Source organism: Eschrichtius robustus, unplaced genomic scaffold, assembly GCF_028021215.1.
Source record: "Eschrichtius robustus isolate mEscRob2 unplaced genomic scaffold, mEscRob2.pri scaffold_26, whole genome shotgun sequence".
Classification (NCBI taxonomy): domain Eukaryota; kingdom Metazoa; phylum Chordata; class Mammalia; order Artiodactyla; family Eschrichtiidae; genus Eschrichtius; species Eschrichtius robustus.
Window position 1 is genome coordinate 12,249,015 of NW_027175249.1, and position 72,089 is coordinate 12,321,103.

Sequence of the window (72,089 nt, forward strand, 5' to 3'; positions counted from 1 at the left end):
GAGACAGCTGGGGGCTGTCATATACCTGTGATGGGGAGATTGCTGGTGGCTTTCACTCACTTGTGATGGGGAGAGAGCTGGGTGCTGTCACACACCTGTGATGGGGAGAGAGCTTGGGGATGTCACTCACCTGTGATGGGGAAAGAGCTGAGGGATCTCACATACCTGTAATGTGGAGACAGGTGGGTGCTGTCACATACCTGTGATGGGGAGAGAGTTGAGGGCTGTCTGGCACCTGAGATGCGGAAACAGCTGGGGGCTGTCATATACCTGTGATGGGGAGAGAGCTGGGATCTCTTACTCACCTGAAATGGGGAGAGAGCTGGGGTCTGTTCCACACCTGCGATGCGGAAAGCGATGGGGACCGAAAAACACCTGTGATGGGGAGAGACCTGGGGGCTGTCAGATACCTGTGATGTGGAGACTGCTGGTGTCTTTCACGTACCTGTGATGTGGAGATAGATGGGGGTTCACACATACCTGTGATGGGGAGAAAGGTGGGGGCTGTCAGGCACCTGTGATGCGGAGACAGCTGGTGGCTGTCACATACCTGTGATGGGGAGAGCGCTGGGGGTTGTCACTAAACTGTGATGGGGATGAGCTGTGGGCTGTCACACACCTGTGATGGGGAGAGCGCTGGGGCTGTCTCTCACCTGTGATGGGGAGAGAGCTGGTGGCTGTCACACACTTGTGAATGGGAGAGAGCTGGGCATTGTCACTCACCTGTGATATGGAGACCCCTGGGGACGGTCACACACCTGTGATGGGGAGAGAGCAGGGGGCTGTCATTCACTTCTGATGAGGAGAGAGATGGGGGCTGCCAATCAACTGTGATGGGGCAAGAGCTGGGGGCTGTCACCCACTTGTGAACGGGAAAGAGCTGGGGGCTTTCACGCACCTGTGATATGGAGAAAGCTGGTGGCTGTCACACACCTGTGAATGGGAGAGAGCTGGGCATTGTCTGTCACCTGTGATATGGAGACACCTGGGGACGGTCACACACCTGTGATGGGGAGAGAGCAGGGGGCTGTCACTCACTTGTGATGAGGAGAGAGATGGGGGCTGTCAATCAACTGTGATGGGGAAGAGCTGGGGGCTGTCACCCACCTGTGAAGGGGAAAGAGCTGGGGGCGTTCACGCACCTGTGATATGGAGACAGCTGGGGATGGTCACACACCTGTGATGGGGAGAGAGCTTGGCGTTGTCACATACCTGTGAGGTGGAGACAGCTGGGTGCTGTCACATACCTGTGATGGGGAGAGACTTGGGGTTAGTCAGGCACCTGTGATACGGAGAGAGCTGGGGGCTGTCACATACCTGTGATGCGGAGACTGCTGGTGTCTTTCACATACCTGTGACGTGGACATAGCTGGGGGTTGACACATACCTGTGATGGGGAGAAAGGTGGGGGCTGTCAGGCACCTGTGATGCGGAGACAGCTGGTGGCTGTCGCATACCTGTGATGGGGAGAAAGCTGGTGGCTATCACTCACCTGTGATGGGGAGAGAGCTGGGGGCTGTCACATACCTGTGATGAGGAGAAAGCTGGGGGCTATCACTCACCTGTGCTGGGGAGAGAGCTAGGGGCTGTCGCACAACTGTGATGGGGAGAGAGCTGGTGGCTGTGACTAAACTGTGATGGGGAGAGAGCTGTGGGCTGCCACACACCTGTGATGGGGAGAGAGCTGGGGCTCACACATACCGGTGACGCGTAGACAGCTAGTGGTTGTCACATACCTGTGATGTGGAGACAATGGGGGTTGTGACATACCTGTGATGGGGAGAGAGCTGGGAGCTGTCACACACCTGTGACGCGGAGAGAGCTGGGGGCTGTCACACACCTGTGATGGGGAGAGAGATGGGTACTGTCAAATACCTGTGATGGGGAGAGACCTGGAGGCTGTCACATACCTGTGATGGGGAGAGAGCTGGGGGCTGTCACACACCTGTGATGGGGAGAGAGATGGGTACTGTCAAATACCTGTGATGGGGAGAGACCTGGAGGCTGTCACATACCTGTGATGGGGAGAGACCTGGAGGCTGTCACATACCTGTGAAGCAGAGAGAGCTGGTGACTGTCACATACCTGTGATGCAGAGACAGCTGGAGGCTGTCACATACCTGTGTTGGGGAGAGTGCTTGGGTCTGTCACATACCTGTGATGGAGAGACACTTGCGGGCTGTCACTCACCTGTGATGGGGAGAGAGATGGGGGACGTCACATACCTGTGATTGGGAGAGAGCTGGCGCTGTCACGCACCTGTGATATGGAGACAGCTGGGGACGGTCACACACCTGTGATGGGGAGAGATTTGGGGGCTGTCACGCAACTGTGATGCGGTGACAGCTGGTGGCTGTCAAATACTTCTGATGGGGAGAGAGCTGGAGGATGTCATTCACCGGTGATTGGGAGAGAGTTGGGGGCTGTCACACACCTGTGATTGCGAGAGAGCTGGGCGTTGTCACATACCTGTGAAGTGGAGACACCTGGGGGCTGTCACATACCTGTGATGGGGAGTGAGTTGGGGCTTGTCAGGCACCTGTGATGCGGAGACAGCTGGGGACTATCACATACCTGCGATACGGAGAGAGCTGGGCGCTGTCACTCACCTGTGATGGGGATAGAGCTGGGCGCTGTCACATACCTGTGATGGGGAGAGAGATGGGGATTGTCACATACTTGTAATGCTGAGACAGCTGGGGGCTGTCACACACCTGTGATGAGGAGAGAGCTGGTGGATGTCACACACCTGTGATGGGGAGAGAGCTGGGGGCTGTCACTCGCCTGTGAAGGGGAAAGAGATGGGGTCTGTCAAACCCTTCTCATGGGGAGAGTGCTGGGGCCTGTCACATACCTGTGATGCGGAGTCAGCTAGTTGCTGTCACATACATGTGATGTGGAGACAGCAGGGGGCTGTCACATACCTGTGATTGGGAGAGAGTTGGGGGCTGTCAGGCACCTGTGATGCGGAGACAGCTGGGGGTTGTCACATATCTGTGATGGGGAGATTGCTGGTGGCTTTCACTCACTTGTGATGGGGAGAGAGCTGGGTGCTGTCACACACCTGTGATGGGGAGAGAGCTTGGGGATGTCACTCACCTGTGATGGGGAAAGAGCTGGGGGCTCTCACATACCTGTAATGTGGAGACAGGTGGGGGCTGTCAGATACCTGTGATGGGGAGAGAGGTGAGGGCTGTCTGGCATCTGAGATGCAGAAACAGCTGGTACCTGTCATATACCTGTGATGGGGAGAGAGCTGGGGTCTTACAATCACCTGTAATGGGGAGAGAGCTGGGATCTCTTACTCACCTGAAATGGGGAGAGAGCTGGGGTCTCTTCCACACCTGTGATGGGGAAAGCGATGGGGACTGTAAAACACCTGTGATGGGGAGAGACCTGGGGGCTGTCAGATACCTGTGATGCGGAGACTGCTGGTGTCTTTCACATACCTGTGATGTGGAGATAGCTGGGGGTTGACACATACCTGTGAAGGGGAGAAAGGTGGGGGCTGTCAGGCACCTGTGATGCGGAGACTGCTGGTGTCTTTCACATACCTGTGATGTGGAGATAGCTGGGGGTTGACACATACCTGTGATGGGGAGAAAGGTGGGGGCTGTCAGGCACCTGTGAAGCGGAGACAGCTGGTGGCTGTCACATACCTGTGATGGGGAGAAAGCTGGTGGCTATCACTCACCTGTGATGGGGAGAGAGCTGGGGTCCGTCACATACCTGTGATGGGGAGAAAGCTGGGGGCTATCACTCACCTGTGCTGGGGAGAGAGCTGGGGGCTGTCGCACAACTGTGATGGGGAGAGAGCTGGGGCTTGTCACTAAACTGTGATGGGGAGAGAGCTGTGGGCTGTCACACACCTGTGATGGGGAGAGAGCTGAGGCTCACACATACCGGTGACGCGTAGACAGCTAGTGGTTGTCACATACCTGTGATGTGGAGACAATGGGGGTTGTGACATACCTGTGATGGGGAGAGAGTTGGGGGCTGTCAGGCTCCTGTGATGCGGAGACTGCTGGGGGCTATCAGTTACCTGTGATGGGGAGAGCGCTGGGGCTATCTCTCACCTGTGATGGGGAGAGAGCTGGTGGCTCTCACACACCTGTGAATGGGAGAGAGCTGGGCATTGTCACTCACCTGTGATATGGAGACCCCTGGGGACGGTCACACACCTGTGATGGGGAGAGAGCAGGGGGCTGTCACCCACTTATGATGAGGAGAGAGATGGGGGCTGCCAATCAACTGTGATGGGGCAAGAGCTGGGGGCTGTCACCCACCTGTGAAGGGGAAAGAGCTGGGGGCGTTCACGCACCTGTGATATGGAGACAGCTGGGGATGGTCACACACATGTGATGGGGAGAGAGCTTGGCGTTGTCACATACCTGTTAGGTGGAGACAGCTGGGTGCTGTCACATACCTGTGATGGGGAGAGACGTGGGGTTAGTCAGGCACCTGTGATACGGAGAGAGCTGGGGGCTGTCACATACCTGTGATGCGGAGACTGCTGGTGTCTTTCACATACCTGTGATGTGGACATAGCTGGGGGTTGACACATACCTGTGATGGGGAGAAAGGTGGGGGCTGTCAGGCACCTGTGAGGCGGAGACAGCTGGTGGCTGTCACATACCTGTGATGGGGAGAAAGCTGGTGGCTATCACTCACCTGTGATGGGGAGAGAGCTGGGGGCTGTCACATACCTGTGATGCGGAGAAAGCTGGGGGCTATCACTCACCTGTGCTGGGGAGAGAGCTAGGGGCTGTCGCACACCTGTGATGGGGAGAGAGCTGGGGCTAACCCATACCGGTGACGCGTAGACAGCTAGTGGTTGTCACATACCTGTGATGTGGAGACAATGGGGGTTGTGACATACCTGTGATGGGGAGAGAGCTGGGAGCTGTCACACACCTGTGATGGGGAGAGAGATGGGTACTGTCAAATACCTGTGATGGGGATAGACCTGGAGGCTGTCACATACCTGTGATGGGGAGAGAGCTGGGGGCTGTCACATACCTGTAATGGGGAGAGAGTTGGGGCCTGTCTGGCACCTGTGATGGTGAGACAGCTGGGAGCTGTCACATACCTGTGATGCGGAGATAGTTGAGGGATGTCTGGCACCTGTGATGCAGAGAAATCTGGGGTCTGTCACATACCTGTGATGGGGGGAGTGCTGGGGGCTGTCACATACCTGTGAAGCAGAGAGAGCTGGTGACTGTCACATACCTGTGATGAAGAGACAGCTGGAGGCTGTCACATACCTGTGTTGGGGAGAATGCTTGGGTCTGTCACATACCTGTGATGGAGAGACACTTGCAGGCTGTCACTCACCTGTGATGGGGAGAGAGATGGGGGATGTCACATACCTGTGATTGGGAGAGAGCTGGCGCTGTCACGCACCTGTGATATGGAGACAGCTGGGGACGGTCACACACCTGTGATGGGGAGAGATTTGGGGGCTGTCAGGCAAGTGTGATGCGGTGACAGCTGGGGGCTGTCAAATACTTCTGATGGGGAGAGAGCTGGAGGATGTCATTCACCGGTGATTGGGAGAGAGTTGGGGGCTGTCACACACCTGTGATTGCGAGAGAGCTGGGCGTTGTCACATACCTGTGAAGTGGAGACACCTGGGGGCTGTCACATACCTGTGATGGGGAGTGAGTTTGGGCTTGTCAGGCACCTGTGATGCGGAGACAGCTGGTGACTGTCACATACCTGCGATACGGAGAGAGCTGGGCGCTGTCACTCACCTGTGATGGGGATAGAGCTGGGCGCTGTCACATACCTGTGATGGGGAGAGAGATGGGTGTTGTCACATACTTGTAATGCTGAGACAGGTGGGGGCTGTCACACACCTGTGATGAGGAGAGAGCTGGTGGATATCACACACCTGTGATGGGGAGAGAGCTGGGGGCTGTCACTCGCCTGTGAATGGGAAAGAGATGGGGTCTGTCAAACCCTTCTGATGGGGAGAGTGCTGGGGCCTGTCACATACCTGTGATGCGGAGTCAGCTAGTTGCTGTCACATACATGTGATGTGGAGACAGCAGGGGGCTGTCACATACCTGTGATTGGGAGAGATTTGGGGGCTCTCAGGCACCTGTGATGCGGAGACAGCTGGGGGTTGTCACGTACCTGTGATGGGGAAATTGCTGGTGGCTTTCACTCACTTGTGATGGGGAGAGAGCTGGGTGCTGTCACACACCTGTGATGGGGAGAGAGCTTGGGGATGTCACTCACCTGTGATGGGGAAAGAGCTGGGGGCTCTCACATACCTGTAATGTGGAGACAGGTGGGGGCTGTCACATACCTGTGATGGGGAGAGAGTTGAGGGCTGTCTGGCACCTGAGATGCGGAAACAGCTGGGGGCTGTCATATACCTGTGATGGGGAGAGAGCTGGGGTCTTACAATCACCTGTAATGGGGAGAGAGCTGGGATCCCTTACTCACCTGAAAAGGGGAGAGAGCTGGGGTCTCTTCCACACCTGTGATGGGGAAAGCGATGGCGACTGTAAAACACCTGTGATGGGGAGAGACCTGGGGGCTGTCAGGCACCTGTGATGCGGAGACTGCTGGGGTCTTTCACATACCTGTGATGTGGAGATAGCTGGGGGTTGACACATACCTGTGATGGGGAGAAAGGTGGGGGTTGTCAGGCACCTGTGAAGCAGAGACAGCTGGTGGCTGTCACATACCTGTGATGGGGAGAAAGCTGGTGGCTATCACTCACCTGTGATGGGGAGAGAGCTGGGTTCCGTCACATACCTGTGATGGGGAGAAAGCTGGGGGCAATCACTCACCTGTGCTGGGGAGAGAGCTGGGGGCTGTCGCACAACTGTGATGGGGAGAGAGCTGGGGGTTGTCACTAAACTGTGATGGGGAGAGAGCTGTGGGCTGTCACACACCTGTGATGGGGAGAGAGCTGAGGCTCACACATACCGGTGACGCGTAGACAGCTAGTGGTTGTCACATACCTGTGATGTGGACACAATGGGGGTTGTGACATACCTGTGATGGGGAGAGAGTTGGGGGCTATCAGACTCCTGTGATGCGGAGACTGCTGGGGGCTATCAGATACCTGTGATGGGGAGAGCGCTGGGGCTATCTCTCACCTGTGATGGGGAGAGAGCTGGTGGCTCTCACACACCTGTGAATGGGAGACAGCTGGGCATTGTCACTCACCTGTGATATGGAGACCCCTGGGGACGGTCACACACCTGTGATGGTGAGAGAGCAGGGGGCTGTCACTCACTTATGATGAGGAGAGGGATGGGGGCTGCCAATCAACTGTGATGGGGCAAGAGCTGGGGGCTGTCACCCACCTGTGAAGGGGAAAGAGCTGGGGGCGTTCACGCACCTGTGATATGGAGACAGCTGGGGATGGTCACACACCTGTGATGGGGAGAGAGCTTGGCGTTGTCACATACCTGTGAGGTGGAGACAGCTGGGTGCTGTCACATACCTGTGATGGGGAGAGACGTGGGGTTAGTCAGGCACCTGTGATACGGAGAGAGCTGAGGGCTGTCACATACCTGTGATGCGGAGACTGCTGGTGTCTTTCACATACCTGTGATGTGGACATAGCTGGGGGTTGACACATACCTGTGATGGGGAGAAAGGTGGGGGCTGTCAGGCACCTGTGATGCGGAGACAGCTGGTGGCTGTCACATACCTGTGATGGGGAGAAAGCTGGTGGCTATCACTCACCTGTGATGGGGAGAGAGCTGGGGGCTGTCACATACCTGTGATGGGGAGAAAGCTGGGGGCTATCACTCACCTGTGCTGGGGAGAGAGCTAGGGGCTGTCGCACACCTGTGATGGGGAGAGAGCTGGGGCTAACACATACCGGTGACGCGTAGACAGCTAGTGGTTGTCACATACCTGTGATGTGGAGACAATGGGGGTTGTGACGTACCTGTGATGGGGAGAGAGCTGGGAGCTGTCACACACCTGTGATGGGGAGAGAGATGGGTACTGTCAAATACCTGTGATGGGGAGAGACCTGGAGGCTGTCACAATCCTGTGATGGGGGGAGAGCTGGGGGCTGTCACATACCTGTGATGGGGAGAGAGTTGGGGCCTGTCTGGCACCTGTGATGGTGAGACAGCTGGGAGCTGTCACATACCTGTGATGCGGAGATAGTTGAGGGATGTCTGGCACCTGTGATGCAGAGAAATCTGGGGTCTGTCACATACCTGTGATGGGGGGAGTGCTGGGGGCTGTCACATACCTGTGAAGCAGAGAGAGCTGGTGACTGTCACATACCTGTGATGAAGAGACAGCTGGAGGCTGTCACATACCTGTGATGGAGAGACACTTGCAGGCTGTCACTCACCTGTGATGGGGAGAGAGATGGGGGATGTCACATACCTGTGATTGGGAGAGAGCTGGCGCTGTCACGCACCTGTGATATGGAGACAGCTGGGGACGGTCACACACCTGTGATGGGGAGAGATTTGGGGACTGTCAGGCAAGTGTGATGCGGTGACAGCTGGGGGCTGTCAAATACTTCTGATGGGGAGAGAGCTGGAGGATGTCATTCACCGGTGATTGGGAGAGAGTTGGGGGCTGTCACACACCTGTGATTGCGAGAGAGCTGGGCGTTGTCACATACCTGTGAAGTGGAGACACCTGGGGGCTGTCACATACCTGTGATGGGGAGTGAGTTGGGGCTTGTCAGGCACCTGTGATGTGGAGACAGGTGGGGACAGTCACATACCTGCGATACGGAGAGAGCTGGGCGCTGTCACTCACCTGTGATGGGGATAGAGCTGGGCGCTGTCACATACTTGTGATGGGGAGAGAGATGGGGATTGTCACATACTTGTAATGCTGAGACAGCTGGGGGCTGTCACACACCTGTGATGAGGAGAGAGCTGGTGGATATCACACACCTGTGATGGGGAGAGAGCTGGGGGCTGTCACTCGCCTGTGAAGGGGAAAGAGATGGGGTCTGTCAAACCCTTCTGATGGGGAGAGTGCTGGGGCCTGTCACATACCTGTGATGCGGAGTCAGCTAGTTGCTGTCACATACATGTGATGTGGAGACAGCAGGGGGCTGTCACATACCTGTGATTGGGAGAGATTTGGGGGCTGTCAGGCACCTGTGATGCGGAGACAGCTGGGGGTTGTCACATACCTGTGATGGGGAAATTGCTGGTGGCTTTCACTCACTTGTGATGGGGAGAGAGCTGGGTGCTGTCACACACCTGTGATGGGGAGAGAGCTTGGGGATGTCACTCACCTGTGATGGGGAAAGAGCTGGGGGCTCTCACATACCTGTAATGTGGAGACAGGTGGGGGCTGTCACATACCTTTGATGGGGAGAGAGTTGAGGGCTGTCTGGCACCTGAGATGCGGAAACAGCTGGGGGCTGTCATATACCTGTGATGGGGAGAGAGCTGGGGTCTTACAATCACCTGTAATGGGGAGAGAGCTGGGATCTCTTACTCACCTGAAATGGGGAGAGAGCTGGTGTCTCTTCCACACCTGTGAAGGGGAAAGCGAAGGGGACTGTAAAACACCTGTGATGGGGAGAGACCTGGGGGCTGTCAGATACCTGTGATGCGGAGACTGCTGGTGTCTTTCACATACCTGTGATGTGGAGATAGCTGGGGGTTGACACATACCTGTGATGGGGAGAAAGGTGGGGGCTGTCAGGCACCTGTGATGCGGAGACAGCTGGTGGCTGTCACATACCTGTGATGGGGAGAAAGCTGGTCGCTATCACTCACCTGTGATGGGGAGAGAGCTGGGGTCCGTCACATACCTGTGATGGGGAGAAAGCTGGGGTCCGTCACATACCTGTGATGGGGAGAAAGCTGGGAGCTATAACTCACCTGTGCTGGGGAGAGAGCTGGGGGCTGTCACACAACTGTGATGGGGAGAGAGCTGGGGGTTGTCACTAAACTGTGATGGGGAGAGAGCTGTGGGCTGTCACACACCTCTGATGGGGAGAGAGCTGGGGCTCACACATACCGGTGACGCGTAGACAGCTAGTGGTGGTCACATACCTGTGATGTGGAGACAATGGGGGTTGTGACATACCTGTGATTGGGAGAGAGTTGGGGGCTGTCAGGCTCCTGTGATGCGGAGACTGCTGGGGGCTATCAGATACCTGTGATGGGGAGAGCGCTGGGGCTGTCTCTCACCTGTGATGGGGAGAGAGCTGGTGGCTTTCACACACCTGTGAATGGGAGAGAGCTGGGCATTGTCACTCACCTGTGATATGGAGACCCCTGGGGACGGTCACACACCTGTGATGGGGAGAGAGCAGGGGGCTGTCACTCACTTCTGATGAGGAGAGAGATGGGGGCTACCAATCAACTGTGATGGGGCAAGAGCTGGGGGCTGTCACCCACCTGTGAAGGGGAAAGAGCTGGGGGCTTTCACGCACCTGTGATATGGAGAAACCTGGTGGATGTCACACACCTGTGAATGGGAGAGAGCTGGGCATTGTGTGTCACCTGTGATATGGAGACACCTGGGGACGGTCACACACCTGTGATGGGGAGAGAGCAGGGGCCTGTCACTCACTTGTGATGAGGAGAGAGATGGGGGCTGTCAATCAACTGTGATGGGGCAAGAGCTGGGGGCTGTCACCCACCTGTGAAGGGGAAAGAGCTGGGGGCGTTCACGCACCTGTGATATGGAGACAGCTGGGGATGGTCACACACCTGTGATGGGGAGAGAGCTTGGCGTTGTCACATACCTGTGAGTTGGAGAGAGCTGGTGGCTGTCACATACCTGTGATGGGGAGAAAGCTGGTGGCTATCACTCACCTGTGATGGGGAGAGAGCTGGGGGCTGTCACATACCTGTGATGGGGAGAAAGCTGGGGGCTATCACTCACCTGTGCTGGGGAGAGAGCTAGGGGCTGTCACACAACTGTGATGGGGAGAGAGCTGGGGCTCAGACATACCCGTGACGCGTAGACAGCTAGTGGTTGTCACATACCTGTGATGTGGAGACAATGGGGGTTGTGACATACCTGTGACGGGGAGAGAGCTGGGAGCTGTCACACACCTGTGATGCGGAGAGAGCTGGGGGCTGTCACACACCTGTGATGGGGAGAGAGTTGAGGGCTGTCTGGCACCTGAGATCCAGAAACAGCTGGGACCTGTCATATACCTGTGATGGGGAGAGAGCTGGGGTCTTACAATCACCTGTAATGGGGAGAGAGCTGGGATCTCTTACTCACCTGAAATGGGGAGAGAGCTGGGGTCTCTTCCACACCTGTGATGGGGAAAGCGATGGCGACTGTAAAACACCTGTGATGGGGAGAGACCTGGGGGCTGTCAGATACCTGTGATGCGGAGACTGCTGGTGTCTTTCACATACCTGTGATGTGGAGATAGCTGGGGGTTGACACATACCTTTGAAGGGGAGAAAGGTGGGGGCTGTCAGGCACCTGTGATGCGGAGACTGCCTGTGTCTTTCACATACCTGTGATGTGGAGATAGCTGGGGGTTGACACATACCTGTGATGGGGAGAAAGGTGGGGGCTGTCAGGCACCTGTGATGCGGAGACAGCTGGTGGCTGTCACATACCTGTGATGGGGAGAAAGCTGGTGGCTATCACTCACCTGTGATGGGGAGAGAGCTGGGATCCGTCACATACCTGTGATGGGGAGAAAGCTGGGGGCTATCACTCACCTGTGCTGGGGAGAGAGCTGGGGGCTGTCGCACAACTGTGATGGGGAGAGAGCTGGGGGTTGTCACTAAACTGTGATGGGGAGAGAGCTGTGGGCTGTCACACACCTGTGATGGGGAGAGAGCTGAGGCTCACACATACCGGTGACGCGTAGACAGCTAGTGGTGGTCACATACCTGTGATGTGGAGACAATGGGGGTTGTGACATACCTGTGATGGGGAGAGAGTTGGGGGCTGTCAGGCTCCTGTGATGCGGAGACTGCTGGGGGCTTTCAGATACCTCTGATGGGGAGAGCGCTGGGGCTATCTCTCACCTGTGATGGAGAGAGAGCTGGTGGCTGTCACACACCTGTGAATGGGAGAGAGCTGGGCATTGTCACTCACCTGTGATATGGAGACACCTGGGGACGGTCACACACCTGTGATGGGGAGAGAGCAGGGTCTGTCACACACTTATGATGAGGAGAGAGATCGGGGCTGCCAATCAACTGTGATGGGGCAAGAGCTGGGGGCTGTCACCCACCTGTGAAGGGGAAAGAGCTGGCGGCGTTCACGCACCTGTGATATGGAGACAGCTGGGGATGGTCACACACCTGTGATGGGGAGAGAGCTTGGAGTTGTCACATACCTGTGAGGTGGAGACAGCTGGGTGCTGTCACATACCTGTGATGGGGAGAGACTTGGGGTTAGTCAGGCACCTGTGATACGGAGAGAGCTGGGGGCTTTCACATACCTGTGAAGCGGAGACTGCTGGTTTCTTTCACATACCTGTGATGTGGAGATAGCTGGGGGTTGACACATACCTGTGATGGGGAGAAAGGTGGGGGCTGTCAGGCACCTGTGATGCGGAGACAGCTGGTGGCTGTCACATACCTGTGATGGGGAGAAAGCTGGTGGCTATCACTCACCTGTGATGGGGAGAGAGCTGCGGGCTGTCACATACCTGTGATGGGGAGAATGCTGGGGGCTATCACTCACCTGTGCTGGGGAGAGAGCTAGGGGCTGTCGCACAACTGTGATGGGGAGAGAACTGGTGGTTGTGACTAAACTGTGATGGGGAGAGAGCTGTGGGCTGTCACACACCTGTGATGGGGAGAGAGCTGGGGCTCACACATACCGGTGACGGGTAGACAGCTAGTGGTTGTCACATACCTGTGATGTGGAGACAATGGGGGTTGTGACATACCTGTGATGGGGAGAGAGCTGGGAGCTATTACACACCTGTGATGCGGAGAGAGCTGGGGGCTGTCACACACCTGTGATGGGGAGAGAGATGGGTACTGTCAAACACCTGTGATGGGGAGAGACCTGGAGGCTGTCACATACCTGTGATGGGGAGAGAGCTGGGGGCTGTCACATACCTGTGATGGGGGGAGAGCTGGCAGCTGTCACATACCTGTGATGCGGAGATAGTTGAGGGATGTCTGGCACCTGTGATGCAGAGAAATCTGGGGTCTGTCACATACCTGTGATGGGGAGAGAGCTGGGGGCTGTCACTCCCCTGAGATACGGAGAGAGCTGGGGGCTCCCACACACCTGTGATGGGGAGAGAGCTGGGGACTGTCACATACGTGAGATGTGGAGACAGCTGGGGGCTGTCACACACCTGTGATGGGGGGAGAGCTGGGGGCTGTCACATACCTGTGAAGCAGAGAGAGCTGGTGACTCTCACATACCTGTGATGCAGAGACAGCTGGAGGCTGTCACATACCTGTGTTGGGGAGAGTGCTTGGGTCTGTCACATACCTGTGTTGGAGAGACACTTGCAGGCTGTCACTCACCTGTGATGGGGAGAGAGATGGGGGATTTCACATACCTGTGATTGGGAGAGAGCTGGCGCTGTCACGCACCTGTGATATGGAGACAGCTGGGGACGGTCACACACCTGTGATGGGGAGAGATTTGGGGGCTGTCAGGCAAGTGTGATGCGGTGACAGCTGGGGGATGTCAAATACTTCTGATGGGGAGAGAGCTGGAGGATGTCATTCACCGGTGATTGGGAGAGAGTTGGGGGCTGTCACACACCTGTGATTGCGAGAGAGCTGGGCGTTGTCACATACCTGTGAAGTGGAGACACCTGGGGGCTGTCACATTCCTGTGATGGGGAGTTGAGTTGGGGCTTGTCAGGCACCTGTGATGCGGAGACAGCTGGGGACTGTCACATACCTGCGATACGGAGAGAGCTGGGCGCTGTCAGTCACCTGTGATGGGGATAGAGCTGGGCGCTGTCACATACCTGTGATGGGGAGAGAGATGGGGATTGTCACATACTTGTAATGCTGAGAGAGCTGGGGGCTGTCACACACCTGTGATGAGGAGAGAGCTGGTGGATATCACACACCTGTAATGGGGAGAGAGCTGGGGGCTGTCACTCGCCTGTGAAGGGGAAAGAGATGGGGTCTGTCAAACCCTTCTGATGGGGAGAGTGCTGGGGCCTGTCACATACCTGTGATGCGGAGTCAGCTAGTTGCTGTCACATACATGTGATGTGGAGACAGCAGGGGGCAGTCACATACCTGTGATTGGGAGAGATTTGGGGGCTGTCAGGCACCTGTGATGCGGAGACAGCTAGGGGTTGTCACATACCTGTGATGGGGAAATTGCTGGTGGCTTTCACTCACTTGTGATGGGGAGAGAGCTGGGTGCTGTCACACACCTGTGATGGGGAGCGAGCTTGGGGATGTCACTCACCTGTGATGGGGAAAGAGCTGGGGGCTCTCACATACCTGTAATGTGGAGACAGGTGGGGGCTGTCACATACCTGTGATGGGGAGAGAGTTGAGGGCTGTCTGGCACCTGAGATGCGGAAACAGCTGGGGGCTTTCATATACCTGTGATGGGGAGAGAGCTGGGGTCTTACAATCACCTGTAATGTGGAGAGAGCTGGGATCTCTTACTCACCTGAAATGGGGAGAGAGCTGGGGTCTCTTCCACACCTGTGATGGGGAAAGCGATGGGGACTGTAAAACACCTGTGATGAGGAGAGACCTGGGGGCTGTCAGATACCTGTGATGCGGAGACTGCTGGTGTCTTTCACATACCTGTGATGTGGAGATAGCTGGGGGTTGACACATACCTGTGATGGGGAGAAAGGTGGGGGCTGTCAGGCACCTGTGATGCGGAGACAGCTGGTGGCTGTCACATACCTGAGATGGGGAGAAAGCTGGTGGCTATCACTCACCTGTGATGGGGAGAGAGCTGGGGGCTGTCACATACCTGTGATGGGGAGAAAGCTGGGAGCTATAACTCACCTGTGCTGGGGAGAGAGCTGGGGGCTGTCGCACAACTGTGATGGGGAGAGAGCTGGGGGTTGTCACTAAACTGTGATGGGGAGAGAGCTGTGGGCTGTCACACACCTGTGATGGGGAGAGAGCTGGGGCTCACACATACCGGTGACGCGTAGACAGCTTGTGGTGGTCACATACCTGTGATGTGGAGACAATGGGGGTTGTGACATACCTGTGATGGGGAGAGAGTTGGGGGCTGTCAGGCTCCTGTGATGCGGAGACTGCTGGGGGCTATCAGATACCTGTGATGGGGAGAGCGTTGGGGCTGTCTCTCACCTGTGATGGGGAGAGAGCTGGTGGCTGTCACACACCTGTGAATGGGAGAGAGCTGGGTATTGTCACTCACCTGTGATATGGAGACCCCTGTGGAGGGTCACACACCTGTGATGGGGAGAGAGCAGGGGGCTGTCACTTACTTCTGATGAGGAGAGAGATGGGGGCTACCAATCAACTGTGATGGGGCAAGAGCTGGGGGCTGTCACCCACCTGTGAAGGGGAAAGAGCTGGGGGCTTTCACGCACCTGTGATATGGAGAAAGCTGGTGGCTGTCACACACCTGTGAATGGGAGAGAGCTGGGCATTGTGTGTCACCTGTGATATGGAGACACCTGGGGACGGTCACACACCTGTGATGGGGAGAGAGCAGGGGGCTGTCACTCACTTGTGATGAGGAGAGAGATGGGGGCTGTCAATCAACTGTGATGGGGCAAGAGCTGGGGGCTGTCACCCACCTGTGAAGGGGAAAGAGCTGGGGGCGTTCACGCACCTGTGATATGGAGACAGCTGGGGATGGTCACACACCTGTGATAGGGAGAGAGCTTGGCGTTGTCACATACCTGTGAGGTGGAGACAGCTGGTGGCTGTCACATACCTGTGATGGGGAGAAAGCTGGTGGCTATCACTCACCTGTGATGGGGAGAGAGCTGGGGGCTGTCACATACCTGTGTTGGGGAGAAAGCTGTGGGCTATCACTCACCTGTGCTGGGGAGAGAGCTAGGGGCTGTCACACAACTGTGATGGGGAGAGAGCTGGTGGTTGTGACTAAACTGTGATGGGGAGAGAGCTGTGCGCTGTCACACTCCTGTGATGGGGAGAGAGCTGGGGCTCAGACATACCCGTGACGCGTAGACAGCTAGTGGTTGTCACATACCTGTGATGTGGAGACAATGGGGGTTGTGACATACCTGTGACGGGGAGAGAGCTGGGAGCTGTCACACACCTGTGATGCGGAGAGAGCTGGGGGCTGTCACACACCTGTGATGGGGAGAGAGATGGGTACTGTCAAACACCTGTGATGGGGAGAGACCTGGAGTCTGTCACATACCTGTGATGGGGAGAGAGCTGGGGGCTGTCACATACCTGTGATGGGGAGAGAGTTGGGGCCTGTCTGGCACCTGTGATGGTGAGACAGCTGGGAGCTGTCACATACCTGTGATGCGGAGATAGTTGAGGGATGTCTGGCACCTTTGATGCAGAGAAATCTGGGGTCTGTCACATACCTGTGATGGGGAGAGAGCTGGGGGCTGTCACTCCCCTGTGATACGGAGAGAGCTGGGGGCTCTCACACACCAGTGATGGGGAGAGAGCTGGGGACTGTCACATACGTGAGATGTGGAGACAGCTGGGGGCTGTCACACACCTGTGATGGGGGGAGAGCTGGGGGCTGTCACATACCTGTGAAGCAGAGAGAGCTGGTGACTGTCACATACCTGTGATGCAGAGACAGCGGGAGGCTGTCACATACCTGTGTTGGGGAGAGTGCTTGGGTCTGTCACATACCTGTGATGGAGAGACACTTGTGGGCTGTCACTCACCTGTGATGGGGAGAGAGATGGGGGATGTCACATACCTGTGATTGGGAGAGAGCTGGCGCTGTCACGCACCTGTGATATGGAGACAGCTGGGGACGGTCACACACCTGTGATGGGGAGAGATTTGGGGGCTGTCAGGCAACTGTGATGCGGTGACAGCTGGGGGCTGTCAAATACTTCTGATGGGGAGAGAGCTGGAGGATGTCATTCACCGGTGATTGGGAGAGAGTTGGGGGCTGTCACACACCTGTGATTGCGAGAGAGCTGGGCGTTGTCACATACCTGTGAAGTGGAGACACCTGGGGGCTGTCACATACCTGTGATGGGGAGTGAGTTGGGGCTTGTCAGGCACCTGTGATGCGGAGATAGCTGGGGACTGTCACATACCTGCGATACGGAGAGAGCTGGGCGCTATCACTCACCTGTGATGGGGATAGAGCTGGGCGCTGTCACATACCTGTGATGGGGAGAGAGATGGGGATTGTCACATACTTGTAATGCTGAGACAGCTGGGGGCTGTCACACACCTGTGATGAGGAGAGAGCTGGTGGATGTCACACACCTGTGATGGGGAGAGAGCTGGGGGCTGTCACTCGCCTGTGAAGGGGAAAGAGATGGGGTCTGTCAAACCCTTCTGATGGGGAGAGTGCTGGGGCCTGTCACATACCTGTGATGCGGAGTCAGCTAGTTGCTGTCACATACATGTGATGTGGAGACAGCAGGGGGCTGTCACATACCTGTGATTGGGAGAGAGTTGGGGGCTGTCAGGCACCTGTGATGCGGAGACAGCTGGGGGTTGTCACATATCTGTGATGGGGAGATTGCTGGTGGCTTTCACTCACTTGTGATGGGGAGAGAGCTGGGTGCTGTCACACACCTGTGATGGGGAGGGAGCTTGGGGATGTCACTCACCTGTGATGGGGAAAGAGCTGGGGGCTCTCACATACCTGTAATGTGGAGACAGGTGGGGGCTGTCACATACCTGTGATGGGGAGAGAGTTGAGGGCTGTCTGGCACCTGAGATGCAGAAACAGCTGGGACCAGTCATATACCTGTGATGGGGAGAGAGCTGGGGTCTTACAATCACCTGTAATGGGGAGAGAGCTGGGATCTCTTACTCACCTGAAACGGGGAGAGAGCTGGGGTCTCTTCCACACCTGTGATGGGGAAAGCGATGGGGACTGTAAAACACCTGTGATGGGGAGAGACCTGGGGGCTGTCAGATACCTGTGATGCGGAGACTGCTGGTGTCTTTCACATACCTGTGATGTGGAGATAGCTGGGGGTTGACACATACCTGTGAAGGGGAGAAAGGTGGGGGCTGTCAGGCACCTGTGATGCGGAGACTGCTGCTGTCTTTCACATACCTGTGATGTGGAGATAGCTGGGGGTTGACACATACCTGTGATAGGGAGAAAGGTGGGGGCTGTCAGGCACCTGTGATGCTGAGACAGCTGGTGGCTGTCACATACCTGTGACGGGGAGAAAGTTGGTGGCTGTCACTCACCTGTGATGGGGAGAGAGCTGGGGTCCGTCACATACCTGTGATGGGGAGAAAGCTGGGAGCTCTAACTCACCTGTGCTGGGGAGAGAGCTGGGGGCTGTCGCACAACTGTGATGGGGAGAGAGCTGGGGGTTGTCACTAAACTGTGATGGGGAGAGAGCTGTGGGCTGTCACACACCTGTGATGGGGAGAGAGCTGGGGCTCACACATACCGGTGACGTGTAGACTGCTAGTGGTTGTCACATACCTGTGATGTGGAGACAATGGGGGTTGTGACATACCTGTGATGGGGAGAGAGCTGGGAGCTGTCACACACCTGTGATGCGGAGAGAGCTGGGGGCTGTCACACACCTGTGATGGGGAGAGAGATGGGTACTGTCAAACACCTGTGATGGGGAGAGACCTGGAGGCTGTCACATACCTGTGATGGGGAGAGAGCTGGGGGCTGTCACATACCTGTGATGGGGAGAGAGTTGGGGCCTGTCTGGCACCTGTGATGGTGAGACAGCTGGGAGCTGTCACATACCTGTGATGCGGAGATAGTTGAGGGATGTCTGGCACCTGTGATGCAGAGAAATCTGGGGTCTGTCACATACCTGTGATGGGGAGAGAGCTGGGGGCTGTCACTCCCCTGTGATACGGAGAGAGCTGGGGGCTCCCACACACCTGTGATGGGGAGAGAGCTGGGGACTGTCACATACGTGAGATGTGGAGACAGCTGGGGGCTGTCACACACCTGTGATGGGGGGAGAGCTGGGGGCTGTCACATACCTGTGAAGCAGAGAGAGCTGGTGACTCTCACATACCTGTGATGCAGAGACAGCTGGAGGCTGTCACATACCTGTGTTGGGGAGAGTGCTTGGGTCTGTCACATACCTGTGATGGAGAGACACTTGCAGGCTGTCACTCACCTGTGATGGGGAGAGAGATGGGGGATGTCACATACCTGTGATTGGGAGAGAGCTGGCGCTGTCACGCACCTGTGATATGGAGACAGCTGGGGACGGTCACACACCTGTGATGGGGAGAGATTTGGGGGCTGTCAGGCAAGTGTGATGCGGTGACAGCTGTGGGCTGTCAAATACTTCTGATGGGGAGAGAGCTGGAGGATGTCATTCACCGGTGATTGGGAGAGAGTTGGGGGCTGTCACACACCTGTGATTGCGAGAGAGCTGGGCGTTGTCACATACCTGTGAAGTGGAGACACCTGGGGGCTGTCACATTCCTGTGATGGGGAGTTGAGTTGGGGCTTGTCAGGCACCTGTGATGCGGAGACAGCTGGGGACTGTCACATACCTGCGATACGGAGAGAGCTGGGCGCTGTCACTCACCTGTGATGGGGATAGAGCTGGGCGCTGTCACATACCTGTGATGGGGAGAGAGATGGGGATTGTCACATACTTGTAATGCTGAGACAGCTGGGGGCTGTCACACACCTGTGATGAGGAGAGAGCTGGTGGATATCACACACCTGTAATGGGGAGAGAGCTGGGGGCAGTCACTCGCCTGTGAAGGGGAAAGAGATGGGGTCTGTCAAACCCTTCTGATGGGGAGAGTGCTGGGGCCTGTCACATACCTGTGATGCGGAGTCAGCTAGTTGCTGTCACATACATGTGATGTGGAGACAGCAGGGGGCAGTCACATACCTGTGATTGGGAGAGATTTGGGGGCTGTCAGGCACCTGTGATGCGGAGACAGCTGGGGGTTGTCACATACCTGTGATGGGGAAATTGCTGGTGGCTTTCACTCACTTGTGATGGGGAGAGAGCTGGGTGCTGTCACACACCTGTGATGGGGAGAGAGCTTGGGGATGTCACTCACCTGTGATGGGGAAAGAGCTGGGGCTCTCACATACCTGTAATGTGGACACAGGTGGGGGCTGTCACATACCCGTGATGGGGAGAGAGTTGAGGGCTGTCTGGCACCTGAGATGCGGAAACAGCTGGGGGCTGTCATATACCTGTGATGGGGAGAGAGCTGGGGTCTTACAATCACCTGTAATGGGGAGAGAGCTGGGATCTCTTACTCACCTGAAACGGGGAGAGAGCTGGGGTCTCTTCCACACCTGTGATGGGGAAAGCGATGGGGACTGTAAAACACCTGTGATGGGGAGAGACCTGGGGGCTGTCAGATACCTGTGATGCGGAGACTGCTGGTGTCTTTCACATACCTGTGATGTGGAGATAGCTGGGGGTTGACACATACCTGTGATGGGGAGAAAGGTGGGGGCTGTCAGGCACCTGTGATGCGGAGACAGCTGGTGGCTGTCACATACCTGTGATGGGGAGAAAGCTGGTGGCTATCACTCACCTGTGATGGGGAGAGAGCTGGGGGCTGTCACATACCTGTGATGGGGAGAAAGCTGGGAGCTATAACTCACCTGTGCTGGGGAGAGAGCTGGGGGCTGTCGCACAACTGTGATGGGGAGAGAGCTGGGGGTTGTCACTAAACTGTGATGGGGAGAGAGCTGTGGGCTGTCACACACCTGTGATGGGGAGAGAGCTGGGGCTCACACATACCGGTGACGCGTAGACAGCTAGTGGTGGTCACATACCTGTGATGTGGAGACAATGGGGGTTGTGACATACCTGTGATGGGGAGAGAGTTGGGGGCTGTCAGGCTCCTGTGATGCGGAGACTGCTGGGGGCTATCAGATACCTGTGATGGGGAGAGCGTTGGGGCTGTCTCTCACCTGTGATGGGGAGAGAGCTGGTGGCTGTCACACACCTGTGAATGGGAGAGAGCTGGGCATTGTCACTCACCTGTGATATGGAGACCCCTGGGGACGGTCACACACCTGTGATGGGGAGAGAGCAGGGGGCTGTCACTCACTTCTGATGAGGAGAGAGATGGGGGCTACCAATCAACTGTGATGGGGCAAGAGCTGGGGGCTGTCACCCACCTGTGAAGGGGAAAGAGCTGGGGGCTTTCACGCACCTGTGATATGGAGACAGCTGGGGATGGTCACACACCTGTGATAGGGAGAGAGCTGGGCATTGTGTGTCACCTGTGATATGGAGACACCTGGGGACGGTCACACACCTGTGATGGGGAGAGAGCAGGGGGCTGTCACTCACTTGTGATGAGGAGAGAGATGGGGGCTGTCAATCAACTGTGATGGGGCAAGAGCTGGGGGCTGTCACCCACCTGTGAAGGGGAAAGAGCTGGGGGCGTTCACGCACCTGTGATATGGAGACAGCTGGGGATGGTCACACATCTGTGATAGGGAGAGAGCTTGGCGTTGTCACATACCTGTGAGGTGGAGACAGCTGGTGGCTGTCACATACCTGTGATGGGGAGAAAGCTGGTGGCTATCACTCACCTGTGATGGGGAGAGAGCTGGGGGCTGTCACATACCTGTGTTGGGGAGAAAGCTGTGGGCTATCACTCACCTGTGCTGGGGAGAGAGCTAGGGGCTGTCACACAACTGTGATGGGGAGAGAGCTGGTGGTTGTGACTAAACTGTGATGGGGAGAGAGCTGTGCGCTGTCACACTCCTGTGATGGGGAGAGAGCTGGGGCTCAGACATACCCGTGACGCGTAGACAGCTAGTGGTTGTCACATACCTGTGATGTGGAGACAATGGGGGTTGTGACATACCTGTGACGGGGAGAGAGCTGGGAGCTGTCACACACCTGTGATGCGGAGAGAGCTGGGGGCTGTCACACACCTGTGATGGGGAGAGAGATGGGTACTGTCAAACACCTGTGATGGGGAGAGACCTGGAGTCTGTCACATACCTGTGATGGGGAGAGAGCTGGGGGCTGTCACATACCTGTGATGGGGAGAGAGTTGGGGCCTGTCTGGCACCTGTGATGGTGAGACAGCTGGGAGCTGTCACATACCTGTGATGCGGAGATAGTTGAGGGATGTCTGGCACCTTTGATGCAGAGAAATCTGGGGTCTGTCACATACCTGTGATGGGGAGAGAGCTGGGGGCTGTCACTCCCCTGTGATACGGAGAGAGCTGGGGGCTCTCACACACCAGTGATGGGGAGAGAGCTGGGGACTGTCACATACGTGAGATGTGGAGACAGCTGGGGGCTGTCACACACCTGTGATGGGGGGAGAGCTGGGGGCTGTCACATACCTGTGAAGCAGAGAGAGCTGGTGACTGTCACATACCTGTGATGCAGAGACAGCGGGAGGCTGTCACATACCTGTGTTGGGGAGAGTGCTTGGGTCTGTCACATACCTGTGATGGAGAGACACTTGTGGGCTGTCACTCACCTGTGATGGGGAGAGAGATGGGGGATGTCACATACCTGTGATTGGGAGAGAGCTGGCGCTGTCACGCACCTGTGATATGGAGACAGCTGGGGACGGTCACACACCTGTGATGGGGAGAGATTTGGGGGCTGTCAGGCAACTGTGATGCGGTGACAGCTGGGGGCTGTCAAATACTTCTGATGGGGAGAGAGCTGGAGGATGTCATTCACCGGTGATTGGGAGAGAGTTGGGGGCTGTCACACACCTGTGATTGCGAGAGAGCTGGGCGTTGTCACATACCTGTGAAGTGGAGACACCTGGGGGCTGTCACATACCTGTGATGGGGAGTGAGTTGGGGCTTGTCAGGCACCTGTGATGCGGAGATAGCTGGGGACTGTCACATACCTGCGATACGGAGAGAGCTGGGCGCTATCACTCACCTGTGATGGGGATAGAGCTGGGCGCTGTCACATACCTGTGATGGGGAGAGAGATGGGGATTGTCACATACTTGTAATGCTGAGACAGCTGGGGGCTGTCACACACCTGTGATGAGGAGAGAGCTGGTGGATGTCACACACCTGTGATGGGGAGAGAGCTGGGGGCTGTCACTCGCCTGTGAAGGGGAAAGAGATGGGGTCTGTCAAACCCTTCTGATGGGGAGAGTGCTGGGGCCTGTCACATACCTGTGATGCGGAGTCAGCTAGTTGCTGTCACATACATGTGATGTGGAGACAGCAGGGGGCTGTCACATACCTGTGATTGGGAGAGAGTTGGGGGCTGTCAGGCACCTGTGATGCGGAGACAGCTGGGGGTTGTCACATATCTGTGATGGGGAGATTGCTGGTGGCTTTCACTCACTTGTGATGGGGAGAGAGCTGGGTGCTGTCACACACCTGTGATGGGGAGGGAGCTTGGGGATGTCACTCACCTGTGATGGGGAAAGAGCTGGGGGCTCTCACATACCTGTAATGTGGAGACAGGTGGGGGCTGTCACATACCTGTGATGGGGAGAGAGTTGAGGGCTGTCTGGCACCTGAGATGCAGAAACAGCTGGGACCAGTCATATACCTGTGATGGGGAGAGAGCTGGGGTCTTACAATCACCTGTAATGGGGAGAGAGCTGGGATCTCTTACTCACCTGAAATGGGGAGAGAGCTGGGGTCTCTTCCACACCTGTGATGGGGAAAGCGATGGGGACTGTAAAACACCTGTGATGGGGAGAGACCTGGGGGCTGTCAGATACCTGTGATGCGGAGACTGCTGGTGTCTTTCACATACCTGTGATGTGGAGATAGCTGGGGGTTGACACTTACCTGTGAAGGGGAGAAAGGTGGGGGCTGTCAGGCACCTGTGATGCGGAGACTGCTGCTGTCTTTCACATACCTGTGATGTGGAGATAGCTGGGGGTTGACACATACCTGTGATAGGGAGAAAGGTGGGGGCTGTCAGGCACCTGTGATGCTGAGACAGCTGGTGGCTGTCACATACCTGTGACGGGGAGAAAGTTGGTGGCTGTCACTCACCTGTGATGGGGAGAGAGCTGGGGTCCGTCACATACCTGTGATGGGGAGAAAGCTGGGAGCTCTAACTCACCTGTGCTGGGGAGAGAGCTGGGGGCTGTCGCACAACTGTGATGGGGAGAGAGCTGGGGGTTGTCACTAAACTGTGATGGGGAGAGAGCTGTGGGCTGTCACACACCTGTGATGGGGAGAGAGCTGGGGCTCACACATACCGGTGACGTGTAGACTGCTAGTGGTTGTCACATACCTGTGATGTGGAGACAATGGGGGTTGTGACATACCTGTGATGGGGAGAGAGCTGGGAGCTGTCACACACCTGTGATGCGGAGAGAGCTGGGGGCTGTCACACACCTGTGATGGGGAGAGAGATGGGTACTGTCAAACACCTGTGATGGGGAGAGACCTGGAGGCTGTCACATACCTGTGATGGGGAGAGAGCTGGGGGCTGTCACATACCTGTGATGGGGAGAGAGTTGGGGCCTGTCTGGCACCTGTGATGGTGAGACAGCTGGGAGCTGTCACATACCTGTGATGCGGAGATAGTTGAGGGATGTCTGGCACCTGTGATGCAGAGAAATCTGGGGTCTGTCACATACCTGTGATGGGGAGAGAGCTGGGGGCTGTCACTCCCCTGTGATACGGAGAGAGCTGGGGGCTCCCACACACCTGTGATGGGGAGAGAGCTGGGGACTGTCACATACGTGAGATGTGGAGACAGCTGGGGGCTGTCACACACCTGTGATGGGGGGAGAGCTGGGGGCTGTCACATACCTGTGAAGCAGAGAGAGCTGGTGACTCTCACATACCTGTGATGCAGAGACAGCTGGAGGCTGTCACATACCTGTGTTGGGGAGAGTGCTTGGGTCTGTCACATACCTGTGATGGAGAGACACTTGCAGGCTGTCACTCACCTGTGATGGGGAGAGAGATGGGGGATGTCACATACCTGTGATTGGGAGAGAGCTGGCGCTGTCACGCACCTGTGATATGGAGACAGCTGGGGACGGTCACACACCTGTGATGGGGAGAGATTTGGGGGCTGTCAGGCAAGTGTGATGCGGTGACAGCTGTGGGCTGTCAAATACTTCTGATGGGGAGAGAGCTGGAGGATGTCATTCACCGGTGATTGGGAGAGAGTTGGGGGCTGTCACACACCTGTGATTGCGAGAGAGCTGGGCGTTGTCACATACCTGTGAAGTGGAGACACCTGGGGGCTGTCACATTCCTGTGATGGGGAGTTGAGTTGGGGCTTGTTAGGCACCTGTGATGCGGAGACAGCTGGGGACTGTCACATACCTGCGATACGGAGAGAGCTGGGCGCTGTCACTCACCTGTGATGGGGATAGAGCTGGGCGCTGTCACATACCTGTGATGGGGAGAGAGATGGGGATTGTCACATACTTGTAATGCTGAGACAGCTGGGGGCTGTCACACACCTGTGATGAGGAGAGAGCTGGTGGATATCACACACCTGTAATGGGGAGAGAGCTGGGGGCAGTCACTCGCCTGTGAAGGGGAAAGAGATGGGGTCTGTCAAACCCTTCTGATGGGGAGAGTGCTGGGGCCTGTCACATACCTGTGATGCGGAGTCAGCTAGTTGCTGTCACATACATGTGATGTGGAGACAGCAGGGGGCAGTCACATACCTGTGATTGGGAGAGATTTGGGGGCTGTCAGGCACCTGTGATGCGGAGACAGCTGGGGGTTGTCACATACCTGTGATGGGGAAATTGCTGGTGGCTTTCACTCACTTGTGATGGGGAGAGAGCTGGGTGCTGTCACACACCTGTGATGGGGAGAGAGCTTGGGGATGTCACTCACCTGTGATGGGGAAAGAGCTGGGGCTCTCACATACCTGTAATGTGGACACAGGTGGGGGCTGTCAAATACCCGTGATGGGGAGAGAGTTGAGGGCTGTCTGGCACCTGAGATGCGGAAACAGCTGGGGGCTGTCATATACCTGTGATGGGGAGAGAGCTGGGGTCTTACAATCACCTGTAATGGGGAGAGAGCTGGGATCTCTTACTCACCTGAAACGGGGAGAGAGCTGGGGTCTCTTCCACACCTGTGATGGGGAAAGCGATGGGGACTGTAAAACACCTGTGATGGGGAGAGACCTGGGGGCTGTCAGATACCTGTGATGCGGAGACTGCTGGTGTCTTTCACATACCTGTGATGTGGAGAAAGGTGGGGGCTGTCAGGCACCTGTGATGCGGAGACAGCTGGTGGCTGTCACATACCTGTGATGGGGAGAAAGCTGGTGGCTATCACTCACCTGTGATGGGGAGAGAGCTGGGGGCTGTCACATACCTGTGATGGGGAGAAAGCTGGGAGCTATAACTCACCTGTGCTGGGGAGAGAGCTGGGGGCTGTCGCACAACTGTGATGGGGAGAGAGCTGGGGGTTGTCACTAAACTGTGATGGGGAGAGAGCTGTGGGCTGTCACACACCTGTGATGGGGAGAGAGCTGGGGCTCACACATACCGGTGACGCGTAGACAGCTAGTGGTGGTCACATACCTGTGATGTGGAGACAATGGGGGTTGTGACATACCTGTGATGGGGAGAGAGTTGGGGGCTGTCAGGCTCCTGTGATGCGGAGACTGCTGGGGGCTATCAGATACCTGTGATGGGGAGAGCGTTGGGGCTGTCTCTCACCTGTGATGGGGAGAGAGCTGGTGGCTGTCACACACCTGTGAATGGGAGAGAGCTGGGCATTGTCACTCACCTGTGATATGGAGACCCCTGGGGACGGTCACACACCTGTGATGGGGAGAGAGCAGGGGGCTGTCACTCACTTCTGATGAGGAGAGAGATGGGGGCTACCAATCAACTGTGATGGGGCAAGAGCTGGGGGCTGTCACCCACCTGTGAAGGGGAAAGAGCTGGGGGCTTTCACGCACCTGTGATATGGAGACAGCTGTGGATGGTCACACACCTGTGATAGGGAGAGAGCTGGGCATTGTGTGTCACCTGTGATATGGAGACACCTGGGGACGGTCACACACCTGTGATGGGGAGAGAGCAGGGGGCTGTCACTCACTTGTGATGAGGAGAGAGATGGGGGCTGTCAATCAACTGTGATGGGGCAAGAGCTGGGGGCTGTCACCCACCTGTGAAGGGGAAAGAGCTGGGGGCGTTCACGCACCTGTGATATGGAGACAGCTGGGGATGGTCACACATCTGTGATAGGGAGAGAGCTTGGCGTTGTCACATACCTGTGAGGTGGAGACAGCTGGTGGCTGTCACATACCTGTGATGGGGAGAAAGCTGGTGGCTATCACTCACCTGTGATGGGGAGAGAGCTGGGGGCTGTCACATACCTGTGTTGGGGAGAAAGCTGTGGGCTATCACTCACCTGTGCTGGGGAGAGAGCTAGGGGCTGTCACACAACTGTGATGGGGAGAGAGCTGGTGGTTGTGACTAAACTGTGATGGGGAGAGAGCTGTGGGCTGTCACACTCCTGTGATGGGGAGAGAGCTGGGGCTCAGACATACCCGTGACGCGTAGACAGCTAGTGGTTGTCACATACCTGTGATGTGGAGACAATGGGGGTTGTGACATACCTGTGACGGGGAGAGAGCTGGGAGCTGTCACACACCTGTGATGCGGAGAGAGCTGGGGGCTGTCACACACCTGTGATGGGGAGAGAGATGGGTACTGTCAAACACCTGTGATGGGGAGAGACCTGCAGGCTGTCACATACCTGTGATGGGAGAGAGCTGGGGGCTGTCACATACCTGTGAAGCAGAGAGAGCTGGTGACTGTCACATACCTGTGATGCAGAGACAGCTGGAGGCTGTCACATACCTGTGTTGGGGAGAGTGCTTGGGTCTGTCACATACCTGTGATGGAGAGACACTTGCGGGCTGTCACTCACCTGTGATGTGGAGAGAGATGGGGGATGTCACATACCTGTGATTGGGAGAGAGCTGGCGCTGTCACGCACCTGTGATATGGAGACAGCTGGGGACGGTCACACACATGTGATGGGGAGAGATTTGGGGGCTGTCAGGCAAGTGTGATGCGGTGACAGCTGGGGGCTGTCAAATACTTCTGATGGGGAGAGAGCTGGAGGATGTCATTCACCGGTGATTGGGAGAGAGTTGGGGGCTGTCACACACCTGTGATTGCGAGAGAGCTGCGCGTTGTCACATACCTGTGAAGTGGAGACACCTGGGGGCTGTCACATACCTGTGATGGGGAGTGAGTTGGGGCTTGTCAGGCACCTGTGATGCGGAGATAGCTGGGGACTGTCACATACCTGCGATACGGAGAGAGCTGGGCGCTGTCACTCACCTGTGATGGGGATAGAGCTGGGCGCTGTCACATACCTGTGATGGGGAGAGAGATGGGGATTGTCACATACTTGTAATGCTGAGACAGCTGGGGGCTGTCACACACCTGTGATGAGGAGAGAGCTGGTGGATGTCACACACCTGTGATGGGGAGAGAGCTGGGGGCTGTCACTCGCCTGTGAAGGGGAAAGAGATGGGGTCTGTCAAACCCTTCTGATGGGGAGAGTGCTGGGGCCTGTCACATACCTGTGATGCGGAGTCAGCTAGTTGCTGTCACATACATGTGATGTGGAGACAGCAGGGGGCTGTCACATACCTGTGATTGGGAGAGAGTTGGGGGCTGTCAGGCACCTGTGATGCGGAGACAGCTGGGGGTTGTCACATATCTGTGATGGGGAGATTGCTGGTGGCTTTCACTCACTTGTGATGGGGAGAGAGCTGGGTGATGTCACACACCTGTGATGGGGAGGGAGCTTGGGGATGTCACTCACCTGTGATGGGGAAAGAGCTGGGGGCTCTCACATACCTGTAATGTGGAGACAGGTGGGGGCTGTCACATACCTGTGATGGGGAGAGAGTTGAGGGCTGTCTGGCACCTGAGATGCAGAAACAGCTGGGACCAGTCATATACCTGTGATGGGGAGAGAGCTGGGGTCTTACAAACACCTGTAATGGGGAGAGAGCTGGGATCTCTTACTCACCTGAAATGGGGAGAGAGCTGGGGTCTCTTCCACACCTGTGATGGGGAAAGCGATGGGGACTGTAAAACACCTGTGATGGGGAGAGACCTGGGGGCTGTCAGATACCTGTGATGCGGAGACTGCTGGTGTCTTTCACATACCTGTGATGTGGAGATAGCTGGGGGTTGACACATACCTGTGAAGGGGAGAAAGGTGGGGGATGTCAGGCACCTGTGATGCGGAGACTGCTGCTGTCTTTCACATACCTGTGATGTGGAGATAGCTGGGGGTTGACACATACCTGTGATAGGGAGAAAGGTGGGGGCTGTCAGGCACCTGTGATGCTGAGACAGCTGGTGGCTGTCACATACCTGTGATGGGGAGAAAGCTGGTGGCTGTCACTCACCTGTGATGGGGAGAGAGCTGGGGTCCGTCACATACCTGTGATGGGGAGAAAGCTGGGAGCTCTAACTCACCTGTGCTGGGGAGAGAGCTGGGGGCTGTCGCACAACTGTGATGGGGAGAGAGCTGGGGGTTGTCACTAAACTGTGATGGGGAGAGAGCTGTGGGCTGTCACACACCTGTGATGGGGAGAGAGCTGGGGCTCACACATACCGGTGACGTGTAGACTGCTAGTGGTTGTCACATACCTGTGATGTGGAGACAATGGAGGTTGTGACATACCTGTGATGGGGAGAGAGCTGGGAGCTGTCACACACCTGTGATGCGGAGAGAGCTGGGGGCTGTCACACACCTGTGATGGGGAGAGAGATGGGTACTGTCAAACACCTGTGATGGGGAGAGACCTGGAGGCTGTCACATACCTGTGATGGGGAGAGAGCTGGGGGCTGTCACATACCTGTGATGGGGAGAGAGTTGGGGCCTGTCTGGCACCTGTGATGGTGAGACAGCTGGGAGCTGTCACATACCTGTGATGCGGAGATAGTTGAGGGATGTCTGGCACCTGTGATGCAGAGAAATCTGGGGTCTGTCACATACCTGTGATGGGGAGAGAGCTGGGGGCTGTCACTCCCCTGTGATACGGAGAGAGCTGGGGGCTCCCACACACCTGTGATGGGGAGAGAGCTGGGGACTGTCACATACGTGAGATGTGGAGACAGCTGGGGGCTGTCACACACCTGTGATGGGGGGAGAGCTGGGGGCTGTCACATACCTGTGAAGCAGAGAGAGCTGGTGACTCTCACATACCTGTGATGCAGAGACAGCTGGAGGCTGTCACATACCTGTGTTGGGGAGAGTGCTTGGGTCTGTCACATACCTGTGATGGAGAGACACTTGCAGGCTGTCACTCACCTGTGATGGGGAGAGAGATGGGGGATGTCACATACCTGTGATTGGGAGAGAGCTGGCGCTGTCACGCACCTGTGATATGGAGACAGCTGGGGACGGTCACACACCTGTGATGGGGAGAGATTTGGGGGCTGTCAGGCAAGTGTGATGCGGTGACAGCTGTGGGCTGTCAAATACTTCTGATGGGGAGAGAGCTGGAGGATGTCATTCACCGGTGATTGGGAGAGAGTTGGGGGCTGTCACACACCTGTGATTGCGAGAGAGCTGGGCGTTGTCACATACCTGTGAAGTGGAGACACCTGGGGGCTGTCACATTCCTGTGATGGGGAGTTGAGTTGGGGCTTGTCAGGCACCTGTGATGCGGAGACAGCTGGGGACTGTCACATACCTGCGATACGGAGAGAGCTGGGCGCTGTCACTCACCTGTGATGGGGATAGAGCTGGGCGCTGTCACATACCTGTGATGGGGAGAGAGATGGGGATTGTCACATACTTGTAATGCTGAGACAGCTGGGGGCTGTCACACACCTGTGATGAGGAGAGAGCTGGTGGATATCACACACCTGTAATGGGGAGAGAGCTGGGGGCAGTCACTCGCCTGTGAAGGGGAAAGAGATGGGGTCTGTCAAACCCTTCTGATGGGGAGAGTGCTGGGGCCTGTCACATACCTGTGATGCGGAGTCAGCTAGTTGCTGTCACATACATGTGATGTGGAGACAGCAGGGGGCAGTCACATACCTGTGATTGGGAGAGATTTGGGGGCTGTCAGGCACCTGTGATGCGGAGACAGCTGGGGGTTGTCACATACCTGTGATGGGGAAATTGCTGGTGGCTTTCACTCACTTGTGATGGGGAGAGAGCTGGGTGCTGTCACACACCTGTGATGGGGAGAGAGCTTGGGGATGTCACTCACCTGTGATGGGGAAAGAGCTGGGGCTCTCACATACCTGTAATGTGGACACAGGTGGGGGCTGTCACATACCTGTGATGGGGAGAGAGTTGAGGGCTGTCTGGCACCTGAGATGCGGAAACAGCTGGGGGCTGTCATATACCTGTGATGGGGAGAGAGCTGGGGTCTTACAATCACCTGTAATGGGGAGAGAGCTGGGATCTCTTACTCACCTGAAACGGGGAGAGAGCTGGGGTCTCTTCCACACCTGTGATGGGGAAAGCGATGGGGACTGTAAAACACCTGTGATGGGGAGAGACCTGGGGGCTGTCAGATACCTGTGATGCGGAGACTGCTGGTGTCTTTCACATACCTGTGATGTGGAGATAGCTGGGGGTTGACACATACCTGTGATGGGGAGAAAGGTGGGGGCTGTCAGGCACCTGTGATGCGGAGACAGCTGGTGGCTGTCACATACCTGTGATGGGGAGAAAGCTGGTGGCTATCACTCACCTGTGATGGGGAGAGAGCTGGGGGCTGTCACATACCTGTGATGGGGAGAAAGCTGGGAGCTATAACTCACCTGTGCTGGGGAGAGAGCTGGGGGCTGTCGCACAACTGTGATGGGGAGAGAGCTGGGGGTTGTCACTAAACTGTGATGGGGAGAGAGCTGTGGGCTGTCACACACCTGTGATGGGGAGAGAGCTGGGGCTCACACATACCGGTGACGCGTAGACAGCTAGTGGTGGTCACATACCTGTGATGTGGAGACAATGGGGGTTGTGACATACCTGTGATGGGGAGAGAGTTGGGGGCTGTCAGGCTCCTGTGATGCGGAGACTGCTGGGGGCTATCAGATACCTGTGATGGGGAGAGCGTTGGGGCTGTCTCTCACCTGTGATGGGGAGAGAGCTGGTGGCTGTCACACACCTGTGAATGGGAGAGAGCTGGGCATTGTCACTCACCTGTGATATGGAGACCCCTGGGGACGGTCACACACCTGTGATGGGGAGAGAGCAGGGGGCTGTCACTCACTTCTGATGAGGAGAGAGATGGGGGCTACCAATCAACTGTGATGGGGCAAGAGCTGGGGGCTGTCACCCACCTGTGAAGGGGAAAGAGCTGGGGGCTTTCACGCACCTGTGATATGGAGACAGCTGGGGATGGTCACACACCTGTGATAGGGAGAGAGCTGGGCATTGTGTGTCACCTGTGATATGGAGACACCTGGGGACGGTCACACACCTGTGATGGGGAGAGAGCAGGGGGCTGTCACTCACTTGTGATGAGGAGAGAGATGGGGGCTGTCAATCAACTGTGATGGGGCAAGAGCTGGGGGCTGTCACCCACCTGTGAAGGGGAAAGAGCTGGGGGCGTTCACGCACCTGTGATATGGAGACAGCTGGGGATGGTCACACATCTGTGATAGGGAGAGAGCTTGGCGTTGTCACATACCTGTGAGGTGGAGACAGCTGGTGGCTGTCACATACCTGTGATGGGGAGAAAGCTGGTGGCTATCACTCACCTGTGATGGGGAGAGAGCTGGGGGCTGTCACATACCTGTGTTGGGGAGAAAGCTGTGGGCTATCACTCACCTGTGCTGGGGAGAGAGCTAGGGGCTGTCACACAACTGTGATGGGGAGAGAGCTGGTGGTTGTGACTAAACTGTGATGGGGAGAGAGCTGTGGGCTGTCACACTCCTGTGATGGGGAGAGAGCTGGGGCTCAGACATACCCGTGACGCGTAGACAGCTAGTGGTTGTCACATACCTGTGATGTGGAGACAATGGGGGTTGTGACATACCTGTGACGGGGAGAGAGCTGGGAGCTGTCACACACCTGTGATGCGGAGAGAGCTGGGGGCTGTCACACACCTGTGATGGGGAGAGAGATGGGTACTGTCAAACACCTGTGATGGGGAGAGACCTGGAGGCTGTCACATACCTGTGATGGGGAGAGAGCTGGGGGCTGTCACATACCTGTGAAGCAGAGAGAGCTGGTGACTGTCACATACCTGTGATGCAGAGACAGCTGGAGGCTGTCACATACCTGTGTTGGGGAGAGTGCTTGGGTCTGTCACATACCTGTGATGGAGAGACACTTGCGGGCTGTCACTCACCTGTGATGGGGAGAGAGATGGGGGATGTCACATACCTGTGATTGGGAGAGAGCTGGCGCTGTCACGCACCTGTGATATGGAGACAGCTGGGGACGGTCACACACCTGTGATGGGGAGAGATTTGGGGGCTGTCAGGCAAGTGTGATGCGGTGACAGCTGGGGGCTGTCAAATACTTCTGATGGGGAGAGAGCTGGAGGATGTCATTCACCGGTGATTGGGAGAGAGTTGGGGGCTGTCACACACCTGTGATTGCGAGAGAGATGGGCGTTGTCACATACCTGTGAAGTGGAGACACCTGGGGGCTGTCACATACCTGTGATGGGGAGTGAGTTGGGGCTTGTCAGGCACCTGTGATGCGGAGACAGCTGGGGACTGTCACATACCTGCGATACGGAGAGAGCTGGGCGCTGTCACTCACCTGTGATGGGGATAGAGCTGGGCGCTGTCACATACCTGTGATGGGGAGAGAGATGGGGATTGTCACATACTTGTAATGCTGAGACAGCTGGGGGCTGTCACACACCTGTGATGAGGAGAGAGCTGGTGGATGTCACACACCTGTGATGGGGAGAGAGCTGGGGGCTGTCACTCGCCTGTGAAGGGGAAAGAGATGGGGTCTGTAAAACCCTTCTGATGGGGAGAGTGCTGGGGCCTGTCACATACCTGTGATGCGGAGTCAGCTAGTTGCTGTCACATACATGTGATGTGGAGACAGCAGGGGGCTGTCACATACCTGTGATTGGGAGAGAGTTGGGGGCTGTCAGGCACCTGTGATGCGGAGACAGCTGGGGGTTGTCACATATCTGTGATGGGGAGATTGCTGGTGGCTTTCACTCACTTGTGATGGGGAGAGAGCTGGGTGCTGTCACACACCTGTGATGGGGAGAGAGCTTGGGGATGTCACTCACCTGTGATGGGGAAAGAGCTGGGGGCTCTCACATACCTGTAATGTGGAGACAGGTGGGGGCTGTCACATACCTGTGATGGGGAGAGAGTTGAGGGCTGTCTGGCACCTGAGATGCAGAAACAGCTGGGACCTGTCATATACCTGTGATGGGGAGAGAGCTGGGGTCTTACAATCACCTGTAATGGGGAGAGAGCTGGGATCTCTTACTCACCTGAAATGGGGAGAGAGCTGGGGTCTCTTCCACACCTGTGATGGGGAAAGCGATGGGGACTGTAAAACACCTGTGATGGGGAGAGACCTGGGGGCTGTCAGATACCTGTGATGCGGAGACTGCTGGTGTCTTTCACATACCTGTGATGTGGAGATAGCTGGGGGTTGACACATACCTGTGATGGGGAGAAAGGTGGGGGCTGTCAGGCACCTGTGATGCGGAGACAGCTGGTGGCTGTCACATACCTGTGATGGGGAGAAAGCTGGTGGCTATCACTCACCTGTGATGGGGAGAGAGCTGGTGTCCTTCACATACCTGTGATGGGGAGAAAGCTGGGGGCTATCACTCACCTGTGCTGGGGAGAGAGCTGGGGGCTGTCGCACAACTGTGATGGGGAGAGAGCTGGGGGTTGTCATTAAACTGTGATGGGGAGAGAGCTGTGGGCTGTCACACACCTGTGATGGGGAGAGACCAGAGGCTCACACATACCGGTGACGCGTAGACAGCTAGTGGTTGTCACATACCTGTGATGTGGAGACAATGGGGGTTGTGACATACCTGTGATGGGGAGAGAGTTGGGGGCTGTCAGGCTCCTGTGATGCGGAGACTGCTGGGGGCTATCAGATACCTCTGATGGGGAGAGCGCTGGGGCTATCTCTCACCTGTGATGGGGAGAGAGCTGGTGGCTGTCACACACCTGTGAATGGGAGAGAGCTGGGCATTGTGTGTCACCTGTGATATGGAGACCCCTGGGGACGGTCACACACCTGTGATGGGGAGAGAGCAGGGGGCTGTCACTCACTTATAATGAGGAGAGAGATCGGGGCTGCCAATCAACTGTGATGGGGCAAGAGCTGGTGGCTGTCACCCACCTGTGAAGGGGAAAGTGCTGGGGGCGTTCACGCACCTGTGATATGGAGACAGCTGGGGATGGTCACACACCTGTGATGGGGTGAGAGCTTGGCGTTGTCACATACCTGTGAGGTGGAGACAGCTGGGTGCTGTCACATACCTGTGATGGGGAGAGACTTGGGGTTAGTCAGGCACCTGTGATACGGAGAGAGCTGGGGGCTGTCACATACCTGTGATGTGGACATAGCTGGGGGTTGACACATACCTGTGATGGGGAGAAAGGTGGGGGCTGTCAGGCACCTGTGATGCGGAGAGAGCTGGGGGCTGTCACATACCTGTGATGGGGAGAAAGCTGGGGGCTATCACTCACCTGTGCTGGGGAGAGAGCTAGGGGCTGTCGCACAACTGTGATGGGGAGAGAGCTGGTGGTTGTGACTAAACTGTGATGGGGAGAGAGCTGTGGGCTGTCACACACCTGTGATGGGGAGAGAGCTGGGGCTCACACATACCGGTGACGTGTACACAGCTAGTGCTTGTCAAATACCTGTGATGTGGAGACAATGGGGGTTGTGACATACCTGTGATGGGGAGAGAGCTGGGAGCTGTCACACACCTGTGATGCGGAGAGAGCTGGGAGCTGTCACACACCTGTGATGGGGAGAGAGATGGGTACTGTCAAACACCTGTGATGGGGAGAGACCTGGAGGCTGTCACATACCTGTGATGGGGAGAGAGCTGGGGGCTGTCACATACCTGTGATGGGGAGAGAGTTGGGGCCAGTCTGGCACCTGTGATGGTGAGACAGCTGGGAGCTGTCACATACCTGTGATGCGGAGATAGTTGAGGGATGTCTGGCACCTGTGATGCAGAGAAATCTGAGGTCTGTCACATACCTGTGATGGGGAGAGAGCTGGGGGCTGTCACTCCCCTATGATACGGAGAGAGCTGGGGGCTCCCACACACCTGTGATGGGGAGAGAGCTGGGGACTGTCACATACGTGAGATGTGGAGACAGCTGGGGGCTGTCACACACCTGTGATGGGGGGAGAGCTGGGGGCTGTCACATACCTGTGAAGCAGAGAGAGCTGGTGACTGTCACATACCTGTGAAGCAGAGAGAGCTGGTGACTGTCACATACCTGTGATGCAGAGACAGCTGGAGGCTGTCACATACCTGTGTTGGGGAGAGTGCTTGGGTCTGTCACATACCTGTGATGGAGAGACACTTGCGGGCTGTCCCTCACCTGTGATGGGGAGAGAGATGGGGGATGTCACATACCTGTGATTGGGAGAGAGCTGGCGCTGTCACGCACCTGTGATATGGAGACAGCTGGGGACGGTCACACACCTGTGATGGGGAGAGATTTGTGGGCTGTCAGGCAACTGTGATGCGGTGACAGCTGGGGGCTGTCAAATACTTCTGATGGGGAGAGAGCTGGAGGATGTCATTCACCGGTGATTGGGAGACAGTTGGGGGCTGTCACACACCTGTGATTGCGAGAGAGCTGGCCGTTATCACATACCTGTGAAGTGGAGACACCTGGGGGCTGTCACATACCTGTGATGGGGAGTGAGTTGGGGCTTGTCAGGCACCTGTGATGTGGAGACAGCTGGGGACTGTCGCATACCTGCGATACGGAGAGAGCTGGGCGCTGTCACTCACCTGTGATGGGGATAGAGCTGGGCGCTGTCACATACCTGTGATGGGGAGAGAGATGGGGATTGTCACATACTTGTAATGCTGAGACAGCTGGGGGCTGTCACACACCTGTGATGAGGAGAGAGCTGGTGGATATCACACACCTGTGATGGGGAGAGAGCTGGGGCTGTCACTCGCCTTTGAAGGGGAAAGAGATGGGGTCTGTCAAACCCTTCTGATGGGAAGAGTTCTGGGGACTGTCACATACCTGTGATGCGGAGTCAGCTAGTTGCTGTCACATACATGTGATGTGGAGACAGCAGGGGGCTGTCACATACCTGTGATTGGGAGAGAGTTGGGGCCTGTCAGGCGCCTGTGATGCGGAGACAGCTGGGGGCTGTCATATACCTGTGATGGGGAGATTGCTGGTGGCTTTCACTCACTTGTGATGGGGAGAGAGCTGGGTGCTGTCACACACCTGTGATGGGGAGAGAGCTTGGGGATGTCACTCACCTGTGATGGGGAAAGAGCTGAGGGCTCTCACATACCTGTAATGTGGAGACAGGTGGGGGCTGTCACATACCTGAGATGGGGAGAGAGTTGAGGGATGTCTGGCACCTGAGATGCGGAAACAGCTGGGGGCTGTCATATACCTGTGATGGGGAGAGAGCTGGGGTCTTACAATCACCTGTAATGGGGAGAGAGCTGGGATCTCTTACTCACCTGAAATGGGGAGAGAGCTGGGGTCTGTTCCACACCTGCGATGCGGAAACCGATGGGGACCGTAAAACACCTGTGATGGGGAGAGACCTGGGGGCTGTCAGATACCTGTGATGTGGAGACTGCTGGTGTCTTTCACGTACCTGTGATGTGGAGATAGCTGGGGGTTGACACATACCTGTGAATGGGAGAAAGGTGGGGCTGTCAGGCACCTGTGATGCGGAGACTGCTGGTGTCTTTCACATACCTGTGATGTGGAGATAGCTGGGGGTTGACACATACCTGTGATGGGGAGAAAGTTGGGGTCTCTCAGGCACCTGTGATTCGGAGAGAGCTGGTGGCTGTCACATACCTGTGATGGGGAGAAAGCTGGTGGCTATCACTCACCTGTGATGGGGAGAGAGCTGGGGTCCGTCACATACCTGTGATGGGGAGAAAGCTGGGGGCTATCACTCACCTGTGCTGGGGAGAGAGCTGGGGGCTGTCGCACAACTGTGATGGGGAGAGAGCTGGGGGTTGTCACTAATCTGTGATGGGGAGAGAGCTGTGGGCTGTCACACACCTGTGATGGGGAGAGAGCTGAGGCTCACACATACCGGTGACGCGAAGACAGCTAGTGGTTGTCACATACCTGTGATGTGGAGACAATGGGGGTTGTGACATACCTGTGATGGGGAGAGAGTTGGGGGCTGTCAGGCTCCTGTGATGTGGAGACTGCTGGGGGCTATCAGATACCTGTGATGGGGAGAGCGCTGGGGCTATCTCTCACCTGTGATGGGGAGAGAGCTGGTGGCTGTCACACACCTGTGAATGGGAGAGAGCTGGGCATTGTCACTCACCTGTGATATGGAGACCCCTGGGGACGGTCACACACCTGTGATGGGGAGAGGGCAGGGGGCTGTCACTCACTTCTGATGAGGAGAGAGATCGGGGCTGCCAATCAACTGTGATGGGGCAAGAGCTGGGGGCTGTCACCCACCTGTGAAGGGGAAAGAGCTGGCGGCGTTCACGCACCTGTGATATGGAGACAGCTGGGGATGGTCACACACCTGTGATGGGGAGAGAGCTTGGCGTTGTCACATACCTGTGAGGTGGAGACAGCTGGGTGCTGTCACATACCTGTGATGGGGAGAGTCTTGGGGTTAGTCAGGCACCTGTTATACGGAGAGAGCTGGGGGCTGTCACATACCTGTGATGCGGAGACTGCTGGTGTCTTTCACATACCTGTGATGTGGACATAGCTGGGGGTTGACAAATACCTGTGATGGGGAGATAGGTGGGGGCTGTCAGGCACCTGTGATGCGGAGACAGCTGGTGGCTGTCACATACCTGTGATGGGGAGAATGCTGGTGGCTATCACTCACCTGTGATGGGGAGAGAGCTGGGGGCTGTCACATACCTGTGATGGGGAGAAAGCTGGGGGCTATCACTCACCTGTGCTGGGGAGAGAGCTAGGGGCTGTCGCACAACTGTGATGGGGAGAGAGCTGGTGGTTGTGACTAAACTGTGATGGGGAGAGAGCTGTGGGCTGTCACACACCTGTGATGGGGAGAGAGCTGGGGCTCACACATACCGGTGACGCGTAGACAGCTAGTGGTTGTCACATACCTGTGATGTGGAGACAATGGGGGTTGTGACATACCTGTGATGGGGAGAGAGCTGGGAGCTGTCACACACCTGTGATGCGGAGAGAGCTGGGGGCTGTCACACACCTGTGATGGGGAGAGAGATGGGTACTGTCAAACACCTGTGATGGGGAGAGACCTGGAGGCTGTCACATACCTGTGATGGGGAGAGAGCTGGGGGCTGTCACATACCTGTGATGGGGAGAGAGTTGGGGCCTGTCTGGCACCTGTGATGGTGAGACAGCTGGGAGCTGTCACATACCTGTGATGCGGAGATAGTTGAGGGATGTCTGACACCTGTGATGCAGAGAAATCTGGGGTCTGTCACATACCTGTGATGGGGAGAGAGCTGGGGGCTGTCACTCCCCTGTGATACGGAGAGAGCTGGGGGCTCTCACACACCAGTGATGGGGAGAGAGCTGGGGACTGTCACATACGTGAGATGTGGAGACAGCTGGGGGCTGTCACACACCTGTGATGGGGGGAGAGCTGGGGGCTGTCACATACCTGTGAAGCAGAGAGAGCTGGTGACTGTCACATACCTGTGATGCAGAGACAGCTGGAGGCTGTCACATACCTGTGTTGGGGAGAGTGCTTGGGTCTGTCACATACCTGTGATGGAGAGACACTTGCAGGATGTCACTCACCTGTGATGGGGAGAGAGATGGGGGATGTCACATACCTGTGATTGGGAGAGAGCTGGCGCTGTCACGCACCTGTGATATGGAGACAGCTGGGGACGGTCACACACCTGTGATGGGGAGAGATTTGGGGGCTGTCAGGCAACTGTGATGCGGTGACAGCTGGGGGCTGTCAAATACTTCTGATGGGGAGAGAGCTGGAGGATGTCATTCACCGGTGATTGGGAGAGAGTTGGGGGCTGTCACACACCTGTGATTGCGAGAGAGCTGCGCGTTGTCACATACCTGTGAAGTGGAGACACCTGGGGGCTGTCACATTCGTGTGATGGGGAGTTGAGTTGGGGCTTGTCAGGCACCTGTGATGCGGAGACAGCTGGGGACTGTCACATACCTGCGATACAGAGAGAGCTGGGCGCTGTCACTCACCTGTGATGGGGATAGAGCTGGGCGCTGTCACATACCTGTGATGGGGAGAGAGATGGGGATTGTCACATACTTGTAATGCTGAGACAGCTGGGGGCTGTCACACACCTGTGATGAGGAGAGAGCTGGTGGATATCACACACCTGTGATGGGGAGAGAGCTGGGGGCTGTCACTCGCCTGTGAAGGGGAAAGAGATGGGGTCTGTCAAACCCTTCTGATGGGGAGAGTGCTGGGGCCTGTCACATACCTGTGATGCGGAGTCAGCTAGTTGCTGTCACATACATGTGATGTGGAGACAGCAGGGGGCTGTCACATACCTGTGATTGGGAGAGATTTGGGGGCTGTCAGGCACCTGTGATGCGGAGACAGCTGGGGGTTGTCACATACCTGTGATGGGGAAATTGCTGGTGGCTTTCACTCACTTGTGATGGGGAGAGAGCTGGGTGCTGTCACACACCTGTGATGGGGAGAGAGCTTGGGGATGTCACTCACCTGTGATGGGGAAAGAGCTGGGGGCTCTCACATACCTGTAATGTGGAGACAGGTGGGGGCTGTCACATACCTGTGATGGGGAGAGAGTTGAGGGCTGTCTGGCACCTGAGATGCGGAAACAGCTGGGGGCTGTCATATACCTGTGATGGGGAGAGAGCTGGGGTCTTACAATCACCTGTAATGGGGAGAGAGCTGGGATCTCTTACTCACCTGAAATGGGGAGAGAGCTGGGGTCTCTTCCACACCTGTGATGGGGAAAGCGATGGGGACTGTAAAACACCTGTGATGCGGAGAAACCTGGGGGTTGTCAGATACCTGTGATGCGGAGACTGCTGGTGTCTTTCACATACCTGTGATGTGGAGATAGCTGGGGGTTGACACATACCTGTGATGGGGAGAAAGGTGGGGGCTGTCAGGCACCTGTGATGCGGAGACAGCTGGTGGCTGTCACATACCTGTGATGGGGAGAAAGCTGGTGGCTATCACTCACCTGTGATGGGGAGAGAGCTGGGGGCTGTCACATACCTGTGATGGGGAGAAAGCTGGGAGCTATAACTCACCTGTGCTGGGGAGAGAGCTGCACGCTGTCGCACAACTGTCATGGGGAGAGAGCTGGGGGTTGTCACTAAACTGTGATGGGGAGAGAGCTGTGGGCTGTCACACACCTGTGATGGGGAGAGAGCTGGGGCTCACACATACCGGTGACGCATAGACAGCTAGTGGTGGTCACATACCTGGGATGTGGAGACAATGGGGGTTGTGACATACCTGTGATGGGGAGAGAGTTGGGGGCTGTCAGGCTCCTGTGATGCGGAGACTGCTGGGGGCTATCAGATACCTGTGATGGGGAGAGCGCTGGGGCTGTCTCTCACCTGTGATGGGGAGAAAGCTGGTGGCTGTCACACACCTGTGAATGGGAGAGAGCTGGGCATTGTCACTCACCTGTGATATGGAGACCCTTGGGGACGGTCACACACCTGTGATGGGGAGAGAGCAGGGGGCTGTCACTCACTTCTGATGAGGAGAGAGATGGGGGCTACCAATCAACTGTGATGGGGCAAGAGCTGGGGGCTGTCACCCACCTGTGAAGGGGAAAGAGCTGGGGGCTTTCACGCACCTGTGATATGGAGAAAGCTGGTGGCTGTCACACACCTGTGAATGGGAGAGAGCTAGGCATTGTGTGTCACCTGTGATATGGAGACACCTGGGGACGGTCACACACCTGTGATGGGGAGAGAGCAGGGGGCTGTCACTCACTTGTGATGAGGAGAGAGATGGGGGCTGTCAATCAACTGTGATGGGGCAAGAGATGGGGGCTGTCACCCACGTGTGAAGGGGAAAGAGCTGGGGCCGTTCACGCACCTGTGATATGGAGACAGCTGGGGATGGTCACACACCTGTGATGGGGAGAGAGCTTGGCGTTGTCACATACCTGTGTGGTGGAGACAGTTGGTGGCTGTCACATACCTGTGATGGGGAGAAAGCTGGTGGCTATCACTCACCTGTGATGGGGAGAGAGCTGGGGGCTGTCACATACCTGTGATGGGGAGAAAGCTGGGGGCTATCACTCACCTGTGCTGGGCAGAGAGCTAGGGGCTGTCACACAACTGTGATGGCGAGAGAGCTGGTGATTGTGACTAAACTGTGATGGGGAGAGAGCTGTGGGCTGTCACAATCCTGTGATGGGGAGAGAGCTGGGGCTCAGACATTCCCGTGACGCATAGACGGCTAGTGGTTGTCACATACCTGTGATGTGGAGACAATGGGGGTTGTGACATACCTGTGACGGGGAGAGAGCTGGGAGCTGTCACACACCTGTGATGCGGAGAGAGCTGGGGGCTGTCACACACCTGTGATGGGGAGAGAGATGGGTACTGTCAAACACCTGTGATGGGGAGAGACCTGGAGGCTGTCACATACCTGTGATGGGGAGAGAGCTGGGGGCTGTCACATACCTGTGATGGGGAGAGAGTTGGCGCCTGTCTGGCACCTGTGATGGTGAGACAGCTGGGAGCTGTCACATACCTGTGATGCGGAGATAGTTGAGGGATGTCTGGCACCTGTGATGCAGAGAAATCTGGGGTCTGTCACATACCTGTGATGGGGAGAGAGATGGGGATTGTCACATACTTGTAATGCTGAGACAGCTGGGGGCTCCCACACACCTGTGATGAGGAGAGAGCTGGTGGATGTCACACACCTGTGATGGGGAGAGAGCTGGGGGCTGTCACTCGCCTGTGAAGGGGAAAGAGATGGGGTCTGTCAAACCCTTCTGATGGGGAGAGTGCTGGGGCCTGTCACATACCTGTGATGCGGAGTCAGCTAGTTGCTGTCACATACATGTGATGTGGAGACAGCAGGGGGCTGTCACATACCTGTCATTGGGAGAGAGTCGGGGGCTGTCAGGCACCTGTGATGCGGAGACAGCTGGGGGTTGTCACATATCTGTGATGGGGAGATTGCTGGTGGCTTTCACTCACTTGTGATGGGGAGAGAGCTGGGTGCTGTCACACACCTGTGATGGGGAGAGAGCTTGGGGATGTCACTCACCTGTGATGGGGAAAGAGCTGGGGGCTCTCACATACCTGTAATGTGGAGACAGGTGGGGGCTGTCACATACCTGTGATGGGGAGAGAGTTGAGGGCTGTCTGGCACCTGAGATGCAGAAACAGCTGGGACCTGTCATATACCTGTGATGGGGAGAGAGCTGGGGTCTTACAATCACCTGTAATGGGGAGAGAGCTGGGATCTCTTACTCACCTGAAATGGGGAGAGAGCTGGGGTCTCTTCCACACCTGAGATGGGGAAAGCGATGGGGACTGTAAAACACCTGTGATGGGGAGAGACCTGGGGGCTGTCAGATACCTGTGATGCGGAGACTGCTGGTGTCTTTCACATACCTGTGATGTGGAGATAGCTGGGGGTTGACACATACCTGTGAAGGGGAGAAAGGTGGGGGCTGTCAGGCACCTGTGATGCGGAGACTGCTGGTGTCTTTCACATACCTGTGATGTGGAGATAGCTGGGGGTTGACACATACCTGTGATGGGGAGAAAGGTGGGGGCTGTCAGGCACCTGTGATGCGGAGACAGCTGGTGGCTGTCACATACCTGTGATGGGGAGAAAGCTGGTGGCTATCACTCACCTGTGATGGGGAGAGAGCTGGGGTCCGTCACATACCTGTGATAGGGAGAAAGCTGGGGGCTATCACTCACCTGTGCTGGGGAGAGAGCTGGGGGCTGTCGCACAACTGTGATGGGGAGAGAGCTGGGGGTTGTCATTAAACTGTGATGGGGAGAGAGCTGTGGGCTGTCACACACCTGTGATGGGGAGAGAGCAGAGGCTCACACATACCGGTGACGCGTAGACAGCTAGTGGTTGTCACATACCTGTGATGTGGAGACAATAGGGGTTGTGACATACCTGTGATGGGGAGAGAGTTGGGGGCTGTCAGGCTCCTGTGATGCGGAGACTGCTGGGGGCTATCAGATACCTCTGATGGGGAGAGCGCTGGGGCTATCTCTCACCTGTGATGGGGAGAGAGCTGGTGGCTGTCACACACCTGTGAATGGGAGAGAGCTGAGCATTGTGTGTCACCTGTGATATGGAGACCCCTGGGGACGGTCACACACCTGTGATGGGGAGAGAGCAGTGGGCTGTCACTCACTTATGATGAGGAGAGAGATGGGGGCTGCCAATCAACTGTGATGGGGCAAGAGCTGGGGGCTGTCACCCACCTGTGAAGGGGAAAGAGCTGGGGGCGTTCCCGCACCTGTGATATGGAGACAGCTGGGGATGGTCACACACCTGTGATGGGGAGAGAGCTTGGCGTTGTTACATACCTGTAAGGTGGAGACAGCTGGGTGCTGTCACATACCTGTGATGGGGAGAGACTTGGGGTTAGTCAGGCACCTGTGATACGGAGAGAGCTGGGGGCTGTCACATACCTGTGATGCGGAGACTGCTGGTGTCTTTCACATACCTGTGATGTGGACATAGCTGGGGGTTGACACATACCTGTGATGGGGAGAAAGGTGGGGGCTGTCAGGCACCTGTGATGCGGAGACAGCTGGTGGCTGTCACATACCTGTGATGGGGAGAAAGCTGGTGGCTATCACTCACCTGTGATGGGGAGAGAGCTGGGGGCTGTCGCACAACTGTGATGGGGAGAGAGCTGGGGGCTGTCACTCGCCTGTGAAGGGGAAAGAGATGGGGTCTGTAAAACCCTTCTGATGGGGAGAGTGCTGGGGCCTGTCACATACCTGTGATGCGGAGTCAGCTAGTTGCTGTCACATACATGTGATGTGGAGACAGCAGGGGGCTGTCACATACCTGTGATTGGGAGAGAGTTGGGGGCTGTCAGGCACCTGTGATGCGGAGACAGCTGGGGGTTGTCACATATCTGTGATGGGGAGATTGCTGGTGGCTTTCACTCACTTGTGATGGGGAGAGAGCTGGGTGCTGTCACACACCTGTGATGGGGAGAGAGCTTGGGGATGTCACTCACCTGTGATGGGGAAAGAGCTGGGGGCTCTCACATACCTGTAATGTGGAGACAGGTGGGGGCTGTCACATACCTGTGATGGGGAGAGAGTTGAGGGCTGTCTGGCACCTGAGATGCAGAAACAGCTGGGACCTGTCATATACCTGTGATGGGGAGAGAGCTGGGGTCTTACAATCACCTGTAATGGGGAGAGAGCTGGGATCTCTTACTCACCTGAAATGGGGAGAGAGCTGGGGTCTCTTCCACACCTGTGATGGGGAAAGCGATGGGGACTGTAAAACACCTGTGATGGGGAGAGACCTGGGGGCTGTCAGATACCTGTGATGCGGAGACTGCTGGTGTCTTTCACATACCTGTGATGTGGAGATAGCTGGGGGTTGACATCATACCTGTGATGGGGAGAAAGGTGGGGGCTGTCAGGCACCTGTGATGCGGAGACAGCTGGTGGCTGTCACATACCTGTGATGGGGAGAAAGCTGGTGGCTATCACTCACCTGTGATGGGAGAGAGCTGGTGTCCTTCACATACCTGTGATGGGGAGAAAGCTGGGGGCTATCACTCACCTGTGCTGGGGAGAGAGCTGGGGGCTGTCGCACAACTGTGATGGGGAGAGAGCTGGGGGTTGTCATTAAACTGTGATGGGGAGAGAGCTGTGGGCTGTCACACACCTGTGATGGGGAGAGACCAGAGGCTCACACATACCGGTGACGCGTAGACAGCTAGTGGTTGTCACATACCTGTGATGTGGAGACAATGGGGGTTGTGACATACCTGTGATGGGGAGAGAGTTGGGGGCTGTCAGGCTCCTGTGATGCGGAGACTGCTGGGGGCTATCAGATACCTCTGATGGGGAGAGTGCTGGGGCTATCTCTCACCTGTGATGGGGAGAGAGCTGGTGGCTGTCACACACCTGTGAATGGGAGAGAGCTGGGCATTGTGTGTCACCTGTGATATGGAGACCCCTGGGGACGGTCACACACCTGTGATGGGGAGAGAGCAGGGGGCTGTCACTCACTTATAATGAGGAGAGAGATCGGGGCTGCCAATCAACTGTGATGGGGCAAGAGCTGGTGGCTGTCACCCACCTGTGAAGGGGAAAGTGCTGGGGGCGTTCACGCACCTGTGATATGGAGACAGCTGGGGATGGTCACACACCTGTGATGGGGAGAGAGCTTGGCGTTGTCACATACCTGTGAGGTGGAGACAGCTGGGTGCTGTCACATACCTGTGATGGGGAGAGACTTGGGGTTAGTCAGGCACCTGTGATACGGAGAGAGCTGGGGGCTGTCACATACCTGTGATGTGGACATAGCTGGGGGTTGACACATACCTGTGATGGGGAGAAAGGTGGGGGCTGTCAGGCACCTGTGATGCGGAGAGAGCTGGGGGCTGTCACATACCTGTGATGGGGAGAAAGCTGGGGGCTATCACTCACCTGTGCTGGGGAGAGAGCTAGGGGCTGTCGCACAACTGTGATGGGGAGAGAGCTGGTGGTTGTGACTAAACTGTGATGGGGAGAGAGCTGTGGGCTGTCACACACCTGTGATGGGGAGAGAGCTGGGGCTCACACATACCGGTGACGTGTACACAGCTAGTGCTTGTCAAATACCTGTGATGTGGAGACAATGGGGGTTGTGACATACCTGTGATGGGGAGAGAGCTGGGAGCTGTCACACACCTGTGATGCGGAGAGAGCTGGGAGCTGTCACACACCTGTGATGGGGAGAGAGATGGGTACTGTCAAACACCTGTGATGGGGAGAGACCTGGAGGCTGTCACATACCTGTGATGGGGAGAGAGCTGGGGGCTGTCACATACCTGTGATGGGGAGAGAGTTGGGGCCAGTCTGGCACCTGTGATGGTGAGACAGCTGGGAGCTGTCACATACCTGTGATGCGGAGATAGTTGAGGGATGTCTGGCACCTGTGATGCAGAGAAATCTGAGGTCTGTCACATACCTGTGATGGGGAGAGAGCTGGGGGCTGTCACTCCCCTATGATACGGAGAGAGCTGGGGGCACACACCTGTGATGGGGAGAGAGCTGGGGACTGTCACATACGTGAGATGTGGAGACAGCTGGGGGCTGTCACACACCTGTGATGGGGGGAGAGCTGGGGGCTGTCACATACCTGTGAAGCAGAGAGAGCTGGTGACTGTCACATACCTGTGAAGCAGAGAGAGCTGGTGACTGTCACATACCTGTGATGCAGAGACAGCTGGAGGCTGTCACATACCTGTGTTGGGGAGAGTGCTTGGGTCTGTCACATACCTGTGATGGAGAGACACTTGCGGGCTGTCCCTCACCTGTGATGGGGAGAGAGATGGGGGATGTCACATACCTGTGATTGGGAGAGAGCTGGCGCTGTCACGCACCTGTGATATGGAGACAGCTGGGGACGGTCACACACCTGTGATGGGGAGAGATTTGTGGGCTGTCAGGCAACTGTGATGCGGTGACAGCTGGGGGCTGTCAAATACTTCTGATGGGGAGAGAGCTGGAGGATGTCATTCACCGGTGATTGGGAGACAGTTGGGGGCTGTCACACACCTGTGATTGCGAGAGAGCTGGCCGTTATCACATACCTGTGAAGTGGAGACACCTGGGGGCTGTCACATACCTGTGATGGGGAGTGAGTTGGGGCTTGTCAGGCACCTGTGATGTGGAGACAGCTGGGGACTGTCGCATACCTGCGATACGGAGAGAGCTGGGCGCTGTCACTCACCTGTGATGGGGATAGAGCTGGGCGCTGTCACATACCTGTGATGGGGAGAGAGATGGGGATTGTCACATACTTGTAATGCTGAGACAGCTGGGGGCTGTCACACACCTGTGATGAGGAGAGAGCTGGTGGATATCACACACCTGTGATGGGGAGAGAGCTGGGGCTGTCACTCGCCTTTGAAGGGGAAAGAGATGGGGTCTGTCAAACCCTTCTGATGGGAAGAGTTCTGGGGACTGTCACATACCTGTGATGCGGAGTCAGCTAGTTGCTGTCACATACATGTGATGTGGAGACAGCAGGGGGCTGTCACATACCTGTGATTGGGAGAGAGTTGGGGCCTGTCAGGCGCCTGTGATGCGGAGACAGCTGGGGGCTGTCATATACCTGTGATGGGGAGATTGCTGGTGGCTTTCACTCACTTGTGATGGGGAGAGAGCTGGGTGCTGTCACACACCTGTGATGGGGAGAGAGCTTGGGGATGTCACTCACCTGTGATGGGGAAAGAGCTGAGGGCTCTCACATACCTGTAATGTGGAGACAGGTGGGGGCTGTCACATACCTGAGATGGGGAGAGAGTTGAGGGATGTCTGGCACCTGAGATGCGGAAACAGCTGGGGGCTGTCATATACCTGTGATGGGGAGAGAGCTGGGGTCTTACAATCACCTGTAATGGGGAGAGAGCTGGGATCTCTTACTCACCTGAAATGGGGAGAGAGCTGGGGTCTGTTCCACACCTGCGATGCGGAAACCGATGGGGACCGTAAAACACCTGTGATGGGGAGAGACCTGGGGGCTGTCAGATACCTGTGATGTGGAGACTGCTGGTGTCTTTCACGTACCTGTGATGTGGAGATAGCTGGGGGTTGACACATACCTGTGAATGGGAGAAAGGTGGGGCTGTCAGGCACCTGTGATGCGGAGACTGCTGGTGTCTTTCACATACCTGTGATGTGGAGATAGCTGGGGGTTGACACATACCTGTGATGGGGAGAAAGTTGGGGTCTCTCAGGCACCTGTGATTCGGAGAGAGCTGGTGGCTGTCACATACCTGTGATGGGGAGAAAGCTGGTGGCTATCACTCACCTGTGATGGGGAGAGAGCTGGGGTCCGTCACATACCTGTGATGGGGAGAAAGCTGGGGGCTATCACTCACCTGTGCTGGGGAGAGAGCTGGGGGCTGTCGCACAACTGTGATGGGGAGAGAGCTGGGGGTTGTCACTAATCTGTGATGGGGAGAGAGCTGTGGGCTGTCACACACCTGTGATGGGGAGAGAGCTGAGGCTCACACATACCGGTGACGCGAAGACAGCTAGTGGTTGTCACATACCTGTGATGTGGAGACAATGGGGGTTGTGACATACCTGTGATGGGGAGAGAGTTGGGGGCTGTCAGGCTCCTGTGATGTGGAGACTGCTGGGGGCTATCAGATACCTGTGATGGGGAGAGCGCTGGGGCTATCTCTCACCTGTGATGGGGAGAGAGCTGGTGGCTGTCACACACCTGTGAATGGGAGAGAGCTGGGCATTGTCACTCACCTGTGATATGGAGACCCCTGGGGACGGTCACACACCTGTGATGGGGAGAGGGCAGGGGGCTGTCACTCACTTCTGATGAGGAGAGAGATCGGGGCTGCCAATCAACTGTGATGGGGCAAGAGCTGGGGGCTGTCACCCACCTGTGAAGGGGAAAGAGCTGGCGGCGTTCACGCACCTGTGATATGGAGACAGCTGGGGATGGTCACACACCTGTGATGGGGAGAGAGCTTGGCGTTGTCACATACCTGTGAGGTGGAGACAGCTGGGTGCTGTCACATACCTGTGATGGGGAGAGTCTTGGGGTTAGTCAGGCACCTGTTATACGGAGAGAGCTGGGGGCTGTCACATACCTGTGATGCGGAGACTGCTGGTGTCTTTCACATACCTGTGATGTGGACATAGCTGGGGGTTGACAAATACCTGTGATGGGGAGATAGGTGGGGGCTGTCAGGCACCTGTGATGCGGAGACAGCTGGTGGCTGTCACATACCTGTGATGGGGAGAATGCTGGTGGCTATCACTCACCTGTGATGGGGAGAGAGCTGGGGGCTGTCACATACCTGTGATGGGGAGAAAGCTGGGGGCTATCACTCACCTGTGCTGGGGAGAGAGCTAGGGGCTGTCGCACAACTGTGATGGGGAGAGAGCTGGTGGTTGTGACTAAACTGTGATGGGGAGAGAGCTGTGGGCTGTCACACACCTGTGATGGGGAGAGAGCTGGGGCTCACACATACCGGTGACGCGTAGACAGCTAGTGGTTGTCACATACCTGTGATGTGGAGACAATGGGGGTTGTGACATACCTGTGATGGGGAGAGAGCTGGGAGCTGTCACACACCTGTGATGCGGAGAGAGCTGGGGGCTGTCACACACCTGTGATGGGGAGAGAGATGGGTACTGTCAAACACCTGTGATGGGGAGAGACCTGGAGGCTGTCACATACCTGTGATGGGGAGAGAGCTGGGGGCTGTCACATACCTGTGATGGGGAGAGAGTTGGGGCCTGTCTGGCACCTGTGATGGTGAGACAGCTGGGAGCTGTCACATACCTGTGATGCGGAGATAGTTGAGGGATGTCTGACACCTGTGATGCAGAGAAATCTGGGGTCTGTCACATACCTGTGATGGGGAGAGAGCTGGGGGCTGTCACTCCCCTGTGATACGGAGAGAGCTGGGGGCTCTCACACACCAGTGATGGGGAGAGAGCTGGGGACTGTCACATACGTGAGATGTGGAGACAGCTGGGGGCTGTCACACACCTGTGATGGGGGGAGAGCTGGGGGCTGTCACATACCTGTGAAGCAGAGAGAGCTGGTGACTGTCACATACCTGTGATGCAGAGACAGCTGGAGGCTGTCACATACCTGTGTTGGGGAGAGTGCTTGGGTCTGTCACATACCTGTGATGGAGAGACACTTGCAGGATGTCACTCACCTGTGATGGGGAGAGAGATGGGGGATGTCACATACCTGTGATTGGGAGAGAGCTGGCGCTGTCACGCACCTGTGATATGGAGACAGCTGGGGACGGTCACACACCTGTGATGGGGAGAGATTTGGGGGCTGTCAGGCAACTGTGATGCGGTGACAGCTGGGGGCTGTCAAATACTTCTGATGGGGAGAGAGCTGGAGGATGTCATTCACCGGTGATTGGGAGAGAGTTGGGGGCTGTCACACACCTGTGATTGCGAGAGAGCTGCGCGTTGTCACATACCTGTGAAGTGGAGACACCTGGGGGCTGTCACATTCGTGTGATGGGTAGTTGAGTTGGGGCTTGTCAGGCACCTGTGATGCGGAGACAGCTGGGGACTGTCACATACCTGCGATACAGAGAGAGCTGGGCGCTGTCACTCACCTGTGATGGGGATAGAGCTGGGCGCTGTCACATACCTGTGATGGGGAGAGAGATGGGGATTGTCACATACTTGTAATGCTGAGACAGCTGGGGGCTGTCACACACCTGTGATGAGGAGAGAGCTGGTGGATATCACACACCTGTGATGGGGAGAGAGCTGGGGGCTGTCACTCGCCTGTGAAGGGGAAAGAGATGGGGTCTGTCAAACCCTTCTGATGGGGAGAGTGCTGGGGCCTGTCACATACCTGTGATGCGGAGTCAGCTAGTTGCTGTCACATACATGTGATGTGGAGACAGCAGGGGGCTGTCACATACCTGTGATTGGGAGAGATTTGGGGGCTGTCAGGCACCTGTGATGCGGAGACAGCTGGGGGTTGTCACATACCTGTGATGGGGAAATTGCTGGTGGCTTTCACTCACTTGTGATGGGGAGAGAGCTGGGTGCTGTCACACACCTGTGATGGGGAGAGAGCTTGGGGATGTCACTCACCTGTGATGGGGAAAGAGCTGGGGGCTCTCACATACCTGTAATGTGGAGACAGGTGGGGGCTGTCACATACCCGTGATGGGGAGAGAGTTGAGGGCTGTCTGGCACCTGAGATGCGGAAAGAGCTGGGGGCTGTCATATACCTGTGATGGGGAGAGAGCTGGGGTCTTACAATCACCTGTAATGGGGAGAGAGCTGGGATCTCTTACTCACCTGAAATGGGGAGAGAGCTGGGGTCTCTTCCACACCTGTGATGGGGAAAGCGATGGGGACTGTAAAACACCTGTGATGCGGAGAAACCTGGGGGTTGTCAGATACCTGTGATGCGGAGACTGCTGGTGTCTTTCACATACCTGTGATGTGGAGATAGCTGGGGGTTGACACATACCTGTGATGGGGAGAAAGGTGGGGGCTGTCAGGCACCTGTGATGCGGAGACAGCTGGTGGCTGTCACATACCTGTGATGGGGAGAAAGCTGGTGGCTATCACTCACCTGTGATGGGGAGAGAGCTGGGGGCTGTCACATACCTGTGATGGGGAGAAAGCTGGGAGCTATAACTCACCTGTGCTGGGGAGAGAGCTGCACGCTGTCGCACAACTGTCATGGGGAGAGAGCTGGGGGTTGTCACTAAACTGTGATGGGGAGAGAGCTGTGGGCTGTCACACACCTGTGATGGGGAGAGAGCTGGGGCTCACACATACCGGTGACGCATAGACAGCTAGTGGTGGTCACATACCTGGGATGTGGAGACAATGGGGGTTGTGACATACCTGTGATGGGGAGAGAGTTGGGGGCTGTCAGGCTCCTGTGATGCGGAGACTGCTGGGGGCTATCAGATACCTGTGATGGGGAGAGCGCTGGGGCTGTCTCTCACCTGTGATGGGGAGAAAGCTGGTGGCTGTCACACACCTGTGAATGGGAGAGAGCTGGGCATTGTCACTCACCTGTGATATGGAGACCCTTGGGGACGGTCACACACCTGTGATGGGGAGAGAGCAGGGGGCTGTCACTCACTTCTGATGAGGAGAGAGATGGGGGCTACCAATCAACTGTGATGGGGCAAGAGCTGGGGGCTGTCACCCACCTGTGAAGGGGAAAGAGCTGGGGGCTTTCACGCACCTGTGATATGGAGAAAGCTGGTGGCTGTCACACACCTGTGAATGGGAGAGAGCTAGGCATTGTGTGTCACCTGTGATATGGAGACACCTGGGGACGGTCACACACCTGTGATGGGGAGAGAGCAGGGGGCTGTCACTCACTTGTGATGAGGAGAGAGATGGGGGCTGTCAATCAACTGTGATGGGGCAAGAGCTGGGGGCTGTCACCCACGTGTGAAGGGGAAAGAGCTGGGGCCGTTCACGCACCTGTGATATGGAGACAGCTGGGGATGGTCACACACCTGTGATGGGGAGAGAGCTTGGCGTTGTCACATACCTGTGTGGTGGAGACAGTTGGTGGCTGTCACATACCTGTGATGGGGAGAAAGCTGGTGGCTATCACTCACCTGTGATGGGGAGAGAGCTGGGGGCTGTCACATACCTGTGATGGGGAGAAAGCTGGGGGCTATCACTCACCTGTGCTGGGCAGAGAGCTAGGGGCTGTCACACAACTGTGATGGCGAGAGAGCTGGTGATTGTGACTAAACTGTGATGGGGAGAGAGCTGTGGGCTGTCACAATCCTGTGATGGGGAGAGAGCTGGGGCTCAGACATTCCCGTGACGCATAGACGGCTAGTGGTTGTCACATACCTGTGATGTGGAGACAATGGGGGTTGTGACATACCTGTGACGGGGAGAGAGCTGGGAGCTGTCACACACCTGTGATGCGGAGAGAGCTGGGGGCTGTCACACACCTGTGATGGGGAGAGAGATGGGTACTGTCAAACACCTGTGATGGGGAGAGACCTGGAGGCTGTCACATACCTGTGATGGGGAGAGAGCTGGGGGCTGTCACATACCTGTGATGGGGAGAGAGTTGGCGCCTGTCTGGCACCTGTGATGGTGAGACAGCTGGGAGCTGTCACATACCTGTGATGCGGAGATAGTTGAGGGATGTCTGGCACCTGTGATGCAGAGAAATCTGGGGTCTGTCACATACCTGTGATGGGGAGAGAGATGGGGATTGTCACATACTTGTAATGCTGAGACAGCTGGGGGCTGTCACACACCTGTGATGAGGAGAGAGCTGGTGGATGTCACACACCTGTGATGGGGAGAGAGCTGGGGGCTGTCACTCGCCTGTGAAGGGGAAAGAGATGGGGTCTGTCAAACCCTTCTGATGGGGAGAGTGCTGGGGCCTGTCACATACCTGTGATGCGGAGTCAGCTAGTTGCTGTCACATACATGTGATGTGGAGACAGCAGGGGGCTGTCACATACCTGTCATTGGGAGAGAGTTGGGGGCTGTCAGGCACCTGTGATGCGGAGACAGCTGGGGGTTGTCACATATCTGTGATGGGGAGATTGCTGGTGGCTTTCACTCACTTGTGATGGGGAGAGAGCTGGGTGCTGTCACACACCTGTGATGGGGAGAGAGCTTGGGGATGTCACTCACCTGTGATGGGGAAAGAGCTGGGGGCTCTCACATACCTGTAATGTGGAGACAGGTGGGGGCTGTCACATACCTGTGATGGGGAGAGAGTTGAGGGCTGTCTGGCACCTGAGATGCAGAAACAGCTGGGACCTGTCATATACCTGTGATGGGGAGAGAGCTGGGGTCTTACAATCACCTGTAATGGGGAGAGAGCTGGGATCTCTTACTCACCTGAAATGGGGAGAGAGCTGGGGTCTCTTCCACACCTGAGATGGGGAAAGCGATGGGGACTGTAAAACACCTGTGATGGGGAGAGACCTGGGGGCTGTCAGATACCTGTGATGCGGAGACTGCTGGTGTCTTTCACATACCTGTGATGTGGAGATAGCTGGGGGTTGACACATACCTGTGAAGGGGAGAAAGGTGGGGGCTGTCAGGCACCTGTGATGCGGAGACTGCTGGTGTCTTTCACATACCTGTGATGTGGAGATAGCTGGGGGTTGACACATACCTGTGATGGGGAGAAAGGTGGGGGCTGTCAGGCACCTGTGATGCGGAGACAGCTGGTGGCTGTCACATACCTGTGATGGGGAGAAAGCTGGTGGCTATCACTCACCTGTGATGGGGAGAGAGCTGGGGTCCGTCACATACCTGTGATAGGGAGAAAGCTGGGGGCTATCACTCACCTGTGCTGGGGAGAGAGCTGGGGGCTGTCGCACAACTGTGATGGGGAGAGAGCTGGGGGTTGTCATTAAACTGTGATGGGGAGAGAGCTGTGGGCTGTCACACACCTGTGATGGGGAGAGAGCAGAGGATCACACATACCAGTGACGCGTAGACAGCTAGTGGTTGTCACATACCTGTGATGTGGAGACAATAGGGGTTGTGACATACCTGTGATGGGGAGAGAGTTGGGGGCTGTCAGGCTCCTGTGATGCGGAGACTGCTGGGGGCTATCAGATACCTCTGATGGGGAGAGGGCTGGGGCTATCTCTCACCTGTGATGGGGAGAGAGCTGGTGGCTGTCACACACCTGTGAATGGGAGAGAGCTGGGCATTGTGTGTCACCTGTGATATGGAGACCCCTGGGGACGGTCACACACCTGTGATGGGGAGAGAGCAGTGGGCTGTCACTCACTTATGATGAGGAGAGAGATGGGGGCTGCCAATCAACTGTGATGGGGCAAGAGCTGGGGGCTGTCACCCACCTGTGAAGGGGAAAGAGCTGGGGGCGTTCCCGCACCTGTGATATGGAGACAGCTGGGGATGGTCACACACCTGTGATGGGGAGAGAGCTTGGCGTTGTCACATACCTGTAAGGTGGAGACAGCTGGGTGCTGTCACATACCTGTGATGGGGAGAGACTTGGGGTTAGTCAGGCACCTGTGATACGGAGAGAGCTGGGGGCTGTCACATATCTGTGATGCGGATACTGCTGGTGTCTTTCACATACCTGTGATGTGGACATAGCTGGGGGTTGACACATACCTGTGATGGGGAGAAAGGTGGGGGCTGTCAGGCACCTGTGATGCGGAGACAGCTGGTGGCTGTCACATACCTGTGATGGGGAGAAAGCTGGTGGCTATCACTCACCTGTGATGGGGAGAGAGCTGGGGGCTGTCGCACAACTGTGATGGGGAGAGAGCTGGTGGTTGTGACTAAACTGTGATGGGGAGAGAGCTGTGGGCTGTCACACACCTGTGATGGGGAGAGAGCTGGGGCTCACACATACCGGTGACGCGTAGACAGCTAGTGGTTGTCACATACCTGTGATGCGGAGACAATGGGGGTTGTGACATACCTGTGATGGGGAGAGAGCTGGGAGCTGTCACACACCTGTAATGCGGAGAGAGCTGGGGGCTGTCACACACCTGTGATGGGGAGAGAGATGGGTACTGTCAAACACCTGTGATGGGGAGAGAGCTGGAGGCTGTCACATACCTGTGATGGGGAGAAAGCTGGGGGCTATCACTCACCTGTGCTGGGGAGAGAGCTAGGGGCTGTCGCACAACTGTGATGGGGAGAGAGCTGGTGGTTGTGAGTAAACTGTGATGGGGAGAGAGCTGTGGGCTGTCACACACCTGTGATGGGGAGAGAGCTGGTGGCTGTCACATACCTGTGATGGGGAGAAAGCTGGGGGCTATCACTCACCTGTGCTGGGGAGAGAGCTAGGGGCTGTCGCACAACTGTGATGGGGAGAGAGCTGGTGGTTGTGACAAAACTGTGATGGAGAGAGAGCTGTGGGCTGTCACACTCCTGTGATGGGGAGAGAACTGGGTCTCACACGTACCGGTGACGCGTAGATAGCTAGTGGTTGTCACATACCTGTGATGTGGAGACAATGGGGGTTGTGACATACCTGTGATGGGGAGAGAGCTGGGAGCTGTCACACACCTGTGATGCAGAGAGAGCTGGGGGCTGTCACACACCTGTGATGGGGAGATAGATGGGTACTGTCAAACACCTGTGATGGGGAGAGACCTGGAGGCTGTCACATACCTGTGATGGGGAGAGAGCTGGGGGCTGTCACATACCTGTGATGGGGAGAGTATTGGGGCCTGTCTGGCACCTGTGATGGTGAGACAGCTGGGAGCTGTCACATACCTGTGATGCGGAGATAGTTGAGGGATGTCTGGCACCTGTGATGCAGAGAAATCTGGAGTCTGTCACATACCTGTGATGGGGAGAGAGCTGGGGGCTGTCACTCCCCTGTGATACGGAGAGAGCTGGGGGCTCCCACACACCTGTGATGGGGAGAGAGCTGGGGACTGTCACATACGTGAGATGTGGAGACAGCTGAGGGCTGTCACACACCTGTGATGAAGGGAGAGCTGGGGGCTGTCACATACCTGTGAAGCAGAGAGAGCTGGTGACTGTCACATACCTGTGATGCAGAGACAGCTGGAGGCTGTCACATACCTGTGTTGGGGAGAGTGCTTGGGTCTGTCACATACCTGTGATGGAGAGACACTTGCGGGCTGTCACTCACCCGTGATGGGGAGAGAGATGGGTGATGTCACATACCTGTGATTGGGAGAGAGCTGGCGCTGTCACGCACCTGTGATATGGAGACAGCTGGGGACGGTCACACACCTGTGATGGGGAGAGATTTGGGGGCTGTCAGGCAACTGTGATGCGGTGACAGCTGGGGCCTGTCAAATACTTCTGATGGGGAGAGAGCTGGAGGATGTCATTCACCGGTGATTGGGAGAGAGTTGGGGGCTGTCACACACCTGTGATTGCGAGAGAGCTGGCCGTTGTCACATACCTGTGAAGTGGAGACACCTGGGGGCTGTCACATACCTGTGATGGGGAGTGAGTTGGGGCTTGTCAGGCACCTGTGATGTGGAGACAGCTGGGGACTGTCACATACCTGCGATACGGAGAGAGCTGGGCGCTGTCACTCACCTGTGATGGGGATAGAGCTGGGCGCTGTCACATACCTGTGATGGGGAGAGAGATGGGGATTGTCACATACTTGTAATGCTGAGACAGCTGGGGGCTGTCACACACCTGTGATGAGGAGAGAGCTGGTGGATGTCACACACCTGTGATGGGGAGAGAGCTGGGGGCTGTCACTCGCCTTTGAAGGGGAAAGAGATGGGGTCTGTAAAATCCTTCTGATGGGGAGAGTGCTGGGGCCTGTCACATACCTTTGATGCGGAGTCAGCTAGTTGCTGTCACATACATGTGATGTGGAGACAGCAGGGGGCTGTCACATACCTGTGATTGGGAGAGAGTTGGGGCCTGTCAGGCGCCTGTGATGCGGAGACAGCTGGGGGCTGTCATATACCTGTGATGGGGAGATTGCTGGTGGATTTCACTCACTTGTGATGGGGAGAGAGCTGGGTGCTGTCACACACCTGTGATGGGGAGAGAGCTTGGGGATGTCACTCACCTGTGATGGGGAAAGAGCTGAGGGCTCTCACATACCTGTAATGTGGAGACAGGTGGGGGCTGTCACATACCTGTGATGGGGAGTGAGTTGAGGGCTGTCTGGCACCTTAGATGCGGAAACACCTGGGGGATGTCATATACCTGTGATGGGGAGAGAGCTGGGGTCTTACAATCACCTGTAATGGGGAGAGTGCTGGGATCTCTTACTCACCTGAAATGGGGAGAGAGCTGGGGTCTGTTCCACACCTGCGATGCGGAAAGCGATGGGGACCGTAAAACACCTGTGATGGGGAGAGACCTGGGGGCTGTCAGATACCTGTGATGTGGAGACTGCTGGTGTCTTTCACGTACCTGTGATGTGGAGATAGCTGGGGGTTGACACATACCTGTGATGGGGAGAAAGGTGGGGGCTGTCAGGCACCTGTGATGCGGAGACAGCTGGTGGCTGTCACATACCTGTGATGGGGAGAGCGCTGGGGGTTGTCACTAAACTGTGATGGGGATGAGCTGTGGGGTGTCACACACCTGTGATGGGGAGAGCGCTGGGGCTGTCTCTCACCTGTGATGGGGAGAGAGCTGGTGGCTGTCACACACCTGTGAATGGGAGAGTGCTGGGCATTGTCACTCACCTGTGATATGGAGACCCCTGGGGACGGTCACACACCTGTGATGGGGAGAGAGCAGGGGACTGTCACTCACTTCTGATGAGGAGAGAGATGGGGGCTGCCAATCAACTGTGACGGGGCAAGAGCTGGGGGCTGTCACCCACCTGTGAAGGGGAAAGAGCTGGGGGCTTTCACGCACCTGTGATATGGAGAAAGCTGGTGGCTGTCACACACCTGTGAATGGGAGAGAGCTGGGCATTGTGTGTCACCTGTGATATGGAGACACCTGGGGACGGTCACACACCTGTGATGGGGAGAGAGCAGGGGGCTGTCACTCACTTGTGATGAGGAGAGAGTTGGGGGCTGTCAATCAACTGTGATGGGGCAAGAGCTGGGGGCTGTCACCCACCTGTGAAGGGGAAAGAGCTGGGGGCGTTCACGCACCTGTGATATGGAGACAGCTGGGGATGGTCACACACCTGTGATGGGGAGAGAGCTTGGCGTTGTCACATACCTGTGAGGTGGAGACAGCTGGTGGCTGTCACATACCTGTGATGGGGAGAAAGCTGGTGGCTATCACTCACCTGTGATGGGGAGAGAGCTGGGGGCTGTCACATACCTGTGATGGGGAGAAAGCTGGGGGCTATCACTCACCTGTGATGGGGAGAGAGCTGGGGTCCGTCACATACCTGTGATGGGGAGAAAGCTGGGAGCTCTAACTCACCTGTGCTGGGGAGAGAGCTGGGGGCTGTCGCACAACTGTGATGGGGAAAGCGATGGGGACTGTAAAACACCTGTGATGGGGAGAGACCTGGGGGCTGTCAGATACTTGTGATGCGGAGACTGCTGGTGTCTTTCACATACCTGTGATGTGGAGATAGCTGGGGGTTGACACATACCTGTGAAGGGGAGAAAGGTGGGGGCTGTCAGGCACCTGTGATGCGGAGACTGCTGGTGTCTTTCACATACCTGTGATGTGGAGATAGCTGGGGGTTGACACATACCTGTGATGGGGAGAAAGGTGGGGGCTGTCAGGCACCTGTGATGCGGAGACAGCTGGTGGCTGTCACATACCTGTGATGGGGAGAAAGCTGGTGGCTATCACTCACCTGTGATGGGGAGAGAGCTGGGGTCCGTCACATACCTGTGATGGGGAGAATGCTGGGGGCTATCACTCACCTGTGCTGGGGAGAGAGCTGGGGGCTGTCGCACAACTGTGATGGGGAGAGAGCTGGGGGTTGTCACTAAACTGTGATGGGGAGAGAGCTGTGGGCTGCCACACACCTGTGATGGGGAGAGAGCTGAGGCTCACACATACCGGTGACGCGTAGACAGCTAGTGGTTGTCACATACCTGTGATGTGGAGACAATGGGGGTTGTGACATACCTGTGATGGGGAGAGAGTTGGGGGCTGTCAGGCTCCTGTGATGCGGAGACTGCTGGGGGCTATCAGATACCTGTGATGGGGAGAGCGCTGGGGCTATCGCTCACCTGTGATGGGGAGAGAGCTGGTGGCTGTCACACACCTGTGAATGGGAGAGAGCTGGGCATTGTGTGTCACCTGTGATATGGAGACCCCTGGGGTCGGTCACACACCTGTGATGGGGAGAGAGCAGGGGGCTGTCACTCACTTATGATGAGGAGAGAGATGGGGGCTGCCAATCAACTGTGATGGGGCAAGAGCTGGGGGCTGTCACCCACCTGTGAAGGGGAAAGAGCTGGGGGCGTTCACGCACCTGTGATATGGAGACAGCTGGGGTTGGTGACACACCTGTGATGGGGAGAGAGCTTGGCGTTGTCACATACCTGTGAGGTGGAGACAGCTGGGTGCTGTCACATACCTGTGATGGGGAGAGACTTGGGTTTAGTCAGGCACCTGTGATACGGAGAGAGCTGGGGGCTGTCACATACCTGTGATGCGGAGACTGCTGGTGTCTTTCACATACCTGTGATGTGGACATAGCTGGGGGTTGACACATACCTCTGATGGGGAGAAAGGTGGGGGCTGTCAGGCACCTGTGATGCGGAGACAGCTGGTGGCTGTCACATACCTGTGATGGGGCGAAAGCTGGCGGCTATCACTCACCTGTGATGGGGAGAGAGCTGGGGGCTGTCACATACCTGTGATGGGGAGAAAGCTGGGGGCTATCACTCACCTGTGCTGGGGAGAGAGCTGGGGGCTGTCGCACAACTTTGATGGGGAGAGAGCTGGGGGTTGTCACTAAACTGTGATGGGGAGAGAGCTGTGGGCTGTCGCACACCTGTGATGGGGAGAGAGCTGTGGCTCACACATACCGGTGACGCGTAGACAGCTAGTGGTTGTCACATACCTGTGATGTGGAGACAATGGGGGTTGTGACATACCTGTGATGGGGAGAGAGCTGGGAGCTGTCACACAACTGTGATGCGGAGAGAGCTGGGGGCTGTCACACACCTGTGATGGGGAGAGAGATGGGTACTGTCAAACACCTGTGATGGGGAGAGACCTGGAGGCTGTCACATACCTGTGATGGGGAGAGAGCTGGGGGCTGTCATATACCTGTGATGGGGAGAGAGTTGGGGCCTGTCTCGTACCTGTGATGGTGAGACAGCTGGGAGCTGTCACATACCTGTGATGCGGAGATAGTTGAGGGATGTCTGGCAACTGTGATGCAGAGAAATCTGGGGTCTGTCACATACCTGTGATGGGCAGAGAGCTGGGGGCTGTCACTCCCCTGTGATACGGAGAGAGCTGGGGGCTCCCACACACCTGTGATGGGGAGAGAGCTGGGGACTGTCACATACGTGAGATGTGGAGACAGCTGGGGGCTGTCACACACCTGTGATGGGGGGAGAGCTGGGGGCTGTCACATACCTGTGTTGGGGAGAGTGCGTGGGTCTGTCACATACCTGTGATGGAGAGACACTTGCGGGCTCTCACTCACCTGTGATGGGGAGAGAGATGGGGGATGTCACATACCTGTGATTGGGAGAGAGCTGGCGCTGTCACGCACCTGTGATATGGAGACAGCTGGGGACGGTCACACACCTGTGATGGGGAGAGATTTGGGGGCTGTCAGGCAACTGTGATGCGGTGACAGCTGGGGGCTGTCAAATACTTCTGATGGGGAGAGAGCTGGAGGATGTCATTCACCGGTGACTGGGAGAGAGTTGGGGGCTGTCACACACCTGTGATTGGGAGAGAGCTTGGGGATGTCACTCACCTGTGATGGGGAAAGACCTGGGGCTCTCACATACCTGTAATGTGGAGACAGGTGGGGGCTGTCACATACCTGTGATGGGGAGAGAGTTGAGGGCTGTCTGGCACCTGAGATGCGGAAAAAGCTGGGGGCTGTCATATACCTGTGATGGGGAGAGAGCTGGGGTCTTACAATCACCTGTAATGGGGAGAGAGCTGGGATCTCTTACTCACCTGAAATGGGGAGAGAGCTGGGGTGTCTTCCACACCTGTGATGGGGAAAGCGATGCGGACTGTAAAACACCTGTGATGGGGAGAAACCTGGGGGCTGTCAGATACCTGTGATGCGGAGACTGCTGGTGTCTTTCACATACCTGTGATGTGGAGATAGCTGGGGGTTGACACATACCTGTGATGGGGAGAAAGGTGGGGGCTGTCAGGCACCTGTGATGCGGAGACAGCTGGTGGCTGTCACATACCTGTGATGCGGAGAAAGCTGGTGGCTATCAATCACCTGTGATGGGGAGAGAGCTGGGGGCTGTCACATACCTGTGATGGGGAGAATGCTGGCAGCTATAACTCACCTGTGCTGGGGAGAGAGCTGGGGGCTGTCGCACAACTGTGATGGGGAGAGAGCTGGGGCTTGTCACTAAACTGTGATGGGGAGAGAGCTGTGGGCTGTCACACACCTGTGATGGGGAGAGAGCTGGGTGTCACACATACCGGTGACGCGTAGACAGCTAGTGGTGGTCACATACCTGTGATGTGGAGACAATGGGGGTTGTGACATACCTGTGAAGGGGAAAGAGCTGGGGGCTTTCACGCACCTGTGATATGGAGAAAGCTGGTGGCTGTCACACACCTGTGAATGGGAAAGAGCTAGGCATTGTGTGTCACCTGTGATATGGAGACACCTGGGGACAGTCACACACCTGTGATGGGGAAAGAGCAGGGGGCTGTCACTCACTTGTGATGAGGAGAGAGATGGGGGCTGTCAATCAACTGTGATGGGGCAAGAGCTGGGGGCTGTCACCCACCTGTGAAGGGGAAAGACCTGGGGGCGTTCACGCACCTGTGATATGGAGACAGCTGGGGATGGTCACACACCTGTGATGGGGAGAGAGCTTGGCGTTCTCACATACCTGTGAGGTGGAGACAGCTGGTGGCTGTCACATACCTGTGATGGGGAGAAAGCTGGTGGCTATCACTCACCTGTGATGGGGAGAGAGCTGGGGGCTGTCACATACCTGTGATGGGGAGAAAGCTGGGGGCTATCACTCACCTGTGCTGGGGAGAGAGCTAGGGGCTGTCACACAACTGTGATGGGGAGAGAGCTGGTAATTGTGACTAAACTGTGATGGGGAGAGAGCTGTGGGCTGTCACACTCCTGTGATGGGGAGAGAGCTGGGGCTCAGACATACCCGTGACGCGTAGACAGCTGGTGGTTGTCACATACCTGTGATGTGGAGACAATGGGGGTTGTGACATACCTGTGACGGGGAGAGAGCTGGGGGCTGTCACTCCCCTGTGATACGGAGAGAGCTGGGGGCTGTCACACACCTGTGATGGGGAGATAGATGGGTACTGTCAAACACCTGTGATGGGGAGAGACCTGGAGGCTGTCACATACCTGTGTTGGGGAGAGTGCTTGGGTCTGTCACATACCTGTGATGGAGAGACACTTGCGGGCTGTCACTCACCTGTGATGGGGAGAGAGATGGGGGATGTCACATACCTGTGATTGGGAGAGAGCTGGCGCTGTCACGCACCTGTGATATGGAGACAGCTGGGGACGGTCACACACCTGTGATGGGGAGAGATTTGGGGGCTGTCAGGCAACTGTGATGCGGAGACAGCTGGGGGTTGTCACATACCTGTGATGGGGAAATTGCTGGTGGCTTTCACTCACTTGTGATGGGGAGAGAGCTGGGTGCTGTCACACACCTGTGATGGGGAGAGAGCTTGGGGATGTCACTCACCTGTGATGGGGAGAGAGATGGGGTCTTACAATCACCTGTAATGTGGAGAGAGCTGGGATCTCTTACTCACCTGAAATGGGGAGAGAGCTGGGGTCTCTTCCACACCTGTGATGGGGAAAGCGATGGGGACTGTAAAACACCTGTGATGGGGAGAGACCTGGGGGCTGTCAGATACCTGTGATGCGGAGACTGCTGGTGTCTTTCACATACCTGTGATGTGGAGATAGCTGGGGGTTGACACATACCTGTGAAGGGGAGAAAGGTGGGGGCTGTCAGGCACCTGTGATGCGGAGACTGCTGCTGTCTTTCACATACCTGTGATGTGGAGATAGCTGGGGGCTGTCACATACCTGTGATGGGGAGAGAGTTGGGGCCTGTCTGGCACCTGTGATGGTGAGACAGCTGGGAGCTGTCACATACCTGTGATGCGGAGATAGTTGAGGGATGTCTGGCACCTGTGATGCAGAGAAATCTGGGGTCTGTCACATACCTGTGATGGGGAGAGAGCTGGGGGCTGTCACTCCCCTGTGATACGGAGAGAGCTGGGGGCTCCCACACACCTGTGATGGGGAGAGAGCTGGGGACTGTCACATACGTGAGATGTGGAGACAGCTGGGGGCTGTCACACACCTGTGATGGGGGGAGAGCTGGGGGCTGTCACATACCTGTGAAGCAGAGAGAGCTGGTGACTCTCACATACCTGTGATGCAGAGACAGCTGGAGGCTGTCACATACCTGTGTTGGGGAGAGTGCTTGGGTCTGTCACATACCTGTGATGGAGAGACACTTGCAGGCTGTCACTCACCTGTGATGGGGAGAGAGATGGGGGATGTCACATACCTGTGATTGGGAGAGAGCTGGCGCTGTCACGCACCTGTGATATGGAGACAGCTGGGGACGGTCACACACCTGTGATGGGGAGAGATTTGGGGGCTGTCAGGCAAGTGTGATGCGGTGACAGCTGTGGGCTGTCAAATACTTCTGATGGGGAGAGAGCTGGAGGATGTCATTCACCGGTGATTGGGAGAGAGTTGGGGGCTGTCACACACCTGTGATTGCGAGAGAGCTGGGCGTTGTCACATACCTGTGAAGTGGAGACACCTGGGGGCTGTCACATTCCTGTGATGGGGAGTTGAGTTGGGGCTTGTCAGGCACCTGTGATGCGGAGACAGCTGGAGACTGTCACATACCTGCGATACGGAGAGAGCTGGGCGCTGTCACTCACCTGTGATGGGGATAGAGCTGGGCGCTGTCACATACCTGTGATGGGGAGAGAGATGGGGATTGTCACATACTTGTAATGCTGAGACAGCTGGGGGCTGTCACACACCTGTGATGAGGAGAGAGCTGGTGGATATCACACACCTGTAATGGGGAGAGAGCTGGGGGCAGTCACTCGCCTGTGAAGGGGAAAGAGATGGGGTCTGTCAAACCCTTCTGATGGGGAGAGTGCTGGGGCCTGTCACATACCTGTGATGCGGAGTCAGCTAGTTGCTGTCACATACATGTGATGTGGAGACAGCAGGGGGCAGTCACATACCTGTGATTGGGAGAGATTTGGGGGCTGTCAGGCACCTGTGATGCGGAGACAGCTGGGGGTTGTCACATACCTGTGATGGGGAAATTGCTGGTGGCTTTCACTCACTTGTGATGGGGAGAGAGCTGGGTGCTGTCACACACCTGTGATGGGGAGAGAGCTTGGGGATGTCACTCACCTGTGATGGGGAAAGAGCTGGGGCTCTCACATACCTGTAATGTGGACACAGGTGGGGGCTGTCACATACCCGTGATGGGGAGAGAGTTGAGGGCTGTCTGGCACCTGAGATGCGGAAACAGCTGGGGGCTGTCATATACCTGTGATGGGGAGAGAGCTGGGGTCTTACAATCACCTGTAATGGGGAGAGAGCTGGGATCTCTTACTCACCTGAAACGGGGAGAGAGCTGGGGTCTCTTCCACACCTGTGATGGGGAAAGCGATGGGGACTGTAAAACACCTGTGATGGGGAGAGACCTGGGGGCTGTCAGATACCTGTGATGCGGAGACTGCTGGTGTCTTTCACATACCTGTGATGTGGAGATAGCTGGGGGTTGACACATACCTGTGATGGGGAGAAAGGTGGGGGCTGTCAGGCACCTGTGATGCGGAGACAGCTGGTGGCTGTCACATACCTGTGATGGGGAGAAAGCTGGTGGCTATCACTCACCTGTGATGGGGAGAGAGCTGGGGGCTGTCACATACCTGTGATGGGGAGAAAGCTGGGAGCTATAACTCACCTGTGCTGGGGAGAGAGCTGGGGGCTGTCGCACAACTGTGATGGGGAGAGAGCTGGGGGTTGTCACTAAACTGTGATGGGGAGAGAGCTGTGGGCTGTCACACACCTGTGATGGGGAGAGAGCTGGGGCTCACACATACCGGTGACGCGTAGACAGCTAGTGGTGGTCACATACCTGTGATGTGGAGACAATGGGGGTTGTGACATACCTGTGATGGGGAGAGAGTTGGGGGCTGTCAGGCTCCTGTGATGCGGAGACTGCTGGGGGCTATCAGATACCTGTGATGGGGAGAGCGTTGGGGCTGTCTCTCACCTGTGATGGGGAGAGAGCTGGTGGCTGTCACACACCTGTGAATGGGAGAGAGCTGGGCATTGTCACTCACCTGTGATATGGAGACCCCTGGGGACGGTCACACACCTGTGATGGGGAGAGAGCAGGGGGCTGTCACTCACTTCTGATGAGGAGAGAGATGGGGGCTACCAATCAACTGTGATGGGGCAAGAGCTGGGGGCTGTCACCCACCTGTGAAGGGGAAAGAGCTGGGGGCTTTCACGCACCTGTGATATGGAGACAGCTGGGGATGGTCACACACCTGTGATAGGGAGAGAGCTGGGCATTGTGTGTCACCTGTGATATGGAGACACCTGGGGACGGTCACACACCTGTGATGGGGAGAGAGCAGGGGGCTGTCACTCACTTGTGATGAGGAGAGAGATGGGGGCTGTCAATCAACTGTGATGGGGCAAGAGCTGGGGGCTGTCACCCACCTGTGAAGGGGAAAGAGCTGGGGGCGTTCACGCACCTGTGATATGGAGACAGCTGGGGATGGTCACACATCTGTGATAGGGAGAGAGCTTGGCGTTGTCACATACCTGTGAGGTGGAGACAGCTGGTGGCTGTCACATACCTGTGATGGGGAGAAAGCTGGTGGCTATCACTCACCTGTGATGGGGAGAGAGCTGGGGGCTGTCACATACCTGTGTTGGGGAGAAAGCTGTGGGCTATCACTCACCTGTGCTGGGGAGAGAGCTAGGGGCTGTCACACAACTGTGATGGGGAGAGAGCTGGTGGTTGTGACTAAACTGTGATGGGGAGAGAGCTGTGCGCTGTCACACTCCTGTGATGGGGAGAGAGCTGGGGCTCAGACATACCCGTGACGCGTAGACAGCTAGTGGTTGTCACATACCTGTGATGTGGAGACAATGGGGGTTGTGACATACCTGTGACGGGGAGAGAGCTGGGAGCTGTCACACACCTGTGATGCGGAGAGAGCTGGGGGCTGTCACACACCTGTGATGGGGAGAGAGATGGGTACTGTCAAACACCTGTGATGGGGAGAGACCTGGAGGCTGTCACATACCTGTGATGGGGAGAGAGCTGGGGGCTGTCACATACCTGTGATGGGGAGAGAGTTGGGGCCTGTCTGGCACCTGTGATGGTGAGACAGCTGGGAGCTGTCACATACCTGTGATGCGGAGATAGTTGAGGGATGTCTGGCACCTTTGATGCAGAGAAATCTGGGGTCTGTCACATACCTGTGATGGGGAGAGAGCTGGGGGCTGTCACTCCCCTGTGATACGGAGAGAGCTGGGGGCTCCCACACACCTGTGATGGGGAGAGAGCTGGGGACTGTCACATACGTGAGATGTGGAGACAGCTGGGGGCTGTCACACACCTGTGATGGGGGGAGAGCTGGGGGCTGTCACATACCTGTGAAGCAGAGAGAGCTGGTGACTCTCACATACCTGTGATGCGGAGACAGCTGGGGGTTGTCACATATCTGTGATGGGGAGATTGCTGGTGGCTTTCACTCACTTGTGATGGGGAGAGAGCTGGGTGCTGTCACACACCTGTGATGGGGAGGGAGCTTGGGGATGTCACTCACCTGTGATGGGGAAAGAGCTGGGGGCTCTCACATACCTGTAATGTGGAGACAGGTGGGGGCTGTCACATACCTGTGATGGGGAGAGAGTTTAGGGCTGTCTGGCACCTGAGATGCGGAAACAGCTGGGACCAGTCATATACCTGTGATGGGGAGAGAGCTGGGGTCTTACAATCACCTGTAATGTGGAGAGAGCTGGGATCTCTTACTCACCTGAAATGGGGAGAGAGCTGGGGTCTCTTCCACACCTGTGATGGGGAAAGCGATGGGGACTGTAAAACACCTGTGATGGGGAGAGACCTGGGGGCTGTCAGATACCTGTGATGCGGAGACTGCTGGTGTCTTTCACATACCTGTGATGTGGAGATAGCTGGGGGTTGACACATACCTGTGAAGGGGAGAAAGGTGGGGGCTGTCAGGCACCTGTGATGCGGAGACTGCTGCTGTCTTTCACATACCTGTGATGTGGAGATAGCTGGGGGTTGACACATACCTGTGATAGGGAGAAAGGTGGGGGCTGTCAGGCACCTGTGATGCTGAGACAGCTGGTGGCTGTCACATACCTGTGACGGGGAGAAAGTTGGTGGCTGTCACTCACCTGTGATGGGGAGAGAGCTGGGGTCCGTCACATACCTGTGATGGGGAGAAAGCTGGGAGCTCTAACTCACCTGTGCTGGGGAGAGAGCTGGGGGCTGTCGCACAACTGTGATGGGGAGAGAGCTGGGGGTTGTCACTAAACTGTGATGGGGAGAGAGCTGTGGGCTGTCACACACCTGTGATGGGGAGAGAGCTGGGGCTCACACATACCGGTGACGTGTAGACTGCTAGTGGTTGTCACATACCTGTGATGTGGAGACAATGGGGGTTGTGACATACCTGTGATGGGGAGAGAGCTGGGAGCTGTCACACACCTGTGATGCGGAGAGAGCTGGGGGCTGTCACACACCTGTGATGGGGAGAGAGATGGGTACTGTCAAACACCTGTGATGGGGAGAGACCTGGAGGCTGTCACATACCTGTGATGGGGAGAGAGCTGGGGGCTGTCACATACCTGTGATGGGGAGAGAGTTGGGGCCTGTCTGGCACCTGTGATGGTGAGACAGCTGGGAGCTGTCACATACCTGTGATGCGGAGATAGTTGAGGGATGTCTGGCACCTGTGATGCAGAGAAATCTGGGGTCTGTCACATACCTGTGATGGGGAGAGAGCTGGGGGCTGTCACTCCCCTGTGATACGGAGAGAGCTGGGGGCTCCCACACACCTGTGATGGGGAGAGAGCTGGGGACTGTCACATACGTGAGATGTGGAGACAGCTGGGGGCTGTCACACACCTGTGATGGGGGGAGAGCTGGGGGCTGTCACATACCTGTGAAGCAGAGAGAGCTGGTGACTCTCACATACCTGTGATGCGGAGACAGCTGGGGGTTGTCACATATCTGTGATGGGGAGATTGCTGGTGGCTTTCACTCACTTGTGATGGGGAGAGAGCTGGGTGCTGTCACACACCTGTGATGGGGAGGGAGCTTGGGGATGTCACTCACCTGTGATGGGGAAAGAGCTGGGGGCTCTCACATACCTGTAATGTGGAGACAGGTGGGGGCTGTCACATACCTGTGATGGGGAGAGAGTTGAGGGCTGTCTGGCACCTGAGATGCGGAAACAGCTGGGACCAGTCATATACCTGTGATGGGGAGAGAGCTGGGGTCTTACAATCACCTGTAATGTGGAGAGAGCTGGGATCTCTTACTCACCTGAAATGGGGAGAGAGCTGGGGTCTCTTCCACACCTGTGATGGGGAAAGCGATGGGGACTGTAAAACACCTGTGATGGGGAGAGACCTGGGGGCTGTCAGATACCTGTGATGCGGAGACTGCTGGTGTCTTTCACATACCTGTGATGTGGAGATAGCTGGGGGTTGACACATACCTGTGAAGGGGAGAAAGGTGGGGGCTGTCAGGCACCTGTGATGCGGAGACTGCTGCTGTCTTTCACATACCTGTGATGTGGAGATAGCTGGGGGTTGACACATACCTGTGATAGGGAGAAAGGTGGGGGCTGTCAGGCACCTGTGATGCTGAGACAGCTGGTGGCTGTCACATACCTGTGACGGGGAGAAAGTTGGTGGCTGTCACTCACCTGTGATGGGGAGAGAGCTGGGGTCCGTCACATACCTGTGATGGGGAGAAAGCTGGGAGCTCTAACTCACCTGTGCTGGGGAGAGAGCTGGGGGCTGTCGCACAACTGTGATGGGGAGAGAGCTGGGGGTTGTCACTAAACTGTGATGGGGAGAGAGCTGTGGGCTGTCACACACCTGTGATGGGGAGAGAGCTGGGGCTCACACATACCGGTGACGTGTAGACTGCTAGTGGTTGTCACATACCTGTGATGTGGAGACAATGGGGGTTGTGACATACCTGTGATGGGGAGAGAGCTGGGAGCTGTCACACACCTGTGATGCGGAGAGAGCTGGGGGCTGTCACACACCTGTGATGGGGAGAGAGATGGGTACTGTCAAACACCTGTGATGGGGAGAGACCTGGAGGCTGTCACATACCTGTGATGGGGAGAGAGCTGGGGGCTGTCACATACCTGTGATGGGGAGAGAGTTGGGGCCTGTCTGGCACCTGTGATGGTGAGACAGCTGGGAGCTGTCACATACCTGTGATGCGGAGATAGTTGAGGGATGTCTGGCACCTGTGATGCAGAGAAATCTGGGGTCTGTCACATACCTGTGATGGGGAGAGAGCTGGGGGCTGTCACTCCCCTGTGATACGGAGAGAGCTGGGGGCTCCCACACACCTGTGATGGGGAGAGAGCTGGGGACTGTCACATACGTGAGATGTGGAGACAGCTGGGGGCTGTCACACACCTGTGATGGGGGGAGAGCTGGGGGCTGTCACATACCTGTGAAGCAGAGAGAGCTGGTGACTCTCACATACCTGTGATGCAGAGACAGCTGGAGGCTGTCACATACCTGTGTTGGGGAGAGTGCTTGGGTCTGTCACATACCTGTGATGGAGAGACACTTGCAGGCTGTCACTCACCTGTGATGGGGAGAGAGATGGGGGATGTCACATACCTGTGATTGGGAGAGAGCTGGCGCTGTCACGCACCTGTGATATGGAGACAGCTGGGGACGGTCACACACCTGTGATGGGGAGAGATTTGGGGGCTGTCAGGCAAGTGTGATGCGGTGACAGCTGTGGGCTGTCAAATACTTCTGATGGGGAGAGAGCTGGAGGATGTCATTCACCGGTGATTGGGAGAGAGTTGGGGGCTGTCACACACCTGTGATTGCGAGAGAGCTGGGCGTTGTCACATACCTGTGAAGTGGAGACACCTGGGGGCTGTCACATTCCTGTGATGGGGAGTTGAGTTGGGGCTTGTCAGGCACCTGTGATGCGGAGACAGCTGGGGACTGTCACATACCTGCGATACGGAGAGAGCTGGGCGCTGTCACTCACCTGTGATGGGGATAGAGCTGGGCGCTGTCACATACCTGTGATGGGGAGAGAGATGGGGATTGTCACATACTTGTAATGCTGAGACAGCTGGGGGCTGTCACACACCTGTGATGAGGAGAGAGCTGGTGGATATCACACACCTGTAATGGGGAGAGAGCTGGGGGCAGTCACTCGCCTGTGAAGGGGAAAGAGATGGGGTCTGTCAAACCCTTCTGATGGGGAGAGTGCTGGGGCCTGTCACATACCTGTGATGCGGAGTCAGCTAGTTGCTGTCACATACATGTGATGTGGAGACAGCAGGGGGCAGTCACATACCTGTGATTGGGAGAGATTTGGGGGCTGTCAGGCACCTGTGATGCGGAGACAGCTGGGGGTTGTCACA